General features: G+C 49.0%; 2 protein-coding genes and 1 long non-coding RNA gene across 3 annotated transcripts in view; all 3 read left to right on the top strand.

Moving 5' to 3' along the window:
• The window catches only part of Wnt6 (Wnt family member 6), a 4,919-nt gene extending 190 nt beyond the window's left edge, over positions 1 to 4,729 (top strand). The window contains exons 2-4 of the mRNA XM_059278111.1: positions 1,656 to 1,876; positions 2,096 to 2,430; positions 3,966 to 4,729. Of these exons, the coding sequence (XP_059134094.1) occupies positions 1,656 to 1,876; positions 2,096 to 2,430; positions 3,966 to 4,427 (1,018 nt within the window). The 3' untranslated portion in view covers positions 4,428 to 4,729. The remainder of the gene's footprint in view (positions 1 to 1,655; positions 1,877 to 2,095; positions 2,431 to 3,965) is intronic.
• An 8,059-nt stretch (positions 4,730 to 12,788) lies between these two features.
• Wnt10a (Wnt family member 10A) lies at positions 12,789 to 24,537 on the top strand. Its single transcript, XM_059278473.1, has 4 exons — positions 12,789 to 12,901; positions 13,874 to 14,136; positions 21,043 to 21,422; positions 23,461 to 24,537. The coding sequence occupies exons 1-4, from the start codon at positions 12,789 to 12,791 to the stop codon at positions 23,956 to 23,958; spliced, it is 1,254 nt and encodes a 417-aa protein (XP_059134456.1). The 3' UTR covers positions 23,959 to 24,537.
• Positions 24,538 to 27,598: 3,061 nt separating this feature from the next.
• Positions 27,599 to 29,155, top strand: LOC131923428 (uncharacterized). Its single transcript, XR_009382614.1, has 2 exons — positions 27,599 to 27,712; positions 28,424 to 29,155. It is a non-coding gene; the product is annotated as an uncharacterized LOC131923428 (long non-coding RNA).
• Positions 29,156 to 70,584: the final 41,429 nt, after the last annotated feature.

Raw genomic sequence — 70,584 nt, 5'->3', positions numbered from 1 at the left:
AGACAGTGGGATAGGGCTGGTGCTGGGCAGGGTGGGGATGAGGGGCCCCCAAGCTCAATACAAGGGAACCTCTGCTGCCTGTTTCTGCCCAGAAGAGATGCTATTGAACTATTTCAGTAGGGATAACAGCATCGTTCCCAAGTGTGTGTGTGTGTGTGTGTGTGTGTGTGTGTGTGTGTGTGTGTGTGTAAGAGAGAGGGGGAGGAAGAGAGAGGGAGAGAGAGAGAGATCCTTAAGAGATGGGACTTTCACATCTTTCTACAAACATCTCTCTGAGCACCTCATCTTCAGTGTTGAGAGTTTTACCTTAAGACCTAAATTCCTCTTGTTGCTATTTAAGAACATTACATCTCAGGACATGCCTGGGCAGCCCATACTTGTGGAGTAAATGGGGACAGTGGGGCGGATATGCACGGAAGCAAAGCTGAAAAGTAGGCCACCCTGACCTCTCACACGCTTTTGCCAACATCTTCCTCTACATTTTATACTCCACTGCCTCCAGTGTGCACCCCCCCACCCCCCCCACCCCCCGCCCCGGCCAACCTGTCTTTCTCTGCCCTCTGCAGAAGGGTTTTGAACGGTCTCAAATTAACCTCCCCAGCTCTGCCCACATATCCCTTCAAGCCTGAGCTCTTAGCTATGTTCAAATAGAAGCCATCTGATTCAAGCGGGTTTCCCCCCAGGTGTGAATTCCTGGCTGACAACCTATGGAAACCAAGTGGCAGCTCTCTCCTCAGGTGGAATGAAGGTGGGCAGGGTAAAGAGGCTGCTGACAAGGTGCAGAACTTTCCAGCAGGTCTTTACCCACAAACCAAACATCACCCCTCCACCCCACAGTTGGTTATATCACTCTAGCACACAGGGCTTGGCTTGGTGCCATCTCTCTCTGGGAAAGCCAGCTACCCTGGAGCAAGAGAGGGGTCAGCATCACCTATTTGCCAACAATGCTGAGCAGCTACGATCCCAGCTCCTTCCTGCAGCGGTCTAGCTCAGGGAAACAAGGAGCAGCAGGATAGGCGGGTTCTATCTAAGCGAAATTTTCTCATTTTACAGAAGAAGTCGAACTAAGAAGGGGTGTGGCTCCCCCCCCCCTCTGTTCTCTAGACACTCTAATGCCACATGGCGGTTTTGTCCTTCAGATGGCCCCTACTTTGTACTGGGACTGTCCAGGTTGCAGGCCACTAAGGCCACATCCTCACTTGACACTGTTTACCTTTCTTAGAATACTTTCTTTTATGAGATGGGGGCGGGGGGTGTTGACAGCTTTCTTAATCTTTTTTTCTGCTCATTTCTTCCTTGTTTCCCTTTTTGGGTTAGGCCTATGGAATTTTAGCCTTGGCCTCCGTGGTGACAACCGCCTTCACCTTGAGCGAAGTCCCTTGAAGGGTTTATTAACGGAGATGCACACCGAAGGATAAGACTGAGTTCTTGTCGTGATGCAATTTTCAGTCTAGACTTCAGAAGAGAGGGGACACAGACATGGGATGGAAAGGGGGCTAGAGGGACAACATCAGTCTCAGTTAGGGGTAGGAGGAGAAACTGTAGCACCTGGCTGTGGGCTGAGTGGGGTTAGCTTGCTCTCCTTCATTCCCAATCCACCCCAGGTCTTTTATGTTTTGGGAGGTACACTCCTGACCTGCTGTTCTGCTCCCCAGGGCTGTGGGTAGCCCCCTGGTCATGGATCCTACCAGCATCTGCAGGAAGGCCAGGCGGCTAGCAGGACGGCAGGCTGAGCTGTGCCAGTCAGAGCCGGAAGTGGTGGCAGAGCTCGCCCGGGGCGCAAGGCTGGGGGTCCGAGAATGTCAGTTCCAGTTCCGTTTCCGACGCTGGAACTGCTCCAGTCACAGCAAGGCCTTTGGGCGCGTCTTGCAGCAGGGTTAGTGTGGGAGAGGCCCCGGAGGGATGTGCCTTCTGCTTGCCGGGGGAGCAGGTTTGGGGAGGCTGCTTGAACCCTGTCTCCTGATTTACCCCCTAGGCACTCTGCCCATCTTGACCCTCCACACCTGTCTCTCAGATGGCCCAGGACAGGCTGGGGGAGGAGGGTCCCCTATCATACTGGGCAGTCACTGGCCTCATCTCTGTCCTCCCTCCGCAGACATCCGAGAGACAGCCTTCGTGTTTGCGATTACCGCAGCCGGCGCCAGCCACGCGGTCACGCAGGCCTGTTCCATGGGCGAACTCCTGCAGTGTGGATGCCAGGCACCCCGTGGGCGAGCACCGCCTAGGCCCTCTGGCCTTCTGGGCACTCCTGGACCTCCAGGGCCAACAGGTTCCCCAGATGCCAGCGCGGCCTGGGAGTGGGGAGGCTGCGGAGACGATGTGGACTTCGGGGATGAGAAGTCAAGGCTCTTTATGGATGCCCAGCACAAGCGGGGACGTGGAGACATCCGGGCACTGGTGCAGCTGCACAACAATGAGGCAGGCAGGCTGGTGCGTATGGGCAGGAGCTGTAGGTGTCGTGCACGAGTGTGGAAGTGTGAGTATGCAGGAGAGTGCCAGTGGGTGTGGCAGAGTGTGGGTGGCAGCATATTTGTGGTAGCATGGGCACAAGTAAAGGTGTGAATGTGTAGGAGGGTGTTGATGTGTGTGGGAGTGAACAAGATGGGCAACTTGGGAAGACTGGGACTTGGGCCGGGACACAGATACATGTGGCAGATGAGATGTCCAGTCTAGAGGGTTGGGGACGCGGGTGTGTGGAGCTGAGAACAGTGAGCAGAGTGGAGAAAGGACACTTCTAGAATAGTACTGAGGACCAGCAGAGACCCAAGGTGGGGTGGCATCCCTCTGATACATGACAAGTGAGGTAGACATCAGGGCAGGAGCAGGGCTAGGGATGAAATTAAGAATAGGAGCCATAACCCGAGCGGTGGTGGCGCACGCCTTTGATCCCAGCACTCGGGAGGCAGAGCCAAGCAGATCTCTGTGAGTTCGAGGCCAACCTGGTCTACAGAGCGAGACCCAGGACAGGCACCAAACTGCACAGAGAAAAAGAATAGGAGCCACAGTAAGGTCTGGGATCTGGTGGCGGAGGCACTAGAGAAAGTGAGGGTTAGAACAAAGTCTAGAAGAACTGACTTGGAAAGGACTGTGGGAAGTCAGTAGAGGCCAGCCCAGACCCAGCTTCAGACTGGCAAGCAAGGGAGTAGTGGATCCTGATCTCCTTAGTGCATTCAGGTGGACCCTTTTACATCCTATGTCTCAGTTCTGGAGTAGTTGAGGAACATCCCTCCACACATTCTGTGTCCTTTAAGGTTGCGCCCAAGGCATCAGGCAGACAGGGAGGAGGGGGCTCAGGAGAGGAATGTCCGGACAGGCCCGCATACCTGTTGAGAGGATTGGGGAGGGGTGACAGAGACAGACGCCCAGGCGGCTGGCTGTGTCTGCTCAGCTCTGCCTGGGGCCGCGAGGGGTAGGAATGAGGAGGCCGGGTTGGCAGGAGGGCTAGGCTGCGACAGCTGCCGCTTGCTTCTCCCCACTCCAGGGAGAATGGAGAATCTCACCACCGCGTCCCTTCTATTCTGTCCCGCTCCCTGGCTTTGGACCCTGGAATCTCTGCTCTATCCACTGTTTCCACTTCCCACTCTCTTCCTCCTTCGTCTTTGTCATCCTTTCTCCCTCTCTGAATGGTCGTTTTCTTGATTTTCTCCTTCTAATCTTGTACCTACCTGCCTGCCTGGCTATCTGTCTCCTTTCCTCCCTTCCTCCCTCCCTCCCTCCCCTCCTCCCCTTCCTTCCTTCCTTCCTTCCTTCCTTCCTTCCTTCCTTCCTTCCTCTCTCCCTCCCTCTCCCTCCTCCCTTCCTTCCTTTCTTCCTTCCTCTCTCCCTCCCTCTCCCTCCTCCCTTCCTTCCTTTCTTCCTCGCTCTCCCTTCTCTCCCTCTGCTTCCTTTGCTTTCTGTTGTCCCCCACCCCCACCCCGCCCGCCTCTCTCTGCCCCGCCCATCGCCCCGCCCCTCTGCTCCCGCAGGCGGTGCGGAGCCACACGCGCACCGAATGTAAGTGCCACGGCCTTTCGGGTTCGTGCGCGCTGCGCACCTGCTGGCAGAAGCTGCCTCCGTTCCGCGAGGTGGGCGCACGGCTGCTGGAACGCTTCCACGGCGCCTCGCGCGTCATGGGCACCAACGACGGCAAAGCCCTGCTGCCTGCCGTCCGCACGCTCAAGCCTCCCGGCCGAGCCGACCTCCTCTACGCCGCCGACTCGCCCGACTTCTGCGCCCCCAACCGGCGCACCGGCTCGCCCGGCACGCGCGGCCGCGCCTGCAACAGTAGTGCCCCGGACCTCAGCGGCTGCGACCTGTTGTGCTGCGGTCGCGGACACCGCCAGGAGAGCGTACAGCTCGAGGAGAACTGCCTGTGCCGCTTCCACTGGTGCTGCGTGGTGCAGTGCCACCGCTGCCGCGTGCGCAAGGAGCTCAGCCTGTGCCTCTGACTCGCCGCTGCCTGCCTGGGAACTGCGCGCCAGCCGCCTCTTGGCAATCTGCAGGACCACTGGATTCCAGCAGGGGGCGCTGTCTGGGCCCAGCTGCTCCCTAGGAAATATACATATCTAGGCCTTGGGGAAACTACAGGGGCTGGGAGCTTGAGGTTTACACCTGCCCGCCCAGGCCTGAGGACCCTGCTCCTCCTGCATCCCCCCAGAAGGGCCCTCTGCTGCGGGAGACTATGCGGGCTCTTCTCCCTCCCTTTGGCCTCCCAGATGGAAATAAAAAAAGCCAGACTCTGGCCTCTGGAGACGGTGCTCCTTAGAATTACTGGGGTGGATGGGCGACTTTAGTATCAATAAAGACATTTAAATCAATAGGACAGGACCCACAGTTTGAGGGGAGGTATTCCTAGAGGGCCAGGATATGGAAGGGAGTTAGGTGGTCCTGAGAGAACTAGCGTTTTGACCTGAATCTATAATTCCACCCATCACTGAGGCAGGGGAAGGAGAGGGAGGGCTCCTGGAAACCCCGTAGCTCTCCTTCGGCACCCCTTTGTTCACACCAGGCACCTGAATCTTGAGAACAAGTGATTCCATTTTAAAGGGACACCAAGGGCCCAGCAGCTTCTTGTAGTGTGCTCAGTTGTCGAGCCTTTGTGTTCATTTCTAGGACATCATGTCTGTTTCTGCGACTCCTGAGGAAATCAAGGGTAGACTTTTGGGGTCGTGAGATCAAAGCTCTTTATAGACTGTAAAATACAATGAAACTACTTGCGAGGAACACCTGCTTTTGTTACCATCAAAACTAGCCGTCCTATCAGCTCTCAAAAGACTGTTGCCGGCTGGGAGATCACTCAGTCAGGTAAAGGGCTGACTTTACAAGCACAAGGGCTGGCCCTGAGTTCCATCCCCAGCACTCACATTAAAAACCCAACATGGCCTGGTAGTGGCGGCACATGCCTTTAATCAGAGGCAGGCAGGTCTCTGAGTTTGAGGCCAGCCTGGTCTACAGAGTGAGTTCCAGGACAGTCATGGCTACACAGAGAAACCCTGTCTCAAAAAAAAAAACAACAAAAAAAACCAAAAAAAACAAAAACAAAAAAAAAAACAAAACAAAAAACAAAAACAAAAACCCAAAAAACAAAAAAGCAAACAAACAAATAAAAAAACAAAACCAAAACAAACAAAGAAAGCCCAATATGGTGATGGACTCCTAATCCCAGCACTTGGGAGAGGGAGACAAGAAGATCATTGGGGCTAGCTAGCCAGGCCTAGGCCTACTTGGGGTGATTTCCCAAGTGAAAGACTGTCTCAAAAAGGGAGGGGGCTTCTAGATGACTCAATAGATAAAGGTGTGTGCTCCCCCAATGACCTGAATTTGATTCCTAAAACAACACAATCTCTCTCTTTCTCTCTCCAAATATATATATATATGAATAATTAAGTAAGTAAATGTAATAATAATTTCAAGAGACAACACCCAAGTTTGTCTTCTGGTGCCCATATGTACACACGTAAACACACACACACACATACACACATACACACACACACTCTGTGCAGACTGCCTGCTCAGTATAGTGTTTCTAATCACATTCAGAGGAAAACAAGTTTGTACCAGGGTCTTGTCTGGCACCCAGCCATATTTTTTTTTAAAGCAGGCTCCCCTCAGGGAGCTGATTGTGAGGGGTTAAAGGACACATGAACAGTTCTGGGTTCTCTAGAGTTGAGGTTTGTGCCTTCATCTTCCATCCAAGAGAATCGGATGCACAGCCCACCTGTGGAATATTCCCCCAGTGCGAATGCTGCAGTTGGGGGATGACTCCATCCCCTAGCAGCTAAGCAGGAAAAGGTATGGGCTTTTGGTTCAGATTATTGGGTTTGAAGCTGGTGTAGCCCAGGCCAATGTGGCCTGTTTTCTCTTCCTGTGTGGTCTCACTCTATTTCAGTTATCTACGGCAAAGTAACAACAGCCTCCAAGTAACTATTCGGTATCCTTTTTGGACAACTATGTGTCAGAACTCAGCTCCGGGGTTTGGTTCAGAGGGCAATTTGGTGTGGAGTGCCTGGGGTCATTCTGCTGGAAGATGTGCTGGTCTGGGGAGTTCTTAAGGTTTTGTTTCCATGCCTAAGGACTCGGTGGTTCTCTGTGTGGCTGACTTGGGCTCCCCCTCCCCCCTGCATGGTGGCCTGAAGGTAGGAAGATGTCAAAAAAAGAGAGTGTCGAGCCTCTAGGCAGGTTTTGTCTTCTGAGAGTCCAGCCATGGAAGTTACATAATATCTCTACTGCTCTCTCTGGGCAGGAACAGATCACAGAGTCAGGCCAAATTCACGGAGGGGAAATAGACTGCCCATCCCACACCCTCAGAGAAACGCTGGGAGGATTTCTTTTTCTTGAGATGGGAAAAACACTTAGCACGGCATTTGGCAAATTATGCCAAATTTGTGTTTCACGAAGGGTAGTTACTGTGAGAGCAGGGGGAGAGGGCTGTTGCTTTGCAGGTATGGGGCAGCTCCTGACTGCAAGTGAAGATACCCAACTGTCAGACGAGGCCAAAGGGAGTTACAGAATTTAGTCCGAATTCAGCCACAGCTGAGCTGAGTGCACGGACTTGAGTGATGTCATTACAGGCCCCTCTGTCTCTCCTCCACCCGCTCTGTCTCTCTTATTCCTCAGTCTCTACCCCATGTCCATCGTTTCAGCTCACCATGTCTGTCTGCCATCCTCATCCTCTCCCTGTGTACATTTTTCTCTACATGACAGTTTTGGGCGTACATGCTTAGGAGTGTGTGTGTGTGTGTTTTTTTTTTTGGTTTTTTTTGTTTTTGTTTTTGTTTTTGTTTTGGGGGAAGGGGATCCTGGTTGTTGATCTTCCAGAGGACCCAGGTTCAGTTCCCATCATCCACATGGTAGCTCACAACCATCCTTTACTCCAGCTCCAGAGGACCAGACACCTTCTTCGACTCTGCAGGCACCAGACGTCCACATGTTGCTCAAACATTCATACAGGCAAAGTATAAATGCACACACACACACACACACACACACACACACACAATCTATTTTTAAAAGCCTCCTCCATTATAGTCCCAAGGAAGACACTGATTAGTTCAACCTGAACCAGTAACACTTGCCGGGAAAACACGCTACAGTGACAGATTGGCAGATTCCTAAGACCACAGGGGATGGGGCGCAGAGTTCTTTCTTCAAATGAAACAGAGGAAGGGAACTCGGGACAGACACTAATGGTGGCTTCCATCTACTCCCACCGGATGGTCTATCTGGGCCGGGACCTCAAGCATCACGGTAGGCAGGGGATGTCAGGCTGTGGAAGAAGGAAGGCATTTGTGGTTTCCCTTCTGTGTTTCTTCCATCAGACGCCTGGGCTTCAGGGCAATCCCATTGAGAATTTGAACTCAGAATCTCCTGACAGAAGCAGACTCTAACTTTCCAAGAGGCAGAGTAGAAATGGCCTTCAGGGGAACATAGGAAAGGAAAGCTCTGAGGGGTGGAGTTTATATTCACAGATCTGCCTTTCCCAGAGCTCTGGGAAGGTGCGGCTGCTGTGCCTCTCTTCTCCTCCCCTCCCTTCTCCTGTCTTCCTTTCTCTTCCCTCTTCCTTCCCCTCCCTTCTCTTCCCTTCTTCCTTTTCCCCAATGCAGACCCAAAGCCTGGTGCAGACAATGAAAGTCACCCGGGCGCTAACAATGCCCGCTCAGTCCAGCGCTTTTTCAATGTCTTGTACTTCACAAATAGACCACCAGAGGGCCTCAGAGTCCAACTTCTCTATGGACGGAGAGCTGCCAGAGGAGAAGGACGTCTGGGGAATTCAAGAGCAGGAAGACCCCGCGGCAGGATTAGAGACCCACGGACAGCTTAGGTCAAGCCGCTGGGGTTTCAGGCTGTCTGGAACCTCTAGGTTGACCAGACCTAGGACTGGGACTCCAGTCTGTATCTCTATGACTGCCTGGTTCTGGTAGGGTGTTCTGGGATGAGATGGATGATGTGGGTGTTGGGTATTTTCCTCTATGATGCCAGAAAAGCAGACCCTATGAATCCACACCACTCCAAGTAGGTTGAAAAGAAGGTAAGATATAGTTTTTTTTTTTAAAGGCCCTGGCCAAGTCAGTTAAGCGGCTAAGTGGCTAACCTGTCTGTGACTCAGTGACCCCATCACAAAATTGGGCTGTCTGAGAGCTTCTTGACACATGGCGTACAGAACAGACTGCAGTCTTTTTTAGGCAGGGAGGGGTGTTTCTAGACAGGGTTTGTCTGTGTAATCCTGGCTATCTTGAAACCAGCTCTGTAGACCAGGCTGGCCTCAAACTCAGAGATCTGCCTGTCTCTGCCTCCTCCTAAGTGCTGGGCTTAAAGGTGTGTGCCACCACTGCCCAGCTCTGCTGAGGTCTTTACGTTGCTAGTCACATGGCAGGGATCCATTGTCTAAGACCCCGAGTCCCACAGGGGTCTGGGAACTCCCTAACTTAAAAAGTGACCATGCTGAACAGGAAGCCAGGGTTGGCGGTCACGAGCCTGCTCCTCTGTAAGCCCAGAGATGGCTCTGTGCTCTTGCACTGCTCAGAAGTGCCCCCTGACATCCCCTCCCCTAGCTCACCCAGATGCTCAGCCCCAGGCACAGGCAAGGTCCCCTGCTGGCTGAGGGGTGGGGGACATGTGGAACTTGGGCAAAGGGAAAGAGCACAGAGGCACCCCAGATGTGTGTGGTGTGTGACCACATCAGGAAAAGGCAGAACATAGCAGATGGATGAGAAGGCTGAGTGGAAGGCCTAGGGATGAGTCGGAGGCCAAGGGTTCCCAACTGTCTCTCTTACCCTTTGAGAGTCACGTTAGTAAGCTGGAGACATGGAAGCAGTGAACTGCTTCCCCTTACCTTGCTGAGGCAGGCTCACCAGGAAGGAGGGCCCCTTATCCATCTAGAGATCTTCCTTCTCTTCTTCACCCAGACCAACTTCTCCAACTGAGCATCGAGACAGAGCAGGACTGGACTGGGCTAGGCTGGGGCTGTGAGGGTCCCACCTGTTCTCACCCTGTGCCTCCCCCAGCCCTCCCTCCGCATGAGACCTCCCCCAGAGCTGCCACAGCTGGAATCATTCTCTAGCTGCCTTTCATCCTCCTAGCTCCCCACCCCCACCCCCAGTGGCCCCTGTAATTGTGGTCTCTGGCAGGCGGCTGCGGGGGCTGGGGCTGGGCTGAGGGCCAGGTCCCAGGGCAGGTCTGGGGTGGAGACTGGGGGCTGCTGGCGCTGGTAGAGGCTTGGCCATGGCATAGGTCATCCAGGTTAGGGCCCCAGATGCACACTAGGCTTCATCTACACATAGGCCAAAGTGTCACTTATGCATGTGGGCATTGCTAGGCCTCATGACCTCGGGCCAGACCCAAGATGGGGGCACAGGCTACAGGCATCAGTACTCGCCTTCCAGAGTTTCCAAAGTGGGGAAAAATTCTTTCTCCCCTTGCACTTCTGTATTCCATGGGTCCTGCAACAGAGACCCTTCCTCTCCTTCCTCAGACAGAGGCTAAAAGGAGAAACAGCCAGCTGCTTTCCAGGCCAATAGCATTTTCCAAAGGTAGTTTCCTCTAAACATTTGGGAGATGGTTATGAATGAAGATCCCCAGGCCTTGTGCCTGGGAAAAGCTGATTCAGTACCTTAGGACCTAGAATCAGGGCTGGAGAGATGGCTCAGAGGTTAAGAGTACAGGCTGCTCTTCCAGAGGTCCAGAGTTCAATTCCCAGCAACCACATGATGGCTCACAACCATCTATAATGAGATCTGGTGCCCTCTTCTGGCATGCAGGCATACATGCAAGCAGAACACTGTATATATAATAAATAAATCTTTAAAAAAAAAAAAAAAGGACCTAGAATCAATATTCCCACAATAGCCTATCCCAGGGGATGCACACGCTGCTTCAAGTGTGGGATACATTAAGGTGAGCACTGTGTGAGGAGCAAGGAGGTCTGCACCTTGAATGTGGCCTCATTGCCTGGGTTGGGTGGAGTCTATTCCAAATCTATTCTGGGCCTCAGTTTCCCCCAACAGCCAGTTGGAACTTGATTCTCCAACCTGCAGATGCCTATCCTGGGGTTGTGCCTCCTTCCTGTATCGGACCCTGCTGCAGTATCAGGTGATTGGTTTGACCCTGCAGCGCCATGGCGGGGGAGAGTTGAGAGGGCAGAGGGTGGCTGGGGTCAACCGAGGCTCTGGTGACACCGGCTGCTTCCTGCCCCTGGCTGCTTTTCTGTTGTCCAGCCAGACTGCGCTCTCATTGTCCCACCCCAACCCCCAGCAGCTCCAAGCTCTTAATTCCTGACAGCTGCGAAGGCTGCCGGCGGCAGAGATGGGGGAAGGAGGGAGAGCGTGTCACCAGCCTGCTGCTGTTCAGGCCACCCCCACCACCTGACCGTCTGGGGGCAAGAAAGGCACCTCCCCTTCAATTCTCCGAGGATGGTCAATTCCTGGAATGGGCCCCCTTTGTCTCTGAGCCCAGAGGCAATGACAGTTCTCTTCTCAAGCCAGGAGGGCCTCTCTTCAGAGAGAGGAGGCCCTGGGACGTGAGGGATGTGGGTGTGTAGAATGGGAGACTTGTATGCCGGGCGGTGGTGGCGCATGCCTTTAATCCCAGCACTTGGGAGGCAGAGGCAGGTGGATCTCTGTGAGTTCAAGGCCAGCCTGGTCTACAGAGCAAGATCCAGGAAAGGCACAAAGCTACACAGAGAAACCCTGTCTCGAAAAACCAAAAAAAAAAAAAAAAAGAATGAGAGACTTGTGCCCATTTCACAGAGGACCATGCTGATGTCCCGACTCAGGTTAGAACCAGAAGCAGAAGCCAAAGCCTCTGGTTCTCAGGCCCTTTCCCTGGTCACAGACACATGCCCTATACTAAGCAGAGACCAGTGTTCAACCAGGGCTTTGAGAGAAGGAAGGGACCCCAGGGGACTATTCAGACAGGCCCTGTAGGACCAGGACCAGGGCCAGGACCAGGACTAGGGCACATCTCAAAGCATCCCTGGGCAACAGCAAGCTGCTCTCCGTGTAGGGGACACGCTGGTGTGGTGGGACTCAGAAGTCAATCCACCTTAGCGCTTTGCCTAATTTGCTGTTTGACCTTACCTAAGTCACGGCCCTCTCTGGGTCTCCATATTTTCTTGTGAAATAAAAAAAAGGGGAGGGGGTCTGAATAAAATGTTCTGACTGCCCACTTCTGATTAGAAGGTTCTCTAATCCTTGCTCCCAGCTAGAGCCATCCCGAGGCACCTAGGTCCCAACAAAGCATTTCCTAGAGTCCTGATCCTTCTGCCTTCGGTAGCTCACTGACTAGAAGTGGGCCCTCCACTACTCAAGAGACGGAGGGTGGGTGACTCCAGGAGCGCCTTTGGAAGGTCACAGGGCAAAGCGGAGGGAAAGCCAGAGGTGGCCAAACCCTTCTCCAGGACCTACACACACACACACACACACACACACACACACACACACACACACACACACCTGTTTCTCTAGGCAAGCTGGGGGAGAGTCCCTCTAGAAGCAGAGAAGGCCAAACGGAGGGGCCGGCCTCTTCCCTGCAGCCCCGCAGGTGTGTGTTGGGGTGGGGTGGGACACTCCCCTGCAGCTGTGTTTCAGCTTCAGTGAGGCACACACCTCTGGTTAACACACAGACCAGCTCCCGACATCTCCGGGTGCAGGGTGCCAAGAGCCAAGACACCAGTACCTCTCCTTCCTTCACCCTCTGCACGCGCCCTCCCCCCCCCCCCCACTACACACACACCACGGACTCAGTGGCCTCGGGACACGAGCACGCCACCCCCTGTCGTGACGTCACTTGGGGTAGAACCCTTAGACACTACATGGGGGTGGGGGGGGCAGAGCTCCTGGAGCCAGGACAGTCCCTCACTCTCCAGGCGGTGGGGCTGGGCCAGACAGTACCGCCCCCACCGCGCCCGCCTTGCACACTCTCAGAAGCGCAGGCTCGCAGCGCGGCGCTGGGGGGGGGGGCTCCCCAGCACCTCGGCCTCGAGTCCCCAGCCCGCTGCACCTCCGGGGCCCCCCCTTACCCTCTAGAGAAACCAGGAGTTGTCGCAAGGGGGCCTCGGGAAATTCCCTGGACCCCAGTGCCAGGAGGTGCCGGGTTCGCCCGCTCCCCATCCACCCCCCCGAGGGCGGTGCCCGGGGGCGCTGCCCCATGGAGCGGGGAGGCGGGCGCCGTCTGCTGCGGGAGCCGTGACCTGAGTAGGAGCTGTGTGTCGCAGCCGCCCCACCCCTGCCGATCATGCGCCGGCGACCCTGGCTCGCCAGTCCCACCGGGCTGTGAGCCCCCCACTCCTGGCCTGTCAAGGCCCGCGCGCCATGGGCAGCGCCCACCCTCACCCCTGGCTGCGGCTCCCACCCCGGCCCCAGCCGCGGCCTGAGCTCTGGGCGCTCCTGTTCTTCCTACTGCTGCTGGCTGCCGCTGTGCCCAGGTGAGCCCTCACCTCATGCTCCGCCCTCTTGGAGAGCTAGGACCCCCGGGGGCCGCTCCGCTCCGGGTGCTCTTGCTGGGGAAGGGACCCTGGAGTGAGCGGGGAGACAGGGTCACCGAAAAGTAGTGGTGTCCAATCAAAGTTAGTGAGCTACCTGCAAGGAAGAGGTTGGACTGGTGACAGGATATGGGCAGTCCAGGGAGACAGGGCAGTGCCCAGGTGGGTGATGGTAGCTAGGTCCGGAGGTGGGTATTTGGGAATAAGTGCCAGCTACGAGTTCTTTCCACCCTGGGGGCAATGCACCCCCACTCCAAGAATAAGTTCAAACTGCCTCCTTCCCCCTTTTGGATCATCCCAGACAGGAGCAGGAAAGAGGGGTAGAAGGGGGTTTCCCCATCTCAGGTGGGGTCAAGTGAGAGACTGATGCTGAAAGTCAGTGTGTGTGTGTGTGTGTGTGTGTGTGTGTGTGTGTGTGTTCTCATAAGCTAGGTCCGGCAACCAGCAGTTTTCATAAATATAGTGTAACTATAAGAGCTTATGGGCCAATGTATGTTAGGACAATGTATGTGTGAATGTGTGTCTCTCTGTGTGTGTTTGTAACTGTCTGAGGAAGTGTGTCAGTGGTAAGTGCTCTGGGTTTCTGCTTCCTCCATTATGTGTGCAGAAACATGTCGGAAGAAATGCTGGTTGCTGAAGGCTGGCTTTGGGGTAGACTCCTGGGGCACCCTTTGAGGCATATGTGCTTGGGGATGAACTTGTAAAATACAGAGTTCATGTATTTACCTTCATGGGTGTGCAGCTGGGTGGATTGTGTTGGAGTGGATGAGGAAAGGCATGTATTCCTGGGCCCAACCTTAAGAACCAGGGGTTGGGGTAGAGTGATTATGGCCTGTGGGACAGAATGTGTGTTATTAAACAGGCCCTCACAGTCTCCCACAAAACGCTTATCCACCCCACCCCGTATGCCTGCAGGTCAGCACCCAACGACATCCTGGGCCTCCGCCTACCCCCAGAGCCTGTGCTCAACGCCAACACAGTGTGCCTGACATTGCCCGGCCTGAGCCGGCGGCAGATGGAGGTGTGCGTGCGTCACCCTGACGTGGCCGCCTCTGCTATCCAGGGCATCCAGATCGCCATCCACGAGTGCCAGCATCAGTTCCGGGACCAGCGCTGGAACTGTTCCAGCCTGGAGACTCGGAACAAAGTCCCCTACGAGAGTCCCATCTTCAGTAGAGGTAGCTGCTCCCCATTCTAAACTCTTGTCCTTCCCATTCGGGACCTGTACCCCAGAACCTGCTAGCTATCCCTAATGAACGCTCAAGGTGGCATCTCCTCACACCCCTGTATTCTGCAAGCCATGTTCTTTCTGGTCTCAGGAAAGTATCCGGAGTGGGGGCAGAAACATGGGCCGGAAGCGTCTCTGACTGAGGGTGGCAGACTCCATGCCTGACCACTAGACTGTATCCCCTCTGTTCCATACCTCATGCTTCAGACTCAGAAAATATCCCTGACACCTTCCTCTATTTACCCTCTGCTGAGTAAGTAAGGTTGGAGACCCTGTGAGGAGAGAAGTGTAGGGGAAGAGAGAGTGAGAACTCCCTGCACCACACAAGGCAAGCAGAGAAGCCTGGCCAGGTGAGTGGTCTGGACTCCTGCAGAGGCCCTGCCTGCTGTGGCTGGGTCTGTGTCTCCTCCTCACTGTCCCCCTCCCCAAAAACCTCTCTGAACCAGAGCATTGGGTGTGTGCCTGCTTGTGAGCAGTGGGCCCCGGTCCCTGGCCACCCCCCAGCCCCCCCCCCCCCCCCACCGCAAGCCAAACAGCCTTGTCAATCGGTTTCCCTCGGTGCTCCGAGGAGCCACAGCACTGCCTGTTCTCTGTCCCCAACTTCTGGATAACCCAGGCCCACCTAGACACTCCCTAGAACGGTTAAGCTGTGGGTGGCAGGTACTTTCTCCGCGCCACTTGCTTCAACTCTCACTGACCTCCTAGCCGAGGCCTTGAGTCAGGTCTCTGGGGCAAAGATTGCAGCTTGGGTTTGTCTAGCTGGATATAGTTTCTCCTCTCAGCTGTTTGTCAGGACAACAAGGAGACCTGGTAGCCCTGGTAGCGAGTCTAGTTGGTACTGGAGGAGGAGGGCCATGGCCTTAATGCCTAGGGCTTCTGCGGGGACCTGGGCTTCAATGTGTCCCAACTGCAGAAAGAACCTAATCAGGGTTGTTTTCCCTTTCAGTAGGACCCGTGCTTGCACTCCTTGGGCCCCCAAGTTAGGGGACACCTCAGCCTCCCCCTGCTCAGCCCCAGGCCGCTGCCCCGCCCCTGCGCGCTCCCTCCTGCCTCCCCCGCGCGCCTCGGGCGCTGTTTCTACCCGGCCGAGCCCAGCCCGACGCGTGTGGCGGCATGCAGCCGCGAACTAATCCCCGCGGGCCGCAGCAGACTGCTCCGCGCCGCTCTCTGAGAGCACACCCCCCCTACACACACACACCTTGCCCCGCGCTCGCATCCCTCTAGCCCCGCACCGTCAGATCATCCCTTCCCGACAGTTGGGGTGTGGGGGGCACGGCTGCAAGGGATCCCCTGCCCGCAGGCCTGCTCCACTCCCTCTGCACGACACCCCACCACCCACTCCTCACCGCCCGCGCTCGCTGACACCAAGTGGCAGACAGGTCTCAGCATCTTCCAGGCTCCAGCTGGGCCAGACCGGTGCTCACCGCCTCCGAGCCACCCTCTGCCACTCCGGGGGGTTGCTAGGTCACCTACCCTTCCCCCACAGCTGCATTTCCTCCTGAGCTCCAGCCTTAACTTCTGCACACTGGCTTTGAGGGTCTTTCCCCTGCCGAACCTGGGCTAACTCTTTAAGTCCTCTCCCTGGCCTCAATGCACCCCTCCCCCCCTCACCAAGTCCTGATGATCTCTAGCCTGAATCCAGGCGTCCTGATGGGGTTCCAATCAGGCCACTGCCACCCGGTGAAGGACGTGGGGTCTTTGGAGGTTAGGGGCGAGTTTGGAGACGCGCGGGTTTGGCGCGGGGCCAGGTGCTCTGGGTTCACCTGCAGTTTAATAAGCGGGAGGTGAGCTGGGGGGACGGTGGGGAGAGAGGTTGGGGGTGGAGGGGGAGACTTGCCAGGGCTAGCCAGGGCGGGGCGGCACCTAGTGCTGAGAGGGGGCGGGACTGTGGCTCCAGGACTCCGCCAGCCAGTGGGGCTGGGTTCTCTCCTTAGGCCTAGGAACCCCGCCCTACCTCAGTGGCTTCTGCCCCCCCCCCCCACAATCCGTTGCAACACCTCATTTCTACCTCTCCCTTCTTAGTGGGGACGGCTCTGGGCTTTTGGAAAGACAATTACCATCCTCCCAACCCCCTTTGCCTCCCCACTGCCACCAAGCCTGCCCTCATATCTAGCTCCTTTGGGCTCATTTCCGGGTCCCTTTCTAGGCCCTCTTCGCCAGGACTCACTGAATTTAAATCCCAGCAGGCAACTCTTGGTGGAGGCCAGCCCCTGGCTATCTAATTCCTTCCTCTATCTCATCCTGATCGTTGTGGAGCCTGTGGATCTGGCTCTGCACACACACACACACACACACACACACACACACACACACACACACACAGTGTACTATCAGGGGCTGACCCTTCTGATCCAGGCTGCCAAGGAAAGTTCTTTTAAAACATATTCTGCCATAATTAATTTCAAGGACTGCTGAGGGTAAGTGGGGGTTCCTTAGGTTTCCCTATGGCAGTTCTGTTACTACCACACTATTCTCCTGAAACCTTCCCAAAGAGAGACTGAACTGGACAGATGGGTCTGAGGAAGTGGGGAGGGTAAAAGGTACGAAGGGGAGTGCTCAGGAATACAACCAGGCTTTACCTAACCAAAGAGAGCTGCAGCAGTCCACAGGGCAAATGGGGACAGGCACAGGAGTCTCCAAGGGGCTTGGCAGAGTGAGGGGGGAAAAAGCCGTGAGAGGGCCCTAAAATCATGCTAGCTTCTTTGCCCAGCCCTAAGGGCAGTAGTGACCTAAGTGACAAGGGCACTGGTACCCTCAGCATCTTGTACTGTGAACCCAGACAGGTTGATGACTGCCTGCCCGGGAGCTGGCCATAACACCTGTTAGGGGATGAACAGAGAACCCTCCATCAGTCCCTCAGGAGGTGAGGACAAGGAGATTTGAGGAAAGAGGTTCAAAGGGCCTGGGCTTAAGTCCTAGTGAGCCAGGAGTGAGAGATCAGAGAGAGACTAGAGGAGAGTGTGGTAGACTCACAAAGCCGGTCCAGGGAGCTGCCACTGTTAGGTGCTGCTAGCCCTACTCAGCCACATTCGGAATGAATGTAAAGAAGGGGCCTGACATCCTCCAGCAAGCCAGGATCCCAGCCCAGGAAAAATCAGCAGTTAGAGTAGCACTAGCTTGCTCCTTCTTTCTCCATTGTTTCAGAGAATATGGTTTTCAGAGCAGGCATCCAGGGGTTGGGGAATGCAGTGGCACTTAGATAGGGAAACTGAGGCACAGATAATCATATCTCAGGGTCATCTAAAGCCCTAGTATTTTGATGACATCACAATAAATTAGCCAACATGTCTTAAGCACGTAGTATGTGGTGGGCATTGTACTAAAACACGGTATCCATGTTTTAGGGTCCTCAAATGGTCCCCACTTGGTAGGTACTATTATTATCTTTACAAATGAAGCTAAGAGAGGTTGGGTAATTTGTTATTAGTCACACAGTTTATAAATGAGCAGGAGAGCCAGGACTCTACGCAGTCCACCTGACTTTAGAGCTCCTGCCCAACCCTCTTTTATACTGTACCCCAAACTACCAGGTCAATGCCTACCATGCCCAGAGGTGAGCTGGAGCATTGAGAGTATACTCCAAGTACTCCAAGAAGTGAAGAACACACACACACCTATGCTTATAACACATCCACTCTGTATCATGCCTAACTGTTCCCATATGCACCTCTCTCTCTCTCTCTCTCTCTCTCTCTCTCTCTCTCTCTCTCTCTCTCTCTCTCTCCCACCCCAGGCTTAGGAGCATGCATAGATGATTTGCAAGGAGTGAATGGGGACCAGACCTCTATTCTCCCCCCCCTCCTCCCTCTTTGACTTGAATGGGCAGAGCTTAAGCTTCCCTGGCCCCTCCTTGTTCCCACTGGCCCTTAAATCATCTTCTCTTCATACTCCCCTGTCCTCCAAGCCTACTCCCCCAGCCCCCTTCCTGGCCGTTGGCTGCGGCCTATAGTAGCAGCTGACTCCACTTAGATGCTGGCAGTCTCTGTCCCAGATCAAAGGCAGGGCGGCTAATTGTGCATCTTAACAAGCCCCCCCCCTCCCCGCTCCGGGCAGCCCAGCTGGCCATGGCCCCACCCTTTTCCCCCTCCAGCTGGCCAGATGGCACAGGGCCTACATCTGCCCAGACGGTTGGGGCCAAGACCGAAACTGGGGCCCTGAATGGGAGCTGGGGCAGACCCAGTGGGCAGGACTTCTCTGAGCATGGATGCTTAGAGCAAAAAGTGACCATGCATGCCCTGGTCACCTCCACACGTGGCTGTGACAGCTGTCAGAAACATGTAGTAGGAAGGCATCTTGAGTTGCATGGGGTACAGAGTTCTCTAAGGTTGTGAGTTACATTTTTCCAGATTCTTCCGTGCCTGTCTTCACCATGGCAAAACCTTGAAGATGTAGTTGCCCCTGAATACCTCTATGGACTTGATGCCAAGACTGCATAGAGTCATAGGAACTGGAAATTGGGATATCTGGGTTTCTTTCTCAGCAGGAAGACTCAGTTGGAGCCCATGTCCCTCAGCAGAAAATTGTTGGCCCTGGGAGGTGAAAAAGAGCTAAGTGGGGGCCTTGCTCAGCTCCATAGCCTCTGTGGCTTTGGGATTTCCAAGTCTGCATTGTGTGTGTGTGTGTGTGTGTGTGTGTGTGTGTGTGTGTGTGGTGGTTCGTGTTTTGAGGGGGTGGTGTTGAGGTCTAGGCTGCCTCTGGAGGTCTGAGTATTGTCATGTGTCCTAAAACAGACAGGCTGATGACTCTCTCCCAGCCGTAAGAGGCATGCTTAGAGCTCCAAAGATAAAAGGCGGGGGATAAATGCAGGGTGCATGTCCTGGAGTTTTGGGTCTACCCTTTACCCTTAGGCTCCACCAGCTCACAGCAGTTTCTGCTCCCCTGAAGCTTGTGCCAAGTTCCAAGATCCCCTTTGAAGGCTGCAGATCAATCTTCATCCCCTCCTGTCTGGTCCTAGCTATGCCCCTTATAAAAAAAGAAAAATGTTACTAGGATGTCATGAGCTAGAAAGAGAAATGAATCTGCTTTGTAGGCATCCACCAATCCAAATGGTTTGTTCTAGACATGGGTCATGAGCTGCTAGGCTCTGTCTTTGATCAGGATGAAACAAAAAACAATGATGTAAAAAAAAAAAAAGTAGCAGAATTGCACGAACGCCTTAATAATAACAGCAATGTTTATGCAGTACTTGCTATGAGTATGACACCAGTCCAAGTACTTTAAATTTAATAACCCCTTCAATTCCTGGAGCAACAGCTAGCTAGATAACACTTGTTTGCAGAGAAGGAAACTGAGGCACAAAAAGATTAAGTTTCTTGGCCAAGGTCATACCGTTATTAACACCTGGTCAGTAGAAGGCCCAAGATTCGAAACCCTGGTAATATGATTGCAGAAATCAGATCTTAGCTGCTAAAACACCCATGAAATCTTTCTTATCATTTGTCTGGGCAAGAAGAGGTGATAGCTTTGCGGTGTGGGACAGGAATGAGCTAGGAGTTCTTTCTAGTCCTAGATAGCTCTTTAGAGCTTGTAAAGCCTCTCTGAGAATGTGTCCTCCCAGTCTTTGAGGCTGGAGTGGGAGGATCCTGTTTCTCTGAACCTCTGGTATCCTCCAAGGCCATCACCCTCCTGACACATTCTGAGTTTCTTCCACAGGGGTCTATGGCATAGATGGATTCTTCACTTTGTGAAGGCAGTTCTTCCGGCTTCTCTCATTGCCTGCTGTCTCCAGGGTCCAGAGTTTAGGTACAGGCTTGTACTAAAAGCTGATTCTAGCTAGTACTTTCTCAATGGAGAATAAGCAAGGAGTAGCCTGCAGGTCCAAGAGCTGGACCTACCTCTTTGAGTAGGCCTCTCCTGGTAGAGGTCCAGGGCCCTCTCAGGAGGTGGCTCAGGCTGGGGTACCCAAGAGGAAAACAGGACAAACAGGCACTGGGCCAGGTTAGCACATCCCCCGGGCCCTGTGAGTGTCTCAATCAGAGAGAGTTCTTTGCCTCCTAAGCCTCTAATGAGAAGCAGAATCTGTCTTCCCACTCAGTTAGCAACCCTGCCTGCTACATGCCAGATGCCACTTAGGACACTGGGTTCACCTGCACCACGCTTCCTTCAGAAGGTACCAGCAGACCCAAGACAGAAAGTAGGCAGGCTGGCTGGAATATGAGAGGGTACTCACTTCTTTCAGCCATGTTCTGTGGACCAGGGTGAAAACCACCAGGGAGGAAAAGGTCCAGGCTCAGCCTAAAGTGAGCACACAGCAGCCCGCAGTCTGGGGTAGATGATCTTAGCCTGCTGCCCACTGGCATCTCCCGGGGTTTGGCATTCCATCGCTTGTAATGTACTCTTCGGGTTAAACTTCACTCTCTTTCTCCAGGCTATTTTAAAATTACAGATATCACCGTGAAAGGTAATAGATGGAGTTCCTGATCTGAAAAAGAATGTGTTTGCCAGGCATTTTCTGCCCTGGAGGAAAGATCTAGACATACACATTCCAAGCTTGCTAAGGAGGTGTTAATGAAAAAGAGAAGGGCGTGTAATTCCTGCCCCCCATCCCCCCTACACCCCCTTTGAATCTCACAGCATACTAGTAAGCCGTCTACATCCAACTGTATCCCCAGCCGTTCCTACCGTGTTTTCCTAGTGTCTTGCCACAGGTTTTCTTTTTCCTTAATGATTTATTTTTATCTTATGTGCATTGGTATTTTGCTTGCATGTATGTCTGTGTGAAGGTGTCAGATCCCCGAGGAACTGGAGTTCAGACAATTGCAAACTGCCTGTGGGTGCTGGGATTTGAACACGGGTCCTTTAGAAGAGCAGCCAGTGCTCTTAACCGCTGAGACATCTCTCTAACCTCTTGCCACAGGTTTTCGAGAGAGTGCTTTCGCCTACGCCATAGCAGCTGCCGGAGTGGTGCACGCAGTGTCCAATGCATGCGCCTTGGGTAAACTACAGGCTTGCGGTTGCGACGCCTCCAGGCGTGGGGACGAAGAAGCCTTCCGTCGGAAGCTGCACCGCCTGCAGCTGGACGCGCTGCAGCGCGGTAAGGGCCTGAGCCACGGGGTCCCAGAACACCCTGCTCTGCCCCCTGCCAGCCCAGGCCTGCAGGACTCCTGGGAGTGGGGTGGCTGCAGCCCGGATGTGGGCTTCGGAGAACGCTTCTCCAAGGACTTTCTGGACTCCCGGGAGCCTCACAGAGACATTCACGCACGCATGAGACTCCACAACAACCGTGTTGGCAGGCAGGTGAGATTCACGGTCACTGCTCCACTGCTAAGCAGGCTCCGCATCCACTCCGGGTAGCTCCTCCTTCTAGAAATCACCCTGTCTTCCCAGTTCAGTAACCTCACAGCCCTTTCTTAATTCAGCCAGGAAAAATGCTGTGGGGACCTCCTACTGTGCGCTGGAGCATCGCAGTGGACCTGGGAAATAGAGCTGAAACAGCCCCATGCGCAACAACTTGCTCCTCCCGTTTTCTCTGATGACCAACAGAGAAAGGTGTAGGCTGGCATTCAGGACCTGGGCTGCCACAATCCCCTCCCCTGTAGAGCCAGAACATCGCCAGTCTTGAGCTTTCTGTTCAGTCTCCCAGTAGGGGGTTCCTGTCGACTGAGGACCTCTGTTAGGACCTCTGTTTTAGCGTCCTACCTCCTTTCTCCTTTTTCTGGAATGCTCACACTACCTTAAAGTTCCTTCGGGTAAAAGTGACACCACCAATGATAATACACACAGACACACACAAACACCGAAGGGAGGAAAAGGACACTAGATTGAATTTGTCACACCTTACTATGCATTTGTCCTGAGCTATCAGCCTACCTACTACTTACCTATAATGTCAACACTCTTAGTAAGTATGTGCTCAGATCTGGAAACCAAGGCACGGAATGATGGAGAAACTTGCCTGAGCTGGAGAAGTGACAGAGGCTGGCTCCATCCGCAGTCAATGGAGCTCATATCTCCTCTTGACCCTTCCCGTCTGCTCAGCCCAGTTCCTGGCTTCCTTTCACTATCCGCTCCTTTCCTCTTGGCCTCTTAGCCCACTCCAGGTGCATCAGCCCTCTCTAGAGCTGATTCAGCAATTTCCACCTTGGCTCAGGGTGAGGGTGAACTGAGGCATGTTTTACCCTCAGGTCCCATCCGGCTCCCACCCTGCCATGCCCTGTGCATGGGGCTCCTTTCCCAAGCTCCTGATACCACCCCAACCCAGACCAACAGGGCCTCCTCCTTGTCCTTGTTAAAGTGGTTAATTAATGGCTGCAGCCCGTGGGAAGCAGATGTTCTGGAGCTGTTGGCCTAAGGAAGCTTGGGAGGGGGGGTTGGAATCTGGGGAGGGGGGCGGTTCCCACGTGGTGCTGATACTACAGGCTATACATGTGGGCTGTGAAGCCCTTCAATACCCAGAGCAAGAGACTCCCTTGCTTGTGGCCTTCTTGAGCAGTTTTGAAGACCCCCAGATCTTTGCTTTCCTTAGAAGTATTTGAAGCAGGGGTGGGGTGGTGGTGGTGGGGTGGTGGGGTAGTGGTGGTGGTGGTGAACATGGAGGACAATTCCCAGGGGGGTGCCTATGAGGGTAACACTAAGGGGTTCTTTGGGAGGAGATTGAAGAAGACGTTGAGCGCTGAGTGAGTGGCCAGTAGGCTTCCCGGGGAACTCATCTGCTCCCACAGGGCTGACAATTTGGCTCTCTGGGTTCTGTTCTGCATTCAGGGAATGCTTTGGCACCTGTTGTCACTCAGTATGAAGAGAGTAAGCTCGAGTTGATACAACGGGAGGGGGATATCTCCTTAGCTCCTGTCCTCTCCCCACACCTGGTTCCCCTCCCCCTCCCCCCCCCCGCAAAGAGCTGCAGGGCACAGCTGGAGGCTGGGTGGCGGTGGAAGGGGGCCCTTCTCACCACCTGGAGGGACGCCAAGGGCTTTGGGGTTGGGATGTAGGTGAGCAGGCGTCTCCTTGCTCCAGGGAAAGGAGAGGGAATTTCCCTGAAGATTTAGGATCCCCGGGGCTCAGGAAGCAAGAGCCCCCAAGCCCAAAGGGCCCCCTTGCAGTTGCTAGAAAGGCTGTCGAGGAAGGAAGGAGCTTGAAGGGGGGAATTCCCCCCCAGGGTCTAGCCAGATGGGAGGTGGGTGGGAGGGCTGCAGAAGAGCCTGAACAAGTTCTCAGGCCCAGATTCAGACCTCAGTATTTGCTTCTGTACAATGGGAGCCGGTTTCCAGCCTGTGGCCGGAGGAGGGCTGGGACGCTGGCTGCCAGCCTCACCCCCTCTCGGTGCCTCCCTCTGCAGGCGGTGATGGAGAACATGCGGCGAAAGTGCAAGTGCCATGGCACCTCAGGCAGCTGCCAGCTCAAGACGTGCTGGCAGGTGACGCCGGAGTTTCGTGCCGTGGGGGCGCTGCTGCGCAACCGCTTCCACCGCGCCACGCTCATCCGGCCGCACAACCGCAACGGTGGCCAGCTGGAGCCCGGCCCCGCGGGGGCACCCTCTCCAGCTCCCGGCACTCCAGGGCTGCGCCGAAGGGCCAGCCACTCCGACCTGGTCTACTTCGAGAAATCGCCCGACTTCTGTGAGCGCGAGCCTCGCCTGGACTCGGCGGGCACTGTGGGCCGCCTGTGCAACAAGAGCAGCTCCGGCCCGGACGGCTGCGGCAGCATGTGCTGTGGCCGCGGCCACAACATCCTGCGCCAGACGCGCAGTGAGCGCTGCCACTGCCGTTTCCACTGGTGCTGCTTCGTGGTCTGCGAAGAATGCCGAATCACCGAGTGGGTCAGCGTCTGCAAGTGAGCGGGCCCGGGTTCCTCTGGGTCTCAGGAAAGGTTCGCCACCTGGCGCCTGGCTTCTGCTGCTAGCGACTGTCTCGGCCAGGCAGCAGCATCCTTTGGCTCCTGAGAGAGGTGGTTGGCTCTTCCTGCTCTCAGGATCTGCAATCAGCAGACAGTCTAGACCCGACTGACACCCACTCTGTGGGTTCCCCTCTTCCGGCTCAGGCTCCTAGTTCGGACAGCTGGGAGTGATGTTGGAGACTGCCCCACACCCTAGGACATGTCACCAAAACAGCCCAGCCTGGCAGGCCTATCTCCTGTCATCTTTTCTCCCCTTCCCCAGGAGCAGCAGGCAGTGCACTGAAGCTGATGGGTACCGGGCGGACGGAAGAAGACTAAAGAAGACTAAAATGAAGAAACAGACATAATCAGGCTGAAGCGATTCTACAAAGGCCCCCAGATACTCTCCTGCGAAGGCTTCTGCTCCTACCATTCATTTAACAGATATTTATTTTGCACTCTCTTTGTGGCACTCTCTGGGGAAAGAGAAGCCTTCTGGAGTTTACAGGCTTACTAAGGGAAGTGGACAATAAACCAGTAAACACACAAACAAGATTATTTCAGGCAGTGCTATGGGCTATGGGGGAAACTGACCAGGGCACTGGGTATACACTGATTTGTGCGGAACGGAGCCCTTTCCGCTAAAACTATCTGCCAGGGAGACTTCTGAGTTGTGATATACATGCTGAGACCTGCAAAGGGAGAAAGAGTCGTACATAGACAGGGAAGGGCTTTCCAGACAGGCTACAGAAACCCGAAGCTCCGAGGGGAGAGAGACTCCACCTGTTGGAGGAGCAGCCGAGCAGCCTCTGCGTTTGGAGAGTAGAAATCAAGGGCTGGTGGGAGAGATCGGAGGTTGGGGCAGCTGGGGTAGGAACGGGGTTTTCTTTAAGAAGAATCTGCAGAGAGTAAGGAAGCAGTCTTAAGCAGTTGTACTCTGATTCCCACATCTTCGGGGATCTGGCTGAAATGGAGACAAAATGGTAGGCAGAAAGCAGGTTATGGGTACTACAGCTAGTACCCAGCTGAAGCCTGGATTGGATGACAGCGGCAGGGATGTCCAGAAGGGGACCGGGATCCAGGGATCCAGAGCCCTCAGTCAGAACTCTAACCGCCCACTTTGTACCCGAGCCCTTTGCCACAAGCCAGGACGAGTGGCTGTGCCCAGCAGCAACCGACAGCAGAGACAGGAGGCACTCTGAGAAGAGTAATCCTGGGCAAGACCCAGCTCAACCCAGCCTAGCGCCCCAGGGAGCAGGTGGGGCCAGGAGGTGCGGCTGGGAATAGGGTGGTGGGGGAGGGTGACACACTCACCGTCTGGAGCTGGGCTCTGGAGTCCAGGCAGGAAAGCTGGGGGTGGGTAGGCAGCCTTCCTGAACCCCCCCACCCCCATCCACCCCCACCCCCGCCCCAGAGTCACAGCTTAAGGTGTCACTTAGCAGGTTAAAACCCCTCCCTGATTTTATACTTCCACCAGGACACTGTTGAGCTGGAATTTGCGTTCATGCTTGTATTCACTTTGGCTCAAGTCTGATCATTTTCTAGAACAGACCCTAAGGATCGCAGGCAGAGCAAGTTTACCATATCCAGGCCCACTGTTCAACAGTCAGTGACCTTGCTGGATGCCTCCAATGATCATCTGATGGCATCCATCTTGTCAAACCAAGCAGAGACAAAGTCTTGTTCCAAAGGCCAGTTTGCACGGGACCCCTCCCATATTTCCTTGCCCTCATCCCTTGTGGGGGTGACTCTGGAACATGCACCTCTGTTGGCCCTCCAGATGGAAGAATGGGCCCACTAGATAGTTCTCATCAACTGTCCTCTAACTGCTCTGTTTCGGCAGCTCCCAGGCATGCCTAAGGCATCAGGACCTCTCAAGCACCCAGTTGTACTGCCTCGGTGGAGAACAGGGTTTCTCGACCCATTCCCCCCCCCCAAAAAAAAGCCCTACAGGCGGGTGGGTGAGTGTCTCTGGGGGAGGAGGAGCAGACAGACACACCTGCCTCATTCCTTTCTTCTTGTTCATCCTGGAGAGAACTACAGGGGCTGGGTTCCCCCCTTTCCCCTCCCAGCCTAGGGAGGAAGAGAGATGTGCTGGGGAAATTGAAGGATGGAAGCATAGTCCCAAGCCCAGCAGAAACCACTACAGCGTTAGCCTTGACCTTGTCCTCTGCCTTTCAGAGCTTGGGGGAGGGAGACTGGAAATGAGCATTATAGGATGGAGTTTGGGAATCAAATGGAAGCAGCATACTGTAGAACACGTTGTCTGGAGTGAGAGCCTGGCAGAATGGGACAGAGGACGGGACACTGCCTTTTCTTTCTGAGTTCCAGGGGGGCAGAGTCCGTGGTTTGATATATGCTAGTATGACCCGAAAAGTTGGGAAAGGGACAAAGTTATTTTCTCCTAAGTTACCACCCAGCCTCACTGGTCTGGACCAGAAGCAGAGTCCTGGGACCAAGGCTGGGCCCTATAATAGCAGAGTGCCCTAAGGGACTCCTTAAGGGGAGGTGTAAAGGTGATGGAGGTGGGAAGATACTGGACTTATGTACACTAGCTGAAGGTACAGTGGGAATGAGATGCTGGTCGGAAATAATTGGAGATGGGCTGAAAGGAGCACAAGCTTAGGGTGAAGGTGGCCTGGAGAACTTGGAAATCACCAGAGGTGACATTTGGAATGTGAACAGAAAGTAACCAGGGCTCATTCCAAGGATGAAAAGACCGCCCTTGTCTTTGACCTGAGGAATACTTTGGTTATTTCTGCGAGGGCAGAACTTAGTGGCGTCTACCGTCCCCAAAAGAGGGAGGTAGCGAACTAACAGCAAATGAGTCTGGTGGACTGACGGGGCACAGTGCTGGGGTTACAGGTCAGGGAGAAACAGCCCGCTGGAGTGTGATGGGAACCCACGCATCAGGCTCTCCGGTCGCCCAAGGGGACCTAAAGGGGAAGGGCATTCAAAGATGGACTTGCCAGCTGCAGAGTACCTAGGTGAGGAGCAAGGTCAAGGCTGACCGTCACTCAGGAGCTCCCCCTCTCTCTCCATTCTCTGAATTAGTGCCCCCAGCTAGCCTCTGGCAGGGGGCCTTCCACTCTGGAGAGTGGCCAGACCCCAGTTTCAGCCCTCCTCCTCCCTCCCCACCCCCTTCTCATGTGGTTGCCGGCAGCTGCCTGCGGTCGCCCCATCCCTTGCGCTCAAGGCACGGGGACTTTCCAACAGGGGAAAAAATGACTTAATGAGAGTGGGAGCCGGGGGCGGGAGGGACAGGTCCCTGTAATCACAGCTCCACTGTGGGGCCTGCGTACCTCCCGGTCCTTCCTCAGCTTCCTGCTACCAGCGCCCGCCTTGGGTTCTGCTGGGGGAGGGGGACAGGCTGGCGACAGGGAGATCCCTTTCCAGGTGCCAGACTCTCTGGGACCCTTGGGCTGCCTTTTCTTTCTGAGTGACTGAGGACGGAACCTGGAACACCCCCAGGATCCCTCTTTGGATCCAGTCCAGAGTCCTTTGCTGGTGAATTAGAAGAGTAAGGGGTACCGAAGACAACCCTTTGCTGGTTCGCGACTGCGCACTTCGCAACGCCCCCGGTTGCTGTGGCAACCAGGGCAGCCGAGGTGTGTCCGCGGGCCTGGGAGGTACCCACCCCCCTTCCCGCCGCCAGCGGGGCCAGGCCCCGCTGCTGTGGTGCGCGGGGGTGGGGGTGTGCCGTTACCATGGCAAGGGTGAGCTAGGAGGGCACATTCTTCCCCAGGGTGGGAGCGCCCTGGGGACACGAGAAGGGGGGTGACGGGGGCGGCAGAAAGGGGAGCAGAGGATGGTCAGAACAAGGGAGGAGTCTCGGACAAGATGAACCAGGGTTTCTGAGGTTGGGGCGGGGGAGTTTGGAATCTGTTCTCTCCCCTACTCCAGTTCTTCTGAGGTGTCCCTCTCCTCCTCCTGCACCCTTCTTGGGGTTCCCGGCCTCCGTTTCCAGGGAAAGGACTTCCAATAACTGACCAAAACCCCCTTTGACTGTTCCATGTCAGGCCTGTGGAACTAAGAGGCCTCTCCCACTCCACTTCGAGTAGCATTGAAGCTCATGCTGCTAGCCACTGCCCTGAAATTAAGCCCCTCGCCCGCCCCAGTGCCACCCACCCCAGCCTCTGCCTGGCCCAGTCCGCTGTCAATTACAGCTTTGCCCAGCAGGATTACCTCGAAGACCCGGGGAGAGGCTGGGGCTGGGAACAGCCGGCAAATCAAGAAGAGGGTGGGGTCCTGGGGGTGTCCTTGACCTCCAGAGTCCTTATCTGGGGCTTCAGGCTGCAGCCTTGTGTGTGTGTGTGTGTGTGTGTGTGTGTGTGTGTGTGTGTGTGTGTTGCAACGTCTGGGGTTCAAGGCTGTGTGTACTCAAAAAGTTCAAGGCCCTTAAGGCTTATTCTTTTTTTCCGCCGCAGGCGGCCGCGTGGGTCTCTCCTGGCCCCACGCCCTGACCGATGGACCCAGCTTGGTCTTGCTGAACCAACCACAGGGCAGCCGCCAGGAAGTAACCGGTGTTTTGTGGAAGGCACAAAACGACGCCCCCTTTGGGCAAGAGGGTTCCCCTTTTCTGTTCGGCGAAGGAAAGCAACCAGGGAGTCTGCAGAGGATAGACATTGGAGCGTTCGGCCACCACCCAGTCTCCTGCCGTTCCTTCCTGCTCTTCCCTGCGGGGCTCGAGTAAAGCTTCGCGCCTCCCGCAGTCCGACTACTCACATCTGGCCGGCAGCTGGGAACCACCCACCACAAACTACTGAGGACACGGCGCCCTCTGTTGGTGCTGAGTAGTGACGCACCAGGTGCTGTGTCGTGCGCCTCTGCGGCAGAGGGTCCAGGGTTTCGCTCTCGATCCAAGGGTCTCGGGTCCACTCATTCGGTATCCTTTGCTTGCGGAAAACCTCCACCCTCTGACTCGCGTAGCTCAAAATCGTACTGTGAGGGCCCTTAGCTTTCTGCCTGTCCCAATCGATCTTGCCAATCCTCTCTTCTGCATGCACGTGTGCCTAAAACCCAGTCCAGGACCAAGCTTCTCCTTATCTCACAAGGTCACAAGCTCTGACTTCAGGTTCTGAGACCTGTCCTTCCACGCCCCACGATCACTCAGTGCTGAACGTGAAAGTCCTAAATAAAGAACACTGTTACATAAATAACCACACATTTGCTCAATAGAATTCCTTGTTGTGTCCTTTAAAATGAGGTGGTTGAAGAATAAATATTTAGTGTCTGATTTAGTATTTGTTCTATACTGGGGAAGGATACATTAACAAAAAGCACAGGGCAGGGTCTGTCTTCAATGTAAGAAAATCCAACAGGCATCCAAGAGCCTGAATTATTTTGCATTAGGGATTATAGGTGGTTTAAAATTTGTTCACGTTTTGGTCCAAAAGTCAAAATCACATTATATATATATATATATATATATATATATATATATATATATATATATATATATTTGAAAAGGTTTAAAACACTCTAGAGGCAGAGGCAGGTAGATATCTCTGAGTTCGAGGCTGGCTGGTCTAAATAGCTATGTAACCTAGGCCAGCCAAGGCTACATAGAGAGACCTTGTTTTAAAAAAAAAAAACAAGGAGGGGATTAAAATTAAAAAAAAAAGTTATCTGTTGCTTGAGAATTTCTCTCCAGCTCCCGCCACCAAGTCCCGCCAGTCCCAGAGCCCACTTATAAAATAAACACACAGACTCTTACATTATTTAAACTGCTTGGCCATTAGCTCAGGCCTGTTATTGTCTAGCTCTTACTCTTATATTTAGCCCATTTCTATTAATCTTTACTTTGCCACGTGGCTTGTGGCTTACCGATACTTTACATCTTCCTTGTCCTGATGGCGGCTGGCAGTGTCTCCCTCTCCGCCTTCCACTTCCCAGAATTCTTTTCCTTGTCCCGCCTATACTTCCTGCCTAGCCAATGGCCAATCAGTGATTTATTTACTGACCAATCAGCAACACACTTGACATACAGACCATCCCACAGCACTTCCCCTTTTCTTTTCTTAAAAAGGAAGGTTTTAACTTTAACATAGTAAAATTACATGTAACAAAACAATTATCAAGCAAGAATTACAGTTACAATATTAAAGAAGAGATCCTATCTATCTTATATTTGTAAGTTTAAGGTTTTATATCTAATTTATCTTTTATTATAACTAAGGAAAATTGTAAGTATCTAGTCTTTAACCACATCAAAGACCTCAGAAGGATATACTACTACCTGAGAAATGGAGAAGGATATAAGCAACTTTTAGGAGTCTTGTAGGGTAGACAGAGACAGCTGGCAGCCTGGACAGTCATTCAAAGTTCTCTTGTAAAGTTGGGGCATCTGTCTTCAGCCCACAGGCCTAGAGTCTCTTATTCACTTTTCTCTGTGTCCTGTAGAATGTCTGGCAGTTTTCTCTGCAAAGCAGGAACCTGAAGGACCACTTTGTCAAGCAAAGTTCAGTGGTCACCTTCTAAGGTTTTGAACAAATTATGCAGTTCATCATTTTTTACCCCAACAATAGTTCGTAGATGAGAAATATTTCCAAATAATCTTTGAAAGTCATTAAGAGTCTGTAGTCTATCTCTCCTAATTTGCACCTTTTGGGGTCTAATTTTTTGTAGCTCTATTTTATATCCTAAATAATTAATAGAATCTCCTCTTTGTATCTTTTCAGGAGCAATTTGTAATCCCCAGCAAGGCAAAATTTTCTTTACGTCTTCAAATATTCTTTCTAAAGTATCTGCATTTGAGTCAGCTAGTAAAATATCATCCATATAATGATAAATTATAGATTTAGGAAATTTTTTACGTATCACTTCCAATGGCTGTTGTACAAAATATTGGCACAGAGTTGGGCTATTCAACATTCCCTGTGGGAGGACCCTCCATTGAAATCTTTTAACCGGTTGAGAATTATTATAAGTAGGCACTGTGAAAGCAAATCTTTCTCTGTCTTTTTCTTGTAACGGTATTGAAAAGAAACAGTCTTTTAAATCAATAACTATGAGAGGCCATCCTTTTGGTAACAGAGTAGGCAGAGGAATTCCAGATTGTAGAGAGCCCATTGGCTGAATTACTTTGTTAATTGCTCTAAGGTCTGTTACCATTCTCCATTTACCAGATTTCTTTTTAATAACAAATACAGGAGAATTCCAAGGGCTGGTTGATTCCTCAATATGCTGAGCATTTAACTGTTCTTCTACCAGCTCTTCTAAAGCCTGGAGTTTCTCTGTTGTTAAAGGCCATTGCTGGACCCATACAGGCTTATCTGTTAACCATTTTAAAGGTAGAGCTGTTGGTGTCTTTGGAAGATCATCAGTTGTTGTGCCCTGTTCTTGTATAATATGGATGGCTGGTGACCACTCAGAATAATGCCTTCTAATATTTCTCTCAGAAACATGTGCTAATTTATGATTTGTTTCTGAGATTGGAGGGATGTTAATCTGAGTATTCCATTGTTGCAACAAGTCTCGACCCCACAAGTTCATAGCTATGTTAGCTACATATGGTTTCAATTTTCCTCTCTGTCCTTCTGGACCTATACACTCGAGCCATCTTGCACTCTGTTTCACCTGAGATAATGTCCCAATTCCTAGCAGTTGAACATTTACCTCCTGAAGAGGCCAAGTTGGATGCCAAAATTCTGGTGCAATTATGGTAATGTCCGCACCTGTGTCTACCAGACCAGACAACAAAACACCATTTATTTTTATCGATAATTTTGGTCTTTGTTCATTAATAAAAGTTTGCCAAAAAATTTTCTTTATATTTGCTCCTGAATTTTCTATTCTATCTGTTTCATCATCCTGACCAGCATGACTTATTCCAATAGGTATTTGGTTATTTAATTGCTTTGGGTAGGGGTTTCCTCTACGACTGCAGGAAAGGTTTGAACTGGATTTGCTATTGGGGCCTGCATGAGGCCCCTCTGGGAGTTTCCCGAAGACTGAGGCAAAGGATTACCCTGTCTGTCCCTTGTTGATCTACATTCGTTGGTCCAGTGTTTTCCCTTACCACACCTTCTACATACTCCAGAAGGAAGGGGCTTTCTGTTGCCATTGTTCCTTTTAAACTGCAGCCTTCTAAGCCTGAAATGGCGCAGTGGCTGCTGGCTCCGCCCACTTCAGCTTCCCAACATGGCGGTGGTCCGCTTTCCGCCGGCTATGGGAGCCGTAACTCTCAGAAATAGTGGGTCTACACTTTTACCAAAGTAGCATGTAGCCCAGAAACCTTTTTTTTTGTTTTGTACTAGCAAAGGCTAAATCCACCACACAGCTTAATGTGCCACTATATCTGTATGTGTGTGGCCTATGCAGCCAGAAAAGGGCATCATTTCCCAGAAGCTGGAGTTAGAGGCAGTTGTGAACTGCCGGACAGGGGTGCTGGGACCCAAACCCAGGTCCTCTGGAAAAGCAGTACCTGCTCCTAACCACTGAGCTATCTCCCCAGCCCCACATTGTGTTATTAAAATATGCCAAATTTTGGAAAGAGTCCTTGTAAAATTAGGAATTGGGAGACCTGACCTTCCAATAAGAACCAGTATGATTGGCCTGGCAGGCGGTGGTGGCACATGCCTTTAATCCAAGCACTATCTGGAAATAGGCAGACGTTCGAGGCCAGCCTGGTCTACATAGGAGTTCCAGGACAGCCAGGGTTGTTACACAGAGAAACCCTATACTGAAAAACAAGCAAACAAACAAACAAAAGAACTAGTATGGTTATGCTATTTGGGTTTTCTTTTAATAATCCAAAAGTTTGTGGGACTGGAAAGTTGGCTCGGCAGTTAAGAACACTGACTGCTCTTTCAGAGGATCTGGGTTCAGTTCCCAGAACCCACATAATGGTTCACAACCATTTGTAACTCCCGTTCCAGGTGATCTGACACTCTTTTTCAGCCTCTGTGGACCCCAGGCATGCACATGGTACACACACATACATGAGTCAAACTACTTACAAAATAAGTAAATCTAAGTGTGTGTGTGTGTGTGTGTGTGTGTGTGTGTGTGTAAAACAGGGTTTCTCTGTGTATCCCTGGCTATCCCAGAACTCACTCTGTAGATCAAGCTGGCCTTGAACTCAAAGATTCACCTGCCCCTGCCTCCCTACTGCTGGGATTAAAGGTATGCGCCACTGTGCCCAGCAAAAATTTAAAAAGAAAAAAAATTAATCCTAATCATTTGTAATGGAAACAAGTGTCCAGTCTCAGAGAAATTGAAACCAACAGGTTGTTAGAAGGGTCCTTATGGTGGTTTGAATAAAATGTGCTCCCCCTCCCAACTCATATTGGAGGCATGGCCTTGTTAGATAGAGAAAGTGTGTCATTGTGGGTGGCTTTGAGGCTTCGGAAGCTTAAGCTAATTCCAGTGTCTCTCTTTTCATGCTGCATGTGGATCTGGTTATAGAACTCTTGGCTACCTCTCCAGCACTATGTCTGCTGCCTATATGCCATCATGCTTCCAGCCATGGCCATAATGGACTAAACCTCTAAACTGTAAGCCAGTTCCAATGAAATATTTTCCTTTAAGAGTTGCCGTGGTCATGGTGCCTTTTCACAGCAATAAAACCCTAACTAAGATAGTCCTTGATTCTGTATATACCCAGTGTCCTCTGTGGGTGGGACGATATAATTATTATGTTCCATTGCAAGCCATGTATGAAGATACTGCCACAATGAACAATACAGAAAAAGCCTAATACATTCTTCTTCTTCACCCTCCTCAGTCTCTGCACCAATGAGCATCAACTGTCCTCTCTTGTGACCCCAAAAAGATGTTTTTGGATGTCATTCTGCCTGATTTTCCTCTCACTCTTCTCTGTCTCATGAATGTTTGCTCCTTTGTTGCCTGCCTGCATTCACTAGATACTGGGGATTGAATGCAGAATTTCACAGATGCTAGCTAGCCAAGTACTCTACTACTGACCTACATGGAAACCATCTGAAAGGTACAGAAATGTTAGAACAGTCGTGGAGAATGCTCTCCTTTGCTGAACCATACGAGTAAGTTGCCCCCATGCAATCCTATTATCCCTAATGCTTTGGATGTAAGTTGCCCACATGTGACCCTATTACCCTAGTACTTTCGATATGTATGTGTTCTACAAATAGACATTCTCCTTCTAACCCAATGTGATGCTCCCAATAAGGAAATTAGCATAGCTGCATCAATGCTGCCCAACTCCCAGCCCTTATTAGCCATTTGGGACAATGCTATCCTTTGTAACAAAAGGATTTAGTCCAGAATTATTCATCACACTGAATTCTGTCTTCCCAGTGTCCTTCCATCTGACACAATTACAAAGCTTTACTTTCATGACCGGGACAATTTAGAACATTACAGACCCATTGTATTGTAGAACATTCCTCCATGTGGATTGTCTGTTGTTTCTTCATGATTAGATGTGGGTTATGTGTCTTTGGCAACAATACTGCAGATGTTGAATCTTTCCCTCAGTGCCCCATTATTTATTCCGATGCTTCAAATTCCCTAGATTTGATCCAGCGGCCGAGTTAGTTTCTGTCTCAGTAAATTCATTGAGCACTTCCTTATTTTATGGCCTGGTATTTTCTCCGCCCCAGCCCTGACACCGGTCATTTTGACAAGTAACCTTTATTTGTCTTGATGGAAGATGAAATGTAGAAACTGATATTTGCATTCTAGATAAGCTCATTATTCTTGGAGTATCACTGCTCCCAGACGTCTCCGTGGACAGTGTTAGGCAATATGTTTTATTATACAAACAACCATCTCTGTGTCTGTCAATCTATCATCTACCCACCAACACAATCTATCGATTATCATTGACAGACATGTCAGTGTAGAAAATGACGGCTTCACCTTTAACCCACTCATAAAACACAATTTGTCTTCCATTTATCCTTTTTCCCTTTTGTATGTCTTCCTCTCTTCTTGAGGCCTCCACTTCATCCACTCCCCTTGCAGACATTATCTTCCTCCACCTTGGGCTTCCCATGGTTCCCTTTGCCCATCACATGGATGCCGAGCATCGCTTGGTCCCTCCAATGTTCTGATGTTTGAACAAAATGATTCAAAAAGAAAGGAGGCAAAGGCTGAAAACAATTCCACTCCCTTTGGAGCTTTAGGGAAATTCTTTAGTCCTTTTCCTTTGGTAAGTGACATCCACTCTTCCAGGTCTTTGTACTGAAAAATCCCTGGATTCATAGAGGCCTTCATTTTGCTGACAGTTCACATCAAATCCACCACAGTCTATTGCTTACTGACTTGCCTCATCTCTCTATGTCAAAAACTGCACAAAAGCTCAGACTCCCTTTTGTGCTCTCTCTCTCTCTCTCTCTTTCTCTCTCTCTCTCTCTCTGTCTCTCTCTGTCTCTCTCTCTGTCTCTCTCTGTCTGTCTCTCTCTGTCTCTCTCTCTCTGTCTCTCTCTCTCTCTCTGTGTGTGTGTGTGTGTGTAGGTTTTGTGCTTCTAATTTGAGGAATGGAATTGAGAACATAGTAGATGCTCAGTAAATATGGTTGAATAAGTGAATGAATAAAATGAGCATGTAGACGAATTTCTAAATGGTCTTATTAATAGAAAACATGGAGCCAGGTATAGGGGTGAAAACCTGAGAGAGATCAGAGGAATAGGAACAGCTACATGCTAACCTCACCTCACCAACTCCGCAGCTTCCTAAAGTAAGATACTTTCTGTTTATCCATGCCTATATGCCTTACTGTTCCACCATCTGATTTGCTCACTCTGTCCAACTACATCACTTCCTCTTCCTGCCCACCTCTGTCACTTCCTGTCTATACAGACCTCCAGACCTCCATGGTTTAACTAGTGTTGGAATGTGTGCCACCACACCTGGCTCTGTTCCCAATGTGGCCTTGAACTCACATAGATACAGACAGATCCCTGCCTCCCAACTGATAGGATTAAAGGCGTGTGCTAACATTGCCTGACTTTTGTGTTTACTTATAATGGCTGCCTTTTTCCTCCGATCTCCAGGCAAACTTTATTTATTAGAGCACAAATAAAATATCACCACATGAGCATCTATGGGAATGACTGCTAATCTCTGTCTTTGGGCCAGCTGTCCTTCCTTAGATCTTTTTTAAATTCTCCCCGCCAGCCAGATGTATTGTGGTGGGTGTATAGTACTCCAAAGCAAACTTTATTAAAGCAGATTCATTATTTAGGTGTGCTGTGGGATGTTCTGTATGGCAAATGTGTTGCTGATTAGTCAATAAATAAAACACTGATTGGCCATTGGCTAGGCAGAAAGTATAGGCGGGACAAGGAGGAGAATAAAGCTGGGAAGTGGAAGGCTGAGTCAGAGACACACTGCCAGCCGCCACCATGACAAGCCGCATGTGAAGATGCCGGTAAGCCACGAGCCATGTGGCAAGGTATAGATTAATAGAAATGGATTAATTTAAGCTGTAAGAACAGTTAGCAAGAAGCCTGCCACAGCCATACAGTTTGTAAATATAAGTCTCTCTGTTTACTTGGTTGGGTCTGAGTGGCTGTGGGACTGGCGGGTGTCAGAGATTTGTCCTGACTGTGGGCCAGGCAGGAAAACTCTAGCTACATAGGTGTGTATTTGTTCATCAAAGAACTGAGTCCTTTCTTTTCCCCACTGCTTTTTTTTAGTGCCTCTCAGTCCATGGTATACAACAGACACCTAATTTGCTGAATAAATGAATGCCTGTCTCCTTCAAGCCAGTTCTCTGTAAATGAGTTCTTTTTCTTTTCAACATCATCTTCCTGCTTATCCAGTCTCAAAGTTGCTGTCGACTTGGACTCTCCTACTTTTCCCTTTCCATGTTTACATCCACGGTCATCCTCCTCACAGGGTCAATGCTCTCCACACCTCTCACACATCATGACTGCCTCTTCCTTTTCTCCCTCTTCAGTCCACCCCCCTTAGAACTCTCTATTTTTGTCTTCCATAACGCGCATGCCATTTCCTCTCACTGATGCTTTCGATAGGTCCCTATACTAACTGAGGCTTTTCACTGCAGACAACAGAAATGGACTCTGATCACTTACAAGGAAGAAGAGTTTCCTGGGTGATATTGAGTAACTCCCAGAACTGATGGGAAGCCTTGGATCAGGCTTGGAGGCTAGAGCTGTAATTCAGTTGGCAGAGTGCTTGCCCAGCACACCTGAAGCCATGGGCCTGATCCTTAACACCACATAAAACTGTGTACCACGGTGCATGTCTGTAATACCAGGCAGGACTTGGGAGGCAGAGGTAGGAGGATCAGAAGTTCAAGGTGATCCTGGGTTAGGTTGGGATGGATGAGACTCTGTCTTAAAAACAAAATCAATCTTGAGAAGTAGGTAGGAGCTGAAAAATATCAGGCACCTGAAACTTCAACCAAGTTCTGTCTCAGGAGGAGACTGGGTAAGGGGGCTGCAGCAGTTGGGCTCTGAGGGCTGCCCCTCAGACAGCTACTACAGCCCCGACACAGGCTGCTTCTGCCTCTGAGGTGAATTATCAAGTTTGATGACTGTGTGAGTCACTTTGTAAAGATCCAGGGTCCGGAGGGGGAGCACTGGTTTGACTGTGACCTTCCTGTCAAGGATCAAGGGAGCGAGGATCTGATGTCCCCGAAGGGGCACACTAAGAATTCTCTGGCGCATAGTCGGGCACAGAGTCGAGGCTCAGATGCTGAGACGCTAAAGACCCCACTGCGCATCCACACGCAGGCTCTGGAGCACGCCATTGGGCTCCTCCACCAGCTGCCACTATTATTTTCACTTTTCTCTCTTGCACACCGTGTTCCCCTGAAGTCCGACTGTGTGTCGTTCCCTGAGCTGTCCCTTCCCGTCTCAGTTCCTTCAGCGACTCTTCTCCAATGCTGGTCCCCTATGAACCATGCTTCTCCCCGCCGTATGGTCTCCTCTGTTTGGATCCCGGCTGATTCTAGGCTTTGTGGTCTGTCTATGAGGCGATGGGGTTGGATTCATTTTATTTCTCACTACCCCCATGACCTGGGACAAAATAACTTTTATGGACCTTTCTATGTGCACCTGCTATATGGAATAAAATCAGCTGTTTCCCAGAACTTTTTTAATAAGAATTTTTATTATCTCTGCCTCTCTCTCTCTCTCTCTCTCTCTCTCTCTCTCTCTCTCTCTCTCTCTCTCTCTGTGTGTGTGTGTAGGTCACAGAACAACTTTGTGGAGTTGATTCTTTCAACCTTTATTTTATTTATTTACTCATTTATTTATTTATTTTTAAAGATTTATATATTTTATGTATAAGAGTGCTCTATCTGTATGTATGCCTGCACACCAGAAGAGGGCATCATATCCCACTACAGATGGCTGTGAGCCACCATGTGGTTGCTGGGCATTGAACTCAGGACCTCTGGAGGAGCAGGCAGTGCTCTTAACCACTGAGCCATCTCTCCAGCCCTCTTTCAACCTTTAGGTAGGTTCTGGGCATCAAACTCAAGTCATCAGGCTTGTTGCACTGGGCAGCAAACACTTTTATCCACTAAATCTTCTCACCAGTCCCTCTCCTGGAATTTTTTTTTATTAAAAATACTTTATGTATAAGGGTGTTTTGCCTGTATATATATACCACTTGAGTCCCTGGTGCCAATGTAGGCCAGAAGAGGACACAGGATCCCCTGGAACTAGAGTTACAGACATTGTAAGCCATAATGTAGGTGCTGGGAATTGAACCTAGGTCCTCTGCAAGAGCAGTCAGTGCTTTTAACCTATAAGTCACCTCGTCATACTGCTCATCTTTCCCAGAATTCTTTCCAAAAGCATGGTCACTATGTAGTCCAGGATAGCCACAAACTCTCAATTCTCCTGCCTCAGTTTTTTGAGAACTGAAGTTACAGACATATACCACCATATTCAGCCTAAAATTCCTTGGAGGATCAGTTATACTGAAAGGTCTTTGTTAGTCTCTGGAATGGTTACACTCAGACATTCAGGTCTATATGAAGTGGGACTCCTAAGGTCTCAACATTTATGAAGAATTTCTGGGAGCCCTGTTTTCATCGGCGTCACATGGGTTTAATGGTATCTGTGTAACAGGACTTCACGACAAAGCCTTTTTGGAGGGGAGAGGTCAGGCAATACTGCCTCCTCCTGGTGCAACTTCCAGATTCCTGAGCCAAGTCCTTTAGGCTGCATGGTATCAGGAATCTTTTGGATGTTTGTATTTAGGGTCTTGGATTGAGCAGTCATGTGTAGCAGGCTGGGAGAGCATAACAAACATCAGACTGTAGGCAGGAACAGCAGCTCCCCTACCCCGACCCCAGAGCTCATCAACAGGAGAATGAGGCCTTGCTGGGGCGGGGTCAGGGGGCACACTGGACATAGCAGATGGAAGAACCTTACTTGGGATCCCATGAGACTGGGCATGGCCATGCTATCGTTAGTACATCCCCAGAGATGAGCTGAGAATAAGATGTTTAAAGGCTTTCTCACCTCCAATGGAGAGATGAACTCTGGGGCAGGAGGAGGGGAGCATAGAACAGAGGACAGTCTCAGAGAGGCAGAAGGTGATATTGAAGTGGGTAGGACCAGGCAGCAGTCCTGTCCACATGAAAGGGGACTCCCCTGGGCAGGACACACACGGGGGGACCTTGTAAATCCTACAAAAGCAGACAGAACAAATTTATATTAGAAGGCAAGACAGTGGTGACCCTTGCAGGGGGAGGAGTGACCAGAAGGGAACATGACAAGGCTCTGGGAATGGGTATTGTTATACATACTGTGTTCATTTTGTAACTTAGACATGGTTAAGATTTGTATGCTTTTCTGTATGTTATTTTTATTTTATTTTTTTTTTCGAGACAGGGTTTCTCTGTGTAGCTTTGTGCCTTTCCGGGAACTCACTTGGTAGCCCAGGCTGGCCTCGAACTCACAGAGATCCGCCTGGCTCTGCCTCCCGAGTGCTGGGATTAAAGGCGTGCGCCACCACTGCCCGGCGAAATTTATTTATTTTTATTTATTTATTTATTTTTTTATTTTTTTATTTTCCGGAGCTGAGGACTGAACCCAGGGCCTTGTGCTTGCTAGGCAAGCGCTCTACCACTGAGCTAAATCCCCAACCTGTACGTTATTTTAATGACACTAATACATAACTGTTTGGGGGGAAAGAAGACAGACAGTCATGTCCCTATTCAATCCCTTTGAAGTGACACCAGATCTGAGAAGTAAGAGCTATGTGGGTTGGAGGTGACGACCAGCTGGTGTCTGGCCAGATTTATTTATTTCTTCCTCCATTCATTCACTTGTGGTTTTAGCACTTCCCACGCCAAATACAGCACATAAGCCGAGAAAAAAAATCATAGCTGTTGCTGCCATTTTTTGAGAGCTTACAATGAAATAAACATGGAGTGTTCCTCTAACCCAATAATTCTATGACAAATTATTATTATCCCACATATTGGCAGAAGAACAAATCTCAGGAGGGTTGAGCAAAAAGCGTTCGGATTTTCAGGTGTTCCTGAGGCTGCGGGGACCCAAATCTGGTCAACAGCATTCCCTAGACATCTAAGAGGTAGTGAGACCTGTTGACAATTGTACTACAGAAACGAGGTCTTAGAGATGAGATGGGACAAGGTTTAAAAATCAGCAGCAGTCTGCAGGCCTTGACATCTTCCTTTGCTCTTGGGAGCCTTAATTTGCCCAGCTTTGTAACAAGAGTAGAAATGGTGTGTGTGTGTGTGTATGTATGTATGTATATATATATGCACACACATATACCTACACACACACACACACACACACACACATTTCATATCTCTAGGGGTTATTGTGGGGACTAAATTACTAAATTACATGGACAGAGACCAGTGTGATGCCCCCAAAGCGCAACTTTGACCTGACTTCTCAGGTCACCACCACCCCGGGCACCTCGTCCCTTGCCTCCTGATGTGCATCTTTAGGACTGGCTGTTCCTTGGAATGGGCCGATGGCTCTGGTAACCTTGTTCATGCTAACACAAAGAAGCCCAGAGAGAAGCCCGCGACCCCAGGACCCAGCCCAGGCGCGGTGACCCGGGTTGACTCCGGAGGGCGGGTCGGCTCGCGCTCTCGCGAGATCTAGCGAGAGCCGGGGCTCCCAGTGCGGAAGTGAGAGGCGGGCCCCGCGGAGCACGCTCCCCTTGAAAGCCGGCGGGAGCCCGGCGTAGGTCGGCGTGAGTCTGGGTCCCTTGCTGGAGTGGAGGTGGGCCTGCGGAGGCCCCGGGCGTGGGGTTGGGCTCGTGCAGCTCCCGTGGGCCACCCACCCGCGCCTTTTGCTTTGTGACGAGCTCGGGGTGCGGGGGAGCAGGTGACCGGCCTTCTGCACCCTCCTTCCCCCAGGCCGCTGCCGTGGCCGCGGACCTGAGCTTCACTCTCAAACCGTCGTGTTTTGCAGACAATTAGTAAAACGTAGATCGTCCGAATCTATTGCGACCGCTGAATTCGGGATCTGGGGGCCTTGGAGTGGCTTGTGGGCATTTCGGAGGAGTTCAGTGGGATGTATTTATGTAGTTCCAATGCATGTGCGTTATTACTAGCGTTCCCGAGGTGGAGACGGCCTGGAGGCATGGCCTCTGATCCACACTGCACTGAATGACAAACCAGACTTGAATAATGCCAGTGGTTCTCGACCTTCCTTATGCTGTGACCCTTCAATACAGTTAGTTCCTCATGTGGTGACTCCCAACCATGAAGTTATTTTTGCTGCTACTCCATAACTAATTTTGCTGTTGTTATGAATCATTAATGTAAATATCGGATATGCAGGACATCTGATATGCAACCTCTGTTGAAAGGGTATTTTGTCCCAAGGGGATCGCGACCCACAGGTTGAGAATCATTGGGCTACAAGCTGTAAGATTTTTTTCTTCCCTAAGATGGTGGTTTTTTTTTTTTTGTATTTTTGTATTTTATAATTTAATTTAATTTTACATATCAGCCATTGATTCCCCTGTCCTCCCTCCTTCCGCCCCCCCTCTCCCCAGCCCGCCCCCCATTCCCATCTCTTCCAGGGCAAGGACTCCCCTGGGAATTCAGCTCAACCTGGTAGATTCAGTCAAGGCAGGTCCAGTCCCCTCCTCCCAGGCTGAGCAAAGTGTCCTTGCATAGGCCGCAGGTTCCTAACAGCCAGCTCATGCACTTTTTTAAATCACAGCACTAGAAATACTAAGACTCATGTATATAATGTATTTTTATCACACACACTCCATTCCCTTCTCTTATCCCCCTCCTGTAACTTTCCACAAATCTCTCTCCCATTTTCATATATTAAAAAAAAAAAACCAAAAGAACCCCCAAAAAACCCAATAAGCTCTATTAATCCCAAAGATGCAAGGAGAAAGACCACCAACCCAAATCATCATGGGCAAATTAATTAAGGCAAGCCTTTTTATTCGTGTACACGGGCTGCCTCCCCCTAAGGTGGGGTTCAAGAGGTCAGCATTGGATGTGGGAAGATAAGGGGTTGTGTAGGGGTGGTTGTCTGTGCCTTACCCTGAAGCACTGCCCCTAGTCAGCAGCAGGTAACTGCTAGGTACCTGCCCCCTCCTCCCCGAGGGGGTCATGGCCGAGGGGGACCCCTTAAGACCTGGAATGTGTACATGCTGGTTCTCTTGGCTACCTCGTGGTCTTGGATGCTGGATGCTGCTGGGGAAGGCCGAGTTCTCCAGAGAACCGAGTTGGATTGTACCCCACCCCTCCTGGATCCTGCAACCAACACTCCTTTATGCTTATAGTGAGTTAACCCAGAATAAATCCTTTTTGACTATCAGACTGACTCCGTGGAATTGCCTCATTACGGTTGTTTGTTTGTTTTTAAAATTTGTATATATTTTATTTCACATGCATTCGTGTTTTGCCTGCATATGTCCGTATGAGGGTGTTGGATCCCCTAGAACTGGACTCACAGACAGTTGTGAGCTGTCATGTGGGTGCTGGGAATTGAACCCAGGTCCTCTGGAAGAGCAGCCAGTGCTCTTAACTACTGAGCAGGCTCTCCAGCCCTGAAGTTAAGGTTTTTATAGCTCGGGTAGGGGGTTTCCAAATGGGGGATTTGGTAAGCAAATAGGGTTACAGAAGTAGAACATGACAAGGTAGACATAACCTTTTGAAAAAGAGGCACCTTTGCAAGATGGTTGTTACAACTATTTGAAACAAAGACATGGTTACTGTTTCCTGGAACAGGCAGCACAGAACCATTTGTAGTTAAGGTTACAGGTGGGGCACAGCCCAATCCTTGAGAAACAGAGGTTTAATCATAAACAGGAATGAACCTAATTTATCTTTACTATAAGATGACTTTTAAGCATAAGATGGAGGCAGGCTGGTTCATCACTATATACCCCAACCTCAAGAAAAATGAGCCCCTCTCCTCTAGTAGCCGTCAACTGCTAGTAGCTCCTCGGGAGTGGGCCCTCGCGTGCTCCTCTGTGTGTGCTGGAATGTCGATGGGCCCCATTTTGTGCAGGTAGCCACTGCTGCTGTGTGTGTGTGTGAGGGAAACAGCCATGCCATGTCTAGAAGGTGGCATTTCACAGCGTTCCTCCCATGCTTTGGGTGTGACATTCTTCCAGCCTCCTCTTCTGTAGTGTGCCCTTAGCCTTTGGGGGTAGAGGGGGGGGGTGTATGTAGATGTCTCCTTTAGGAGTGAGCACTCAGCAGTCTGTTATTCTCAGCACTTGGACCAGTTATGAGTCTTGGCATTACCTGCATGCTGTTAAAAAAAAGATTTGTGACCGAGGCTATAAGCAGTACTAAATAGGGTGTGCTTGATACTGTTATATCAACCTGACACAAGCTGGAGCCAGCAGAGAGGAGGGAGCCTCAAAGGAAAAACTGCCTCCATAAGATCAAGCTGCAGGCAAGCCTGTAAGGCATTTTCTTAATTAGTGATTGATGGGGGAGGGCCCAGGGCCCAGCCCATCGTGGGTGGGGACATCTCCCGGCTGGTGGTCCTAGGTTCTATTAAGAAAGCAGGCTGAGAAAGCCATGGGAACAAGCCGGTAAGCAGCATCCTCCATGGCCTGTGTCAGCTCCTGCCTTGTCCTGACTTCCTTCAGGGAGGAACAGTGGTAGGGAAGTGTAATCCGGATAAACCCTTTCCTCCCTGTGATTTGGTCTTGGTGTGTGCTCACAGAAATGATACCCCTAAGACAAATGGATATAAACAAATACTTTGAGGGTAGTTTGATAACATGTCCGTTTTGCAAAGCAACAGTAGGTTCCCTCCTAGGATTTATGATTCCCTAGCCACAGACTTAACTAGGTTTACAGTACCAAGCATAAATTTCCCCCTGCCAAAGGAGCCTCAAATCCAATCGGACAGTAGTTGATTATCCCATAACGTTCACACCAGTATTTCACCAGAGGGAAATCCATATTTTAAATAACGTATTAGTTATAAGTTGTTAGTATTGTGTTGGTGTTACTAATCTGTCGGCTGGGGTCCTTTTACTGTAGTGAGATAGAAATTGTAGTTAGAAATGTGTGGTGGCACATACTTATAACTCCAGTACTTGGGAGGTAGAAGTAAGAGGAATAAGGTCAGCTTTAGCTACAGAGTAATCTGAGGCCAGCCTGGGCTACATGAAACCTATCTTAGAAGAAGAAGAGGAGGAAAAAAGGAAAGAAATACATGAATAAATTGTGGGCCGGTGAGTAAACATTATACTAGTGTTGGTTCTCCGACCTTTAAGCACTCAAGGTCTAAGGGCAGAGTTCCAAAAAGCTCTAAGCCCTGAGAGCTAGGGGCCTATGCTACAGAATTAGAACCCAGAAATTTATGGCCCTAGGGACATCTTGAAGGCTTAATGTTCTGGCTTTTAAGCCTGACATTTGGCAGACATTGTAAACTATTGACTTCAGCAGAGTCAGTGATGGGCAGCAGTGAGAGTCAGTGATGGGCGGCAGTGAGTCAGTGATGGGCAGTGAGTCAGTGATGGGCAGTGAGTCAGTGATGGACGGCAGTGAGTCAGTGATGGGCAGTGAGTCAGTGATGGACGGCAGTGAGTCAGTGATGGGCAGCAGTGAGAGTCAGTGATGGGCAGCAGTGAGAGTCAGTGATGGGCAGTGAGTCAGTGATGGGCAGCAGTGAGAGTCAGTGATGGGCAGCAGTGAGTCAGTGATGGGCAGCAGTGAGAGTCAGTGATGGGCAGTGAGTCAGTGATGGACTGCAGTGAGTCAGTGATGGGCAGCAGTGAGAGTCAGTGATGGGCGGCAGTGAGTCAGTGATGGGCGGCAGTGAGTCAGTGATGGGTGGCGAGAGTCAGTGATGGGCAGCAGTGAGAGTCAGTGATGGGCAGTGAGTCAGTGATGGACTGCAGTGAGTCAGTGATGGGCAGTGAGTCAGTGATGGGCAGCAGTGAGAGTCAGTGATGGGCAGTGAGTCAGTGATGGACTGCAGTGAGTCAGTGATGGGCAGTGAGTCAGTGATGGGCAGCAGTGAGAGTCAGTGATGGGCAGTGAGTCAGTGATGGACTGCAGTGAGTCAGTGATGGGCAGTGAGTCAGTGATGGACGGCAGTGAGTCAGTGATGGGCAGTGAGTCAGTGATGGGCAGCAGTGAGAGTCAGTGATGGGCGGCAGTGAGTCAGTGATGGGCAGCAGTGAGTCAGTGATGGGCAGTGAGTCAGTGATGGGCAGCAGTGAGTCAGTGATGGGCAGCAGTGAGAGTCAGTGATGGGCGGCAGTGAGTCAGTGATGGGCAGTGAGAGTCAGTGATGGGCAGTGAGTCAGTGATGGGCAGTGAGAGTCAGTGATGGGCAGTGAGTCAGTGATGGGCAGTGAGAGTCAGTGATGGGCAGTGAGTCAGTGATGGGCAGTGAGAGTCAGTGATGGGCAGTGAGTCAGTGATGGGCAGTGAGAGTCAGTGATGGGCAGTGAGTCAGTGATGGGCAGTGAGTCAGTGATGGGCAGCAGTGAGAGTCAGTGATGGGCAGTGAGTCAGTGATGGGCAGCAGTGAGAGTCAGTGATGGGCAGTGAGTCAGTGATGGACTGTAGTGAGTCAGTGATGGACTGCAGTGAGTCAGTGATGGGCAGTGAGTCAGTGATGGGCAGCAGTGAGTCAGTGATGGACTGTAGTGAGTCAGTGATGGGCTGTGAGTCAGTGATGGACTGCAGTGAGTCAGTGATGGGCAGTGAGTCAGTGATGGGCAGCAGTGAGTCAGTGATGGGCAGTGAGAGTCAGTGATGGGCAGTGAGTCAGTGATGGGCAGTGAGAGTCAGTGATGGGCAGTGAGTCAGTGATGGGCTGTGAGTCAGTGATGGACGGCAGTGAGTCAGTGATGGGCAGCAGTGAGTCAGTGATGGGCAGTGAGAGTCAGTGATGGGCAGTGAGTCAGTGATGGGCTGTGAGTCAGTGATGGACGGCATTGAGTCAGTGATGGGCAGCAGTGAGTCATTGATGGGCAGTGAGTCAGTGATGGGCAGTGAGTCAGTGATGGGCGGCAGTGAGTCAGTGATGGGCAGCAGCAAACAGTCAAAGGCAGTGGCTGCTATTCTGGAACAGGCCTCAGATGCTGCCACCCATAAACTTTCTGGGACTAGGATATTTGAGACCCTTGACCCTTAAACCTTGGCTGCTTCCTCGTGAGTGGGGCCCGCAACCTCTTGTCCTTAAGTTCTTCTCAGCCCTCAACATCTCTGTTTCCCATGGTTTCTGGCCTGACCACTGTCTAGAACTCTTTAGCTACCTTTTCACGGCTACTGCCGCTGTTGCTGCTGTGGCTGCTGTGACCACTAACACCTCTCCGCTGCCACATCCGTCATCCCCCCCCCCTCCCTTGCTATGAGCTCAGCTCATTCTAATGACAGAGATCAAAGGTAGAAAAGGAAAGGACACTGGAGTGAAGCCACTAGCGGGCCTAATGTTCAGCATGGCGTAGAGGAGCAGCGTAAGGAGATGTCTCCCTAGTGACTCACAAAGTTAGTCTAAGGGCGGGCTCATGTAGCTACAGAGATGTCTGGTAGTTACTTTCCTCCTCGTGACTAAATACCCAATAGAAACAGAGGAGGAGGATTTAGTTTGGCTCCTGATTTCCAAAGGATCTCTCTCTCACAACCAGGAAGGCAAGGCAGCGTGGCTCTATGGGTAACAGGCTGTGACGTTGACTTGCTCGTGTGGCTACCGACCAGAAAGCAGAGAGTGGTGGTACATGAAGTCAGGCTGGTCTGTAACTCCCAGAGACACACCCATCTGTGACCCACTTCCACCAGCCAGCCCCAACTCCTAAAGAGTCTATGACCTTACACAATAGTGCCAGCAGCTGGGACCAGATGTTCAAACACGTGAGCCTTTGGAGGGCATTCCAGATTCGAACAGTAAGGGAGCATGGCAAGGCTATCTGCTCCGATCATAGTAATCCTTCATCCAAATGCAGGACCACATTTGCCTCAGTGACAGCATCCCCTCATACACATAGAGGACTGTTTGATTTGTACCAGCCATCATCCTTTTGCTACATCCCCAGGGCCAATGCTCTCTTCTGGCCTGAGTGGAAGTGGCTGTAGGGTCACTTAGAGTTTACCAAGGCTGTGATCTTAAAAAGTCTGGTGCAAGCTGTTTCCAGGCAGCCACAGACAGGACAGTGTCTTCTAGAGCTGGGTCGTCTGTCAGCAGCATCAGCAGCGCTGGATGCCAGGCAGCTTCCTCAAGGTACCTATGGAGTGTTCAGAGTTGCTGGTGCGGGCATGAAGACAGTCTGCCTGCCTGCCCAAGACAACTGAAGCACCAGGAAAGGGTGTAAAGACTGTCAACTGGAGACTCCTGTTGCCCCAACCTCCATCTTAGCTTTTTAAAAGGAAAATTATGCTTATAATAAAAGCCTATTGTCAATATTTTTAACAGCAATTTAACAGTATCTCACAGGGCTCTAACTGCTTAGCTGCTACTCCAGTACCCCAGCGAGAGATGGTCCTCTCTAATCTGTCTCACTGTGACTGTTCTAAAAAATAAAATTTATGGGCTAGAGAGATAGCTCAGAGGTTAAGAGCACTGGTTGCTCTTCCCGAGGTCCTCAGTTCAATTCCCAGCAACCACATGGTGGCTCACAACCATCTATAATGAGATCTGGTGCCCTCTTTTGGTGTGCAGACAGAACACTATGCATAATAAATAACTTTAAAAAAATTATATAGGTATGTATATATAGGAAAAACAGCATGCATAGGGATTGGTACTAGGTGCAGTTTCAGGAACCACTGGGGTTTGTAGAATGTCCCCTGAGGATAAGGGGGTATTGCACTGCTGTAATAACACATTTTGATCAATAGTGAGAGAGGAAAGAGTGAATGAGCTTCCTGTTTTCTCCATAGAAAGTAATGTAAAACTATGGTTGTTAAAGAGTCATTAAAGATGGGGCCTAGAAAGATGACCTGGAGGTTAAGAGCACTTCCTGCTCTTCTAAAGGACCTGAGTTTGGTTCCCAGCATCCATGCTGGGCAGCTCACATCTGCCTGTAATCCAGTGCCCTCTTCTGGCGTCTATGGGTATCAGCATGCATGTGGCTTATACTCACATGGACACAGACACACACACACGCACACACACACACACACACACACACAAATAAAAATAAATATTAAAAGAATCCATTCAATAATGTGCTGCTGTGGATATCGCTCTGTATAAATAAAATGCTGATTGGCCAATAGCCAAACAGAAAGTATAGGCGGGACAAACAAAAAAGAGAATTCTGGGAACAGGAAGGCTGAGTCAGGAGATGCTGCCAGCCGCTGCCATGAGTACCACCAACATGTAAGATACTGGTAAGCCACGAACCATGTGGCAAGGTATAGATTTATAAAAATGGGTTAATTTAAAATATAAGTACAGTTAACAAGAAGCCTGCCACGGCCATACAGTTTGTAAATAATATAAGTCTCTGTGTGTTTACTTGGTTGGGTCTGAGCGGCTGCGGGACTGACAGGTGAGAGAGACTTGTCCTGACTGTGGGCCAGGCAGGACCAGGAAACCTCTAGCTACACTGTGCAGCTTAGCCAGTACAGTGGAGTGCTTGAAAGGCTAAGTCAGTAGGATCACTTGAGCCTGCGAGTCAGAGGCTAGCCTGAGTGACATAGCCAGATCCAGTTTTCTTTATTTTGTTTTTTATTTTTTGTTTTTTTCGAGACAGGGTTTCTCTGTGTAGCTTTGGTGCCTGTCCTGGATCTCGCTCTGTAGACCAGGCTGGCCTTGAACTCACAGAGATCCACCTGGCTGTGCCTCCCGAGTGCTCGGATTCTTTTTTTTTTTTTCTTTTCTTTTCCCAAGATGGTTTCTCTGTGTAGCCCTGGCTATCCTAGAACTTGCTATGTAGACCAGGCTGGCCTCAAACTCAGAGATCCTCCTGCCTCTGCCTCCCGAGAATTGAGGTTACAGGTGTGCGCCACCACTGCCCGGCTATATTCCTTTTCTTTGGGAGTTTATTGAAATTCTGTGAGTTCTGACCTCAGAAAACCTAGATCTCTCCTTGCATGGTCGTCCCCTCCTGACATCACTCACTAGGACAGGGCATGCGTATCGTCTCTCCCTACTTGAGACATGGACACCCAGAGAAGTTACATCGCTTGCTCGTGGTGGTTTTGCCTGTGGCTGGAAAAGCCTCAGCTAGAAGCCAGACTTTTTAGTTCTCAGTTCAGACGTTTAGTCACACCAGTGGCAAGCACCTTATTCTAGAACCTCCCACTGTCTGCTTGTCCCACGTTGTGTTCTAGGTTGTAGGGTTCCAGTGATAGGCCTGGTAACGCTACAAAGTTGTGTTTCTGTCACGTGCAGGCCCTCTTTGTCCCCTGCCTCTGCCACTTAAGGGAAGGCATCTGGTGGGAGCCAGGAATGACAGCCACGAAGCCTCCCCCTGCCGGGGCGAGCAGTGCTTGAACAGACTCTGAATGGACCGGTGAGCGGCGAGCCGGCTGTGCGTGAATATGCATAGGAACATGTCTTTGTTACTTTGTAAGCCAAGTGTATTTTGGGGCTGTTTCCCTGGAGACACAGGGCGGAAGGAGAGGCCTCGCTGAGAGTAGTTTTGCGTGTGACACTTGCTTCCCCCCTGCATGCCCCCCAATCGGTTTCATGCTCCACCTGGACCGATTTTCCCAAGGTCACTAACTTTCTTTGTTGCAGAGCCCAACTTTTTAGGCCCCAATCTTTACCAGCTTTCTCCTGTCGCCAGTGTTCTTTTCGAATGTAAATCTGATCCACCTTCCCTTAAAACCCTTCTGTGGCTCCTCACTGCTTTCACACGGAGACTCAAACAATTGGATGCAGACTCCCCGTGTCATCCCAGTCCACACACTGAGCTTTCTTTTCTCGGATGAACGGATGATTGCTTCAATCACTGTGTTATTTATACTCACCACCGTTTGCCAGACCTTGTTTTGGTGTTGGAGTTACAGTCGCAGATAGAACAGTCAAGGGTGGGTAAGACTGGGGGTAAGGACCTTTGTAACCAAGCCTGACAACTGTTGACAGGTTCCCCAGGACCCACATGGTGGAAGGAGGAAACTGAAGGGAACTGACACTCTCTCTCTCTCTCTCTCTCTCTCTCTCTGTCTGTCTGTCTCTCTGCCTCTCTGTCTCTCTTTCTGTGTGTGTGTGTGTGTGTGTGTGTGTGTGTGTGCGCGCGCGCGCGCGCGCACATGCACACTTATAAGTATGGGCTTTCATTTGTAGTTTAGAGGACAGCTTGGGAGTCTGTTCTTACCTTCTACCAAGTGGGGTCTGGGGACCATCATCAAGCTTGGCAACAAGGTCTTTTACCCGCTGAACCATTTTCAGGGCCCTATCCTTTGATTTTTTGGGTTTTTGTTATTGTTTGTTTTGAGACAGGGTTTCTCTGTGTAACAGCCCTGGCTGTCTTGGAAGATGCTCTGTAGACCAGGCTGGCCTTAAACTCATAGAGATTCGCCTGCCTCTGCCTCCCAAGTGCTGGGATTAAAAGTGTGCACCACACCACCCTGTTTTTTTTTTTTAAGGAAGTTTGGAATTTCCTGATGTTTAAATAACATCTTTATTGACATATAATTCCCATACTATATTTAAAATATACAGTTCAATTTAGAACATTCCATTTTGCAGCCATCAAAATTTGAGAATGTTGTTACCCTTGGAAACTTTATACTCGTTAATAGTATTTGCTGCAGAGACTCCATGACGGAGGCAACTCTTGTAATAGAGAACATTTAATTGGGGATGGCTTACAGTTTCAGAGGTTTAGTCCATTATCCTCATCGGTTAAGATCAGTGTATTGCTACCGCAGAGAACCCCGCTTTGGTTCCCAGTACCTACATGGCAACTCACAACTGTTAGTAATTCCTGTTCCAGGGGACCCAACACCCTCTCTGGCCTCCGCAGGCACATACCTGGTCTACTGATGTACATGCCAGCAAACACTCATACACATAAAATAAAAACAAATAAATCTTGTTTTTGTTTTTGTTTTTTGTTTTTCAAGACAGGGTTTCTCTGTGTAACAGTCCTGGCTGGCCCGGAACTCGCTCTGTAGACCAGGCTGGTCTCAAACTCACTGAGATCTACCTCTGCCTCCCAAGTACTGGGATTAAAGGCGTGCACCACCACTGCCCGGCTCAAATAAATCTTAAAAGGAAAAGAAACCTGACTTGGGTCACAAACATTTACCAGTATCCAGTTGCCCGGAAGAATTTGAGGAGTTGGTCCTATTTCTTCCTATAATTTGGCAGAGATCACTGGTGAGGCCATGCTAGATTGAGATGCACTGTAATCAGACTTGTAAACCAAATAAACCATTTCCTCCCCAAGTTGCTTCTGGTCATGGTGCTTTATCACAGCAATAGAAAGCTAACCAGGATATATGTATGTTTTTTTGAGACAGGGTTTCTCTGTGTTGTTTTGGTACCTGTCCTGGATCTCGCTTTGTAGACCAGGCTGGCCTCGAACTCACAGAGATATGCCTGTAACCAGGATATTTTGATAGAAGTTTGTCAATTTATTGATATTTCTCAAAAGAAAAAAAAAACAACTTTCAGTTCACTGATTTTAAATTTCTTCCTATTGAATTTAGAGTTGTTTGAATCTGTTTTAAGTCCATTACATCTACATTGAGGTTTTTCGGTTTTTCGAGACAAGGTTTCTCTGTGTAGCTTTGCGCCTTTCCTGGAACTCACTTGGTAGCCCAGGCTGGCCTCGAACTCACAGAGATCTGCCTGCCTCTGCCTCTACATTGAGGTTTTATCTTTTCTATTTCTATTTATTATCTTTATATTGTCATTATTATTATTATTACCATTATTTATTTTCATGACAGTGTTTTGATATGTAGCCCTGACTGTCCTGGGACGCGTTATGTAGACCAGGCTGGCCTCAAACTCACGAAGACCCACCTGCCCCAGCCTCCCGAGTGCTGGGAAAAGCCAATGTCATCACAACTGGTACTTTTCTATTTTTAAAGTTTATTGATTTTTCCTTCTATTCCTCATTTCCCTTTCTTTAATTTTCAGTTTTACTTTATTTCATGCTGGAAGCCAGCATTGATTTGACACTCTTTAAAATTTCTAATATAGATGCTGGAGCTGAGATGTAGCTGGCTTGGTAGAGTGTTTGCCTAGCATGCGTGAAGCTCTGATATCAATTCCCGGCACCGTAGAAAACCAGCTGTGGTGGCACAAACCTGTACCAGCACTCAGGAAGTAGAGGCAAAAAGTTATCCTCGGTTACATAGTGAGTTAAAGGATAGCCTGGGCTACATGAAACCCTGTCTCAAAAAAAAAAAAAAAGCAACAACAACAAAAACTGGTTCTAAGTATTGTGCATCTTGCAACGATTTACATACTTTAATGAGTCATGTTTTCTTTCATATGTTATTTATTTCTTGGATGTTTGCTTATTTCTCAGAAAGAGTCTCACTTTATAGCCCAGGCTGGCCTTGAACTCACACTCTTCCTGCTTCATAAGCCTCATGAGCGCTGTGATTACACTGTGTGTGTTCATGTTTCCATTTTAATCCAATTCAAAATACTCTCTAATTTCCCTTTCAAGTTTTTATTTCACTCACAAGTTATTTATAAATACACTACTGCTAATTAACTTCCAAATACTTGGGAGTTTTCTAGAGAGCTTTTTGTTAATGGTGTCTAATGTGATTCAAACGTGATTAGAGACTATGCATTGTATGGCTTGAATAATTTTAATAATAATTTAAATTGCTTTATGCTCAAAATATGGCTTGCTTTGGTAATGAGTCCATGTGCTCTTAGACAGGATATGTGTGCTGCAGTTTTTGAGCATTCTATAAATGTCAATCAGGGCAAGTTGGTTGGTAGTATCTGCCTGTAGTTCTGTGACTTTCGGTCTGCTTGTTTAATCGGGGATTGAGAAACGGATGTTGAAGTATCTGAATACAGATGTGTCTGTTTTTCCCTGCAGTTCCTTCACTTTTGGGATTGTGTATTTTTTTTTTTTTTTTTTGATTTTCGAGACAGGGTTTCTCTGTGTAGCTTTGCGCCTTTCCTGGAACTCACTTGGTAGCCCAGTCTGGCCTCGAACTCACAGAGATCCGCCTGGCTCTGCCTCCCGAGTGCTGGGATTAAAGGCGTGCGCCACCACCGCCCGGCGGGATTGTGTATTTTAAAACTGGTGTTAGATGCATAAATAGTTGTGCCTTTATGTCCTTTGGATGAGTTGACCCCTTTATATCACTCCAAAATAATCTCTTTTGTTCTTGGTCACCCCCCACCTCCACCCAAGTCTATGTTTTCTGATGTTCATGTGGCCACACTGGCTTCCTTTCCATGTTAGCATGGCATCCTTTTTACTTTCAACATGTTTCTTTTGTCTTTTCTAATTCTTAAATTACGTGTGTTTGTGTGTGTATGTGTGTGTGTGTGTGTGTGTGTGTGTGTGTGTGTGTACGCTCACGTCAAAGATAACTTTTGGAGCCGGGCGGTGGTGGCGCATGCCTTTAATCCTAGCACTCGGGAGGCAGAGCCAGGCGGATCTCTGTGAGTTCAAGGCCAGCCTGGGCTACCAAGTGAGTTCCAGGAAAGGCGCAAAGCTACACAGAGAAACCCTGTCTCGAAAAACCAAAAAAAAAAAAAAAAACCAAAAAAAAAACAAAAAAAAAACTTTTGGGGGGTCTGCTCTCTCTTTTCATCATGTGGGTCCTGGGGATTGAATCTGGTCATCAGGCTTGATGCCAAGTGTCTTTAACCACTGAGTGACGTTACTGGCCCCAATTTCTTTACATTTAAAACATGTTTCTTTTAGATAACATATAGCTGAGTCTCGGATACAAATTGATCATCTCTATCATGTAATGAGTTAATCACATTTAAGGTGATTTTACAAATATGGTTAGTTTGATCATGACTGTGCTGTATTTTTATTTGTCCTGTCTGGTCTCTGTTCCCCCTTTCTCTCTCTCTTTTTTTTCCTCCTTCATTGGCTTATTAGTATAATTTTTTGAGGGGGGTGGAGGGGTATTTGTTTTTTGCTTTTGACAAACATCTCATTATGTGTCACTGGCTTGTCTGGCCTCACACTCACCACACTTCCTCTAACTTTTCTCCCTGATGTGAACAATACTTGACAAAAGCAACTTCAGGGAGAAAGGGTCTGTTTTGGCTCACGGTCTGAGGGTTCACAGTCGATCATGATGGTGTAGTCATGGCGGCAGGAGTATGAGGCAGCATGCTACTTTACATTCATAGTCAGGAAACAGAACAATGAACGCTTCTGCTCAGCTTGCTGTCTCTTTTTATGCTGTGTAGGACGCTAGCCCATGGCTGGTACAGCTCACATTTAGGGTAGGTTTTCCTTCCTCAATTAACTTAATCTAGATAATCCTTCATGGACATGCCCAGATCTGCCCCCCTCCCCCCAGAATTAAATAAAATACATAGAATTGTCACTTGAGAATCCAAAGTTTGAGGCTTTTAGAAAGACGTACTACCCTCTGACTACATCTAGCAGGCAAGAGTAATTAGCAGCTGAGTGGTAGATCTTTTGGTCATGTACCCCTTTTTTTGAAATGTGTTTAGGGAGCACCTGCTGTCCCCAGGTACCACTGTAAGCACCAAGGACATCATTTTTACCAGAGAAGATTCTGGGAGAAGAAATCTCACAAATACAGAAAAGAGTCAACATCTGAACGTGTCACATTTTTGGTCCACTGGGAAGGGAGCTGACTTTACCAGCAGGCACCACACGACTGTGCTCTTCCCACTCTCTTCAGCAAGCTTCCTGTGAAGGTGATGTGCCAGGCACAAAGTGCAGAGGCACCGGCCCAGAGAGGAAGAGGAAGAAGAGGCGTGTATCCTTAAGTTCACTGTGGGAGAACATTGTGTGGGTGGATGAGGCAGGGTTCTCCAGGGGAACGGAACAGACAGAATGTATATACATTAAAGAAGTGCATTTACTTAGAATGGCTTTCATGATAGGGACCGAGTGGCCCAAAGGTAGCCTTCCATGCCCTGGAGAGCCTGTGCATGGCTATCTGCCTAGTCCATGAGCCAGATGTCACAGCAATCCCAATTTGGTGCCGAAGGCCTGGAAGATCCCTAAGAGTTGCTGGGCTTCAGTCTACGTTAGAAAGCAGAAGAAGCTGGAGAATGATTTCAGTGGCGTATGGTGGCAGTAGACACTCCCACAAGAAGCCAAGACCTGCAGGTGACACCGCTTTTTCTTCAGACCTCATTGCATCCAAGGGCCGTTCCTTGGAAGGCGCCACTCGCTGTGAGGGAAGGTCTTTTCCCACTCAGTTAATTCTTTTTGGAAATACCTTTACAGGCTGGCCCATCCCTATGTCTCTTAGTTAGTTCCATAGTCCATCAAGCTGAAGGTTAACCATCACAGTGAGCGATTATGTTTCTAGCAGCTGGTGCTGTGATTGAGAATTCTCCCTGGGAGTGTCATGGTACTCTTAAATGAGGGGATGGGCATTTCATTTGAGTCCGAGGGAGGACTAGGAGCCTGCAGGTGGGGATGGGGAGAAAAGACACACAGGGAGGACTAGTGTAAGGACAGGACAACCAGTGGCAGAGGTAATGAAGTACAGACAGCAGCCTCAAACAACACTAAGGGTTGGGTGAGGGTCTATGGGATTCAGGATACATTGTAAAAGAGGCTCATGTTGGAACCAGTTCTCATGATTGGGGTAATAGACCACTGTTCTGTTTGCCTTTATTCTTTGAAGTTAATAAAACTGCTAGAGGGTGGATGCCTTTAATCCCTGTACTTGGGAGTCAGAGGCAGGAGGATCTCTGTGAGTTCAAGGCTAGCCTGGTCTACAGTGAGTTCCAGGATAGTCAGAGCTACATGAGATCCTGTCTCAAAAAACATGTGTGTGTGTATTTTTATATATATATATATATATATATATATATATATATATATATATATATATATATATACGTTTATTTAATTTATTTTTTATTTTAGGTTTTATGTAAGTTTTTATCTGCATGCCTGTGGGGGAGGGGGAGGGGGGGATTTTATGCAATTGAGTGTAGTGTCATTAGAGGCCAGAAGAGGACTTTAGATCCCTTGGAGCTGGAGTTATAGACAGTTGCCAGCTACCTGACATGGGTCCTCTGCAACAATGTTGTGTGTTCTGAACCACTGAGCGGTCTCTCCAGACCTTCATCTTTGCTTCCTGATACAGAAAGCACCCAGATACCCACCACAGTTTCTCTGAGCTGTTTAAAGTATCAAAGAGGAGTGAAGCACATTTTGGGATGGGGATACAAATTGGTACAACCTCTATAGAAGACATACTGCATGGAACTGTGAAACAGCAAGTCCACTCTAGAAATGTATCGTTAGGTGCACACATTTATGTGAAATGACATCTATGTATATCATTGTTCCTCATAGTAAAATACTGGAAAATAAATGTTCATCAAGGGAGGACCAGCTGAGTATATAACACTATCTTTTTTTAATGGCATATTATGCACTACAGAAAAAAAATCCAAAACAAAACAACTACTAATATAACTCTTTGTTGGGATTGGTTTTCAGGGGCTGGGAAGGAGCTCAGTGACAGAGTGCTTGCTTAGCATGTCCAAATCCCTGGGCTTCGGTCCCAGTACCTCATAAACTGGGCATGGTGGCACATGCCTCCAACCCCAGCATTCTGGAGATGGAGGCAATAGAACAGAAAATTCAGGCTTATCCTGGCTTACAAAGGGTTACATAGAGAGTCTGAAGTCAGCCTGGGCTGGATAGTCTGTCTTAATTTCTTTTTCAGATTAAATTATCAATGAAGAATGTAAGGGGTAGGGACTATTTTTTTTTTTTTTAATGAACTATATATGAGCCTCTGGAGGCTGTTCTCATTCAAGCCACCACACACCTTCACATGTCTGAAATTACCCTGTCAGTGTCTCCAGACAGTGTTAGAACTCACAAATGTTCAAGAAAACAAATTCTTGCACCTGTCTGCTCCTTGGTGCAGGGGTAAAATAGAGAACTGATTTACAATCTAGAGGAGGGACGGAGATTGGTTAAGTAAGTCCTGAGTAGGTGTACAGTTACACCAAGCTGAGTATCAGTCCTAGTTACTCTTGTATTATTGTGATAAAACACCATGATCAAGACATCTTATACGAGAAAGAGTTTCATTGCCCCTGTGAGTCCAGAAGGATAGAATTTACGGCGGTGTAGCAAAGATGTGGCAGCAGGCGGCTGGGCAGCAGCTGAAAGCTCACATCTTTGATCTACAAGCAGGAGGCAGAGAGAGAGAGTGTACTGGAGATGGTGGGAAGCTTTTGAAACCTTCCCCCAGTGACACACCTCCTCCAACAAGGCCCCTTCTAATCCTTCCCAAACAGTCACAAACTGGGGATGAAGTGTTTAGATACGTAGACTTGTGGGGGACATCTCAATCCACCATTGTGTTATAGAAGAAAGGTGTGTCATGGATTAGGGCAGTTGAGAAAACTACCTGGGGGCTGGAGAAGATGGCTTAGTAGTTAAGAGCACTGGCTGCTCTTCAGGAGGACCTAGGTTCAATTCCTAGCACCCACATGGTGGTTCATAACTGCCTGTAACTCCAGTTCCAGGGGATCTGACACCCTCACACAGACATGCATGCAGGCAAAACACGAGTGCACATGAAGTAGAAATAAATAAAATATTAAAAAAGAAAAAAAGGAAACTACCTATGTTAGAGTAGGGACCAGAGAAGGCCTGTCAGAGGAAAGAACCATATGAAGGGTGAGCAGGAGTGAGGTGAGGTGGGAAAAGGAACATTACAGGCAGAAGGAACCATTTGTGGAAAGGCCTTGTGGTGGAAGGGAGCGTGGGACACTCAGGAACTAGGCTGCCAGGCCATGGACACTAGGCATGCACATGGCACACATAAGTACATGCATGTATGTATGCTCATACACATAAAATAAAAAGAAATAAATTTTTAAAAGCTATCATCTAAACTCAGTAAGTTTTGAGCTGATTTTTGTCCTATGCAGCCATGGATAACTAAGATAATTGGCATCAGAGTAATTTCTCATGGGGAGCTACTTAGAATATCCTTGCTAAGTGCACCATGACGCATGTCTTGTAGTGAATATGCATGCACTTCTGTGGGTTATAAACTTGAGTGTGAAGATGCTGAGACACAGGATGTGCGTGTGTGTAGCTTTAGTGAACAGTCAAGAGTGTCCACAGTGTCAGTTCACACCCTCACCAGCAGCGCAGAAACATTCCTAAGAATGTAATGCTCACACTCTCGCTGGCACCGTTTTCTACCGTTTTTATCCTAGCCAATTTGATGGGTGACAGTGGAATCCCATCGTGGTTTTAATTTAGATTTTTTTTCTTAATGCTTAGTGAAATTTAGTGCCTTTTCAAAAGCTTAGTGGCCATTTAGATGCCTCCATTTGTAAAATACTAGATTTAGTCAAGTCTTTTACCCCATTGTTAAAGTTGGGTTGGGTTTTCCTGATTTCTTATTTTATTTTATTTTTGAGACAGGGGTAGCTCTGGCTGTCTTGGAGCACACTATATAGACCAGGCTGGCCTCGAACTCACAGAGCTCCGCCTGCCTCTGCCTCCCGAGTGCTGGGATAAAAGGCATGCACCGCTATCACCCTGCCCTTCCTGATTTTCTTCCTTCCTTCCTTCCTTCCTTCCTTCCTTCCTTCCTTCCTTCCTTCCTTTCTTCCTTCCTTCCTTCCTCCCTTTCCCTCCCTCCCTCCCTCCCTCCCTCCTTCCTTCTTTTCTTTCCTTTCTTTTTTCGGTGTGTGGGTGGTGGATGCACATATATGCTCACTCATATGCATGCGGGTCCATAGGCACATGCTTGCAAGTGAGTGAAGGCCAAAGGTGATGTTGAGTGTCTTGTTCTATTGTTTTCCACCTTATTTTTTAAATTTATCTTATTTTATGTGTATGAATGTTCCACCCGCATATATATGCACCATGTGAATTCCTACTCAGAAGAGGAAACTGGATCCCCTGGAATAGGAGCTATGGATGTTTGTGAGCCACCATAGCTAGCAATTGAACCTGGGTCCTCTGCAAGAGCAACAAGTGCTCTAAACTACCAAGCCATCGTTGGCCCACTACCTTATTTTTTGAGGCAGTGTCTGGCTCACTGAATCCAGAGCTCACTGATCGGCTAGTCTGGTTGAACAGCACATTCCAGGGATCCTCCTGCCTCCACCTTCCCAGTGCTAGGATTACAGATGCACCACCATATCCTGATCTTTACTTGGGTGCTGGGGGTCCGAACTCAGGTCTATGCTTGTGTAGCAAAGGCTTTATTGACTGAACTGTCTCTCCAGCCCCTATGTATTCTTTTTATAATGCTACAATAGAACTCCTGGAAGGAGTCCTTTGATAGATATAAAATATTTCTTCTTTCCCTTTTTTTTTTCTGTCTCAATTGTGATCCCCCCCCCATCCCCACCCAGTACTGACGATTGGACCTGGGGCCTCACAGGTTAGGCAGACACTCTTCCATTTGACTGCGTCCCCAGCCCTCAGATGTGACTTGTGACAAATGGAAGTTATTACAGTGTGTGTAGTCCAACTTATGAATCACATATAGTTAGAGATTTTGTATTCTGTTAAAGGAGGCCTTTGTCTCTTTCAAGTCATAAGAATATCTAACTCCCTGGGTTATCTCAACGTTGAGGGTGGAGCTCAGTGATGGAACTCGTGCTCAGCAAGTGTGAGGCCCTGGATTCAATCCCGGAGGAGCAGGGAGCTTTACTCTATGACTATACCTGTGGTGTGAGGTAGAAATTAGATTTATAATTGCTCCAGTAACACTCATTGCAAAAACAATTTAAGCAATAATCCCCAGAGTGCTGGAATAGCATGTTTTTATGGTTTTTGTTACATATATTTATTTATCTGGGGGAGAAGCTGTGCCATTGTACATCTGCAAGTCAGAGATCGCCTTGCAGGAGGCAGTTCTCTTTATCCACTGTGCGGGTTCTGGTGACAAAACTCAGGCCATGGTGCTTGGTGGTAAGTGCCTTTACCAGCTGAGCCATTTCTGTTACTTTTGTTTATGTTGCATTTGTTTAACTCTGTAAAGCTGTGTTGCTTTGCCTGTCTAAAACACCTAATTGGTCTAATAAAGAGTTGAACAGCCAATATCGAGCCAGGAGAAGGGATAGGCAGGGCTGGCAGGCAGAAAGAATGAACAGAAGGAGAAATCTGGGAGGAAAAGAAGAAAGAGCAAGAGAACAAGGAGAGGAGGACGTCAAGGGCTAGCCACTCAACCACACAGCCAGCCGTGGAATAAGAGTGAAAAGTAAGATTTACAAAAGTAAGAGAAAGGTAAAAGCCTAGAGGCAAAAGGCAGATGGTCTGATTTAAGTTAAGAAAAGGTAGCTAGCAACAAGCCAAGCTAAGGCCGAGCATTCATAAGTAAGAAAAAGCCTCTGTGCATTTATGTGGGAGCTGGGTGGTGGGCCCCCCAAAAGAGTAAGAAAAAAAAAACAATCAACAACACATCTCCTTGGCTCCTTGTGTTACCTGAGATAGGTCTCACTATGAAGACTAAGTTGACTTTGAACTTACAACTTTCTGACTCAGTCTCCCAAGTGCTACAGATATTTGCCACATACCAGGTAATAAACCAAATATCCACAAAGTTTGGAATCTATTTCTGGACTTTCCATTCTCTATTGCACCACTATCCCTTGGACTAATATCTCAACACCAATGTTTTATTGATTTATAAGTCTTGAAATTTGGTAGGTAACCCCCCTTCTCTCCCTCTCTCTTTTCCTCTTCTTCCTTCTCTCCTTCCTTTTAATTTTGGTGGGGCACAGGGTCTTGCTCTGTAACTTGGGCTGGCTTCCTTAGAGCTGAGCTTGCAAGCGTGCATTGCTAAATCCAGCTTCCTATTCTTCAATATCATCTTTGCAATTTGGTTCTGATTTCCAGGGAAATTTTAGAATTAGCCTATTTCTCTTGAAATAACCCCTGAGATTTTATTTGGCATGAAGTTTAATCTACTGGTAAATTTGGGGAAAAATTAGCACTTGAGTCTTATTGCCTATTAACGTTCCCCTCGCTCCTTCTACTTAGGTGTCTTAGAATTTTTTAGGGGTCAGTGTTTCTATGTATTTTACTAGATACATAAATAAATAAATAATACATATTTCTATATATTATTCCTAGGTCCATCTTTTTTTGTGGGGGAGAGAGAATTGACCCAGAGCCTCATACTTTCTCGGGAAGCACTCTAAAATGTGGTTCCCGTCTACCCATCCCCTTTCTTTGTATATAAACCTTGAAACAGAATCTCACTAAGTTCCTGGGGTTGGCCTTGAACTTTTGACTTTTTTGCTTCCTGCCTCAGCTTCCTGAACATCAGACCTGGCTGGTATTGCATATTTTGATGCTATATAAATGATATCATTAAAATGTTAAAGCATTTTATTGTAGTGGATATATAAACACAATTTAAAAAATATTGACCTTGTATCTAGTGGTCTTGCTACATTCATTTATAGATTTTCTCCAGTTTTCTGTTTTTTTACTTTCCTTAAACAAAATCATGTAGTCTCTGAATAATGAACACATTATATTTCCTCTATTCCATCTTGATGTCTTTTATCTTTAGCTCTGATCTTAGTGTAATGTTGATTAGAAATGATAGCAACATTCTTGTCTTGGTCCTAATTATCATGGGAAAATCTAAGAAAGTTTCACTTTGGTTATGATACATAATGTGTGGACAGCTGTACACGGTGTCTGAGCCTGAGTGTAGGCAAGGAGAGCATCTGCTTAGCAAGGTAACCTAGCCTGAGTGTAAGAGCCTACATGAGGTGCAGAGAGCATCATCTGGATATGGTTCAGTTCAGGAGCCAAGGCCCAGGAACCTGGTTACCAGCATGTACAGATAGGTGGCCTTCTATGGCACAAAGTATCTAACTCTTTGAGAACACAGGAGAGCTTTCCCATCGTGCATGACTCAGGACAGGGTGTCAGTGAGACAGGAGATAATTTCCTTTCGGCTGTAAGGCAGAGGCCATGATTGATCATGGCTGAACATGAGCTAGCCACCTGGCACACATGATTGCTCCCTTGAGTGGATGAGTAATTGTGTTGGGCCTACAGAGCATGCATAGAGCATGTGGACTCTTTACTAGCTCAGCCTCAATGTATTAAAAAATGACCAATTATGACAGGCAGTGGTGGTGCACGCCTTTAGTCTCAGCACTAGGGAGGCAGAGGCAGGCAGATCTCTGAGTTCGAGGCCAGCCTGGTCTAGACAGGACAGCCAGAGCTACACAGAGAAACCCTGCCTCGAAAAAAAAAAAACAAATGAACAAACAACATATGACCAATTCCAACAGATATTATTCAGTCTCCATCCATGCCCCATCATAAGACCAGTAAAAGACAACTAGACAAAGTGACATAGCAATATTCCGTCCCTATAGACCCTCCTACTCTTTGTTTGTTTTTCGAGACAGGGTTTCTCTGTGTAGTTTTGGAGCCTGTCCTGGATCTCGCTCTATAGACCAGGCTGGCCTCGAACTCCTGGAGATACGCCTGGCTCTGCCTCCTGAGTGCTGGGATTAAATGCGTGCGCCACCACCGCCTGGTGCCCCTCCTACTCTTAAGAGTTCACTCTCATGTGTTTCCACTAGTTTGGCTGTTTGTCCCTGTGCTTTTTCCAATCATGGTCTCAACAATTCTCGCTCATACAATCCCTCCTCTTTCTCTCCTGGGGCAGGCCCTCTGGATAAGTGAGACAGTTGATGAGCTTGAACCGTTTGGGAGGCCCCCAGGCAGTGGGACCGGGACCTGTCCTTGGTGCATGAGCTGGCTGTTTGGAACCTAGGGCCTATGCAGGGACACTTCGCTCAGCCTGAGTGCAGGGAGGAGGGGACTGGACCTGCCTCAACTGAATCTACCAGGCTGAGCTGAATCCCCAGGGGAGACCTTGCCCTGGAGGAGATGGGAATGAGGGGTGGGCTGGGGGGAGGGGGGGAGGAGGGAGGACAGGGGAATCCGTGGCTGATGTGTAAAATTAAATTATAAAATAAAAAAAATATAAAAAAAAAGAGTTCACTCTTACCTTTCTTCAATAAGTCTACATTCACTCCTCTTCTTATCCAAGTTTCCTTATTCTTTTTGGGCCTGAGACAACAAACTGAGAAGCCACTGGTGTCAGGTGGCTTTGATGACCACGTGTCGGCATCGTAGCTCCTCAGAGTTAAACCTGCCGAGAGCTGAGGAAAGCTTTGTCACCTTCAAGGAATCCACAACATCAGAACCCAAGTGGAAAGGTTGGGGAAGAAGGACAGTGGGGACACCACATGACAGGCAACATAGAAAGGAATTGATGTAGTGGGTCAAGTAAACTGAGGAAATGTGGGGCCGTGTTCTCACTGCTGGAGAAAGAAATCATAGTACAGAAAAAGACAAGCACGACATGCGCTGCTAGTTAGAGTTAGTCAGAACGTAAAGTTTCCAGTGTGCCCAGACGGATATAGAGGTGTGTGTGTGTGTGTGTGTGTGTGTGTGTGTGTGTGTGTGTGTGTGTCAGAGAGAGAGAGAGAGACAGAGAGACAGAGACAGAGACAGAGAGATAGAGAGAAAGAGAGAGACAAAGAGATAGAGACAGACACAGAGAGACAGAGACAGAGACACAGACATAGAGACAGAGAGGAGATACATGGGTATGGCTTAGCTTTGTCACTTAGAGGGGCTAAAAGCTATATTGCTATAGCCTTGGGCACATATAATACCCAAATATTTGTTTCTAAATCTCTTCTTTTTTTTTTCTCTCCCTAACAGAAATCAGGCTTCTTCAGAGAAATGGTTGGTTCCGGATCTTAGACAGGAAAATTATAAGATAAGCCTAGAATATCTTACTGTGTCAGAAAAAAAAAGTGTTCAAAGAGTTTTATCTATTCTATCAAGGAGCATAGAAACTAGCTGGAAGGAGCTCCCATTGGCTAAATCTGGGACAATTTGAACACGGAACTAAAGATAGTAACAGATTATAACACACTGTATAAAACAGGAGTCTATAAATTCAATGACATAAATAAATTAATTAATTCAAACATTTTTATGAGGAATGGAATACAGTCTCAAAGCAAGAGAAAGGTGTTTATAATTGAGAAGCTAGCAGAGCCAATCTTCATCAAATAATAAGGTTAAAATCATCAGGGGAGAGACACACCACTAAACACAAAGTGGATTTCATATTCGTTTCCCAGACATGGAAAGGAGCATTAATGGGCAGTTGGAGAAATTGGAAAAATCTAAAGATGTGTTGTAAGTTACTGAGAAGTCATGTGTCGACATTAATTTCCTGATGTTTAGTGCTTGCTAAACTGTGGTTAGTGTGAGAAAGTCTTTGAAATGTATGCCGTGTTTATGTCCCTCCCTGTGATCTATACATTAAAGCTCTGACCACTGAGACAGTTGTACCAATTGGCAGCGTGGCTGGGAAATCATTAGGTCATGAAGGTAGAACCCTCATGAATAAGATTAGCGCCCTTATGAAAGAGTCTTAGAAATCCTCTTCCCTTCCTCCCTGTGAAGATAAGTGGAAAGATGATTGTCCATGAGGAAGACATGGAGTCTACCAGAACCATGAGGCTTCCCAGACTCTAGAACTGTGAGAAGGAAACCTCTGCTGTGCACAAACCATCTAGTTCCTTGTGTCCTTTTACAGCACCCGGAAGGGACTAAGACGGAAAGGAAATTCAAAGGAAAGTGTGGGGGTTTATAGGGTGTCACGGTGCCAGTTTACTCTCTTTTTTTTTTTTTTTTTTTTTTGGGTTTTTCGAGACAGGGTTTCTCTGTGTAGCTTTGCGCCTTTCCTGGAACTCGCTTTGGAGACCAGGCTGGCCTCGAACTCACAGAGATCCGCCTGCCTCTGCCTCCCGAGTGCTGGGATTAAAGGCGTGCGCCACCACCGCCCGGCTGCCAGTTTACTCTCAACAGGTCAAAGTAACTAAGTTCTTTGTGTTCACCTAAAGGACTCCGTGTCCACCCGTCACAGAGACACTTGCACATCAGTGTTTACAGCAGCACTAATGACAGTAGCTAAGTTATGGAACCAGCCTAGCAGAGGAATGGATAAGGAAAACGTGGTGTGCCTACATAATACAACTTTTCAGCCCTAAAGAAGATCAAAGTTTGATGTCATTTGGGAAAAAAAAAGGATGCAACTGAAGAGAATCATACTAAACAAACTAAGCCAGTCTCCTTTTGTTGTTGTTTTGGGTTTTTGAGACAGGGTTTCTCTGTGTAGTTTTGGTGCCTGTCCTGGAACTCCCAGTATAGACCAGGCTGGTCTTGAACTCACAGAGATCCATCTGCCTCTGCCTCCCGAGTGCTGGGATTAAAGGCATGCACCACCACCACCACCACCTGGCTAAGCCAGTCTCTTTAAGACAGACATCATATATTTTCTCTCATTTCCTAGATTTTATTCCTATGGATACATAAAATCATGTATGTTTGTATGACGTGAAAATAAAAACAGAACTGACTAAGGGACAATGGGAACCAGCAGGAGTGGGAGGGGGAGGAAGTGGAGCAGAGTGGGTACTGGGGGATACACTCAACGTACAGTACATACCTGTATGAAAATGTCTTTATGTAACAAAGGGCCATGTACAAATGCATGCACACAAAGGAAAATGTAAAAGGAAAGCAACAGCCATAACAGAGAGAGAGCGACAGACAGACAGAGACAGAGAGACAGAGAGAGAGACAGAGAGACAGAGAGAGAGAGACAGAGAGAGAGAACAAAAAGATATTAAAGATGAAAGAAAAGAGAAAATAAACCGTTTGAGGACATTCAGAGAAATCTACACTCCAGCACAGTGCCGACCATAGTGCAGTTTGGCGTGTGCTTCCTTAAAAACCGGTCGGGGACAAATGTCATCAGCCTAGAAGGTTCAGATCCTTTTACTTGACGATTTTTATACCCCAGATTCAGTTAATTAGATACAGAGATCATGTTTCATTAGTTCTTCGAGAACTTTGTATAATATTTTTTTTGATCATATTCACGCCTCCTCGACTTCTCCCGGAGTTACCCTCCCTCCCCTATCCAGCCAATTCGTGTCCTTCCGCCCCCGCAGTCAACTTCAGTTCGTGCTGCCTACATATTCTTGGATGTGTGGTCGTCCACTGCAGTGTGGTCAGCTGACGGGGGCTACATTCCTCAAGAAAACTGACTCTGTCTCCCAGCAGCTTTCAGTTGCCAGTACTTCCTCTGCTAAGGGTGAAGACTTCATGTTTGTCTCCCTTCTCCATGCTGAGATTTGGTTGAGGGCTGAGCTTGCGTGGGGCTTGTGCATGCTGTCACGTCAATGTGGGTTCATCTGTGTAGCCGCCCTGCTGTGCTTGGAGGACACTGTTCGTAGCTCCCCACCACCTCTGGCTCTTACACTTTCTAGCCTTCCTCTTCTGTAATGATCCCTGAGCCTTGGGAGGCAGGCATGTGATACAGATGGCCCATGTAGGGCTGAGCATACCACTGTCTCTATTCGCCATACTTTGGCCAGTTGTGGCTCTTTGTTTTCATCATCGTCTACTTCAAATAGAAACTTCACTCGGTCCTTCTGCAAGAGCAGTCAGTGCTCTTAAGTACTAAGCCATTTCTCCAGTTCCTGCCTCTGTCTTATTAGGACAAGGATTAGTTTTAAGGAACTTGCTCAAGGACCTCTTTAAAACAGAGATTAGCAGGGAGTTAGGGGTAAGATAACTAAATTGAGTATGTATGAAAAAGCTTTATGGAAGCCCGTTATTTTGTAAGTTAATTTAAATATATATATAAAAATTATATATATCTGAATGGGTGGGCAAGGCTCTTCTAGAAGACACTGGTTATTAAATGAAAATGTCAGTGTCAGGTATGGGATATCTCCCTATGAGATATTGGTCAGGGAGGCCACAGAGGACCCCAGAACAACAGAGGCTATTGGTATTGCTTTTGGTCGTCTACCATCACTAGATGGTAAGAACCCATTGCCGAAGATGCGAAGATGCAGCATAGCCTGATTGCAAGAGCAGAGAAAGCAAGTAGGACCTGACCTGGAAACTTTTCACTGCTGGCTAGCTTTCACAGTGCTGAAGGGTGTTATGCAGATTGCTGGGAGAAAAGCCATCAATGGACTTGTCCAGCCATGGACCCTCCATGGAAAGATATGTCCGTGGTGAAGTAGTGGTATGACTCATATGGGGATAACCAGCTGCTTTCTGGTTGGATTTGAGACCTGCTCCACAGCAAGGGATTCATGCCTGGTACTGCAAACCTGATCAAAAGCCTGGGGAGGACATAGAGGACCTAGTGGGGGAAACCTACTACTACTGTCTTGCCAAACTGACATACTGTCAAACTGCCTTTAAATGTTTAAACAGGTTAGTGTGCCCCTCAGCCTCAGTCAGAGAGACTTCTTTTTGCACTAGGTAGCAGTCAAATAATAGATTCATTTTAACACGAATTGCTAAACGGTCATTAATTAATATTAATCATATTAATTAAAAAAAAAACCTGGAGCCAGACATTGGGGTGAAAGCTGAAAGATCAGAGAAGCAGAGCAAGCCACAGCCAACCTCACCTCACCAACTCCTCAGACGATCCTGTTTCCTTAGACTGAAAGCCTCTGAGTTCTCACCAAAAGGGTCTTAGCAGAACTGCTGTTTCCTGTTTCCACTAGCTTACCTCCAGGAAATTCTCAGTCTCAAGAGAGAGTTCCTGTTTCCTCATGCCTTGTATACCTTTCTGTCTCCTGCCATATTACTTCCTTCCTACTGCTGGAGTTAAAGCCCTGGATCTGTTCCCAGTGTGGCCTTGAACTCACAGAGATCCACCCGGATGGATCTCTGCCTCCGGAATGCTAGGATTAAAGGTGTATGCTACCACTGCCTGACCTCTATGTCTAATATAGTGGCTGGCTCTGTCCTCTGATCCCCAGGTAAGCTTTATTGGGGTACACAATATATCACCACAGCTCATAACTGGACAAAGTGCTGTGAATAAGTAACTATTGAGTGTTCAGCCCTAAATGAAACCTCTGTTTCAACCCCTTCCCCTTACCTCCACGTGACTTAGGGAATACCATGAAAAAAGATGGCAAGAAAAAAAAAGTGAGAGCCAGAGGATGGGGGTATGTGCTGTAAAGTGCCATCTTCTAGACATGACACGGCCATTTCTCTCATGAACAGCAGCTGCAGCTACCTGCACAAGAGAAAGCCAGTCACTAATTCCGGCATGGATGAGAGAGGGTCTCATAAGGCCCCACCCCAACCGAGGTGCTTGATGGCTGGTGCAGGAAGAAGAGCCCCTTTCTCTTCAGGGGTATGGCCACTGGTGGGTTGCCCATGCTTTTGCAGGCAGTACTAATTGGACTCAGTGAGTTATAAAAAGAAAAAAAAAAAAAAACAAACCAAAAACGAGGCCATGAATGTGGGAGGGGCACGTGTTAGGGGAGGCTGGGGAGAGTGGGAGAGAAGAGTTGGGGGTGTGTAGATATAATCAAGACACATTAAATATGTGTACAAAATTGCCAAGGCCTAAGTAAAAATATTTTTAAAAGAAAGATCATAAAATTATGAGTATAAAATTAGGCAGAAAAGTGGATATTTAGGATAAGGAAAGAAATGATAATAAATGAATTCTAAAATATGGATAAAATACCACAAACATCATAAAGCCAGGAAAAAATAACCTTTCAAAATTGTTTATATATATATATATATATATATATATATATATATATATATATATACACATTATCTACACACACACACACACACACACACACACACACACACACACATATATAAAATGTGTTTTCATCATCTTCACCCCAATTCTCCTCCCAATCTCTCAGAACCCCCCCTCCTTTTCAGCAAGATTTCACCTAGGGGTGGGGGATATTTACTGGAGCCTGGGCGACTTACCAGAGGTCAACCCCACTGATGAAATGACCCTTCTTCCTCCAGTAACTTCCAATTGCTCCTTCAGGAAGAGTGGTGCCTCAAACCTTCCACTCTTTACCTGCCCTTGAGCTCACCTTGGGGAAAGCTGATGCTCCAGATGTTAGCTCTAAGCTGCCTCTTGGCCCCTTTTGTGAAGACATGACCTCATCGGGAGGGCTATCGAGGAAAAGCTACAGAGGTTTTGAGGACAGGCTGGGGCTGTGACCCACGGGTGATGGTGGCAGCTGGTGTCACCAAACCTTGGAGGAGATAGAGGTCTGATTCCTAATAAAGCATCCAGAGAGTGGGTCTGCCCTGGGAAGAAGACAACACAAAACTCCTTAGCCGGAGCCGTAGCCACGTGGAACTCACTGCGGTTCCCAGTCTTAGCAGAGGTTTTTATACTGATTAAATAGAACAGTGTAAGAGTAAAGAGTTCACAGAGGTGGCATTGTCCAGCCAATCAATGAATTTCAGGTTCAGTGGGATAACCCTGTCCCCAAAATTAAAGTGGAGGGCTGGCAAGATGGTTCAGTAGGTGAAGCTGGCTGCCGGGAAGCTGAGAACAGGGTGGAAGCATGGTCGGGCTCTAGTGAGGGGCTTTTCCTGGTCACTAGACAACCATTCTTTCTCATTGTGTTCCCCCAGTGTAACCGTCCTGGGGACTCTGGGTTCTCTTCTGATAAGGACACTCATTCCAGCATGAGGACCCCCACCTCATCTAACTCTCTTCCAAAGTCCCAGAGTCCAAATACTGTCACTTTGGGAATTAGGCCTTAACATAAATGTTGGGGGGAGGGCACTCACTATTCAGTTCATAGAAGGCGGAAGTGAGGGGCTGACCAGCCTTGAGATGGTGAGTTTGAGGCTGGAGAGATGGTCTAACAGTTAAGAGTGCTTCCAGAGGACCCAAGTTCAGTTCCTAACCCTCATGTCAGGAGGTTCATAACCACCTGGAATTTCAGCTCCAGGGGATCAGATGCCCTCTTCAGGCCTCCAGGTGGCTTCACGCATGTGGCATACACTCACACATACACACCAACATATACATAAATAAAACAAAAATAAGTCATCTTAAGGTGATGACTTTCAGGGCTGTGGAGACAGCTTGTTTGCTACAGTACTAGCCAGGCAAGCATGAGGTCCTGAGTTCTGTCCCCAGAACCCATATTTAAAAAACCAGGCGCCGGGCGGTGGTGGCGCACGCCTTTAATCCCAG

Source organism: Peromyscus eremicus, chromosome 13, assembly GCF_949786415.1.
Source record: "Peromyscus eremicus chromosome 13, PerEre_H2_v1, whole genome shotgun sequence".
Lineage (NCBI taxonomy): Eukaryota > Metazoa > Chordata > Mammalia > Rodentia > Cricetidae > Peromyscus > Peromyscus eremicus.
The sequence above is the reverse complement of the archived record's forward strand: the minus strand, read 5'-3'. Positions and strand labels throughout refer to the sequence as shown.

Coding starts and splice junctions, on each gene's coding strand:
- Wnt10a (XM_059278473.1), top strand. CDS start 12,789: ATGGGCAGCGCCCACCCTCACCCCTGGCTGCGGCTCCCACCCCGGCCC. Junction 12,902..13,873: donor CTGGCTGCCGCTGTGCCCAG/GTGAGCCCTCAC, acceptor GTATGCCTGCAG/GTCAGCACCCAACGACATCC. Junction 14,137..21,042: donor GAGTCCCATCTTCAGTAGAG/GTAGCTGCTCCC, acceptor CTCTTGCCACAG/GTTTTCGAGAGAGTGCTTTC.